General features: G+C 41.1%; 3 protein-coding genes across 3 annotated transcripts; all 3 read right to left on the minus strand.

The window, feature by feature from the left end:
* Window positions 1-560: 560 nt before the first annotated feature.
* On the minus strand, window positions 561-7,689 carry mogs (mannosyl-oligosaccharide glucosidase). The gene is made up of 5 exons (XM_071503564.1): window positions 7,589-7,689; window positions 5,587-5,950; window positions 4,750-4,973; window positions 4,371-4,564; window positions 561-3,144 (listed from the first exon to the last, which is right to left on the minus strand). The coding sequence occupies exons 2-5, from the start codon at window positions 5,933-5,935 to the stop codon at window positions 1,374-1,376; spliced, it is 2,538 nt and encodes an 845-aa protein (XP_071359665.1). The 5' UTR covers window positions 5,936-5,950; window positions 7,589-7,689; the 3' UTR covers window positions 561-1,373.
* A 1,129-nt stretch (window positions 7,690-8,818) lies between these two features.
* On the minus strand, window positions 8,819-25,815 carry pdcd4a (programmed cell death 4a). Its single transcript, XM_071504125.1, has 11 exons — window positions 25,341-25,815; window positions 18,805-19,107; window positions 18,311-18,408; window positions 16,154-16,267; window positions 15,759-15,980; window positions 15,158-15,255; window positions 14,310-14,424; window positions 12,155-12,262; window positions 10,985-11,095; window positions 10,674-10,813; window positions 8,819-9,896 (listed from the first exon to the last, which is right to left on the minus strand). Exons 1-11 carry the CDS (start codon window positions 25,384-25,386, stop codon window positions 9,845-9,847), a joined length of 1,407 nt encoding a protein of 468 aa, XP_071360226.1. The 5' UTR covers window positions 25,387-25,815; the 3' UTR covers window positions 8,819-9,844.
* Window positions 25,816-31,129: 5,314 nt separating this feature from the next.
* Window positions 31,130-41,776, minus strand: LOC139636716 (atrophin-1-like). Its single transcript, XM_071504997.1, has 6 exons — window positions 41,415-41,776; window positions 37,665-37,709; window positions 37,206-37,250; window positions 36,061-36,208; window positions 34,811-34,972; window positions 31,130-33,760 (listed from the first exon to the last, which is right to left on the minus strand). The coding sequence occupies exons 1-6, from the start codon at window positions 41,463-41,465 to the stop codon at window positions 32,634-32,636; spliced, it is 1,578 nt and encodes a 525-aa protein (XP_071361098.1). The 5' UTR covers window positions 41,466-41,776; the 3' UTR covers window positions 31,130-32,633.
* Between the last annotated feature and the right edge of the window lie 21,750 nt (window positions 41,777-63,526).

Consider the following 63,526-nt stretch of genomic DNA (forward strand, 5'->3'; position numbering starts at 1 on the left):
CCAGGCAGACTTATGTCTATTTACCATATACAAATGTACTATAACATAGAGGAACCAAACATATTAATGAATTGTATTTTTATGTTTAACATATATAGTTATTTTGTTCAGTGTATTCTTTCTTGCTGTCATTTATTTATAAATATATGTATATTCATTTATTTCATAAATCATAATTTATTATATTAAATCTAAGATTAAGTGAGATATAGTTCTAGTCATGTTTTTTTTACATCACTTAAAAGACATAGATTAATCAATTGTGATTGGATAGACAGATTACTTAGTGGTCCGTTTTATTTGTGAGAATCAAATGATACTTTCATCCACACTAACTCACGAGCAGCGACAGATTAATCTTATATTCAGACATCACCAGTTACAAGCGCCCAGTGCAAAGGAGTGTCAGGGTCTGAGCCATAAGGACAGATGCGAATGGTTATTTTCTGCCTCTACTATTTCAAACAGAGATTGTAGTTACAATCTTAGATAAAATTTGCAATTTGCTTCCATCAATATCGGTCACATACCAACATTACCAAAAAAAGTCTGACAAAAAATTATTTAAACCATTTATTGTTTTTAACAAAACGAGACCAGTGTCACAGTCCATGTTGTAATCCCTGCCAGTCAAACCACAGGCTGTGTATACAAAATAGGGCTGCTTTTAGAAGCTGTCATTTTAGAAATGTTGAGCAAGACTGTATAGAACTTTTTTTAAACAATTAAATATCAAAATCATCATTCATTAAGACAGAGAACCAAGGACATATGATAGATTAAAGGAGAAAATGGCACATGTAACGATGAAGTCCCTCATTTGTTAAGTGACAGCACATCATGCTCATTTATGCGCGCATCTTCCCAGAAACTTGTGACGAATCTGTTAACACTTGTCCATTTAAAATTGTCCTCACATCTAGTGGGAAAGAATGAATCCTTCCTCAAAGACCACTAATTTCCTGCTTTATAAGTAAAAGTATATCTGTCTTCATTTTCAATATTAAAGATTGCAGTGAATGTGCAGATGTGTCAAGGTGTCAGTATTATGATTTCATTAAGTAAAATGCATCTTAAGTACATAGCTGAAGCACTAGACAGTGCTTAGCTCCACATACAGCAAAGTCAGGGTAGCTGCACTTATACTTGTTTGAAATTGCCCTTCAGAGAACACCTTTGAGAAACCTGTTATTTTAATTAAAGGTTATTTATGGAAATGAGATCATAAATGCCTGTTTGACAGCTGGATCTTCTAAGTGGAGTTTTATCAACCAGTCAAGTCACATTTCTATAACACCTGGTCACGGTGTTTCAATCTCATCCAGATGAATGAGGGCCAGCATCTTAGAAAACATTAAATGAACTCTACAGTATCAGTACTGTTCAGCCATCATTAATACTGTCAGTGCTGACCAGCCAGTGAAGGGGTGGCTTCCTTGGCCCCTGCCAGTGCTGTCATTGTACTGTTCCCAGATATATCCTGTTTCAACATACTGCCTATAAACATTATTGATAATGTTAGTCCTGAGTTCCTCATAGAGAGCAGCTGCCTTTTCTCGGTATGGCCCTTCTGTGTTGCTGTAGTGATGGAGGGCTCTCACTGCCAAGAAGTTGATGTTAATCCAAATTGGGCCTCTCCAGTAGGGGGCATCGTGTTCAGTGTTTCGCTTCATATACAGGGGATCAGCCTTAGAGAGTGAACGCAAGCCATAGGGTGTCCACAGCTTATTGGAGTCTCTCATGTCTCGGAAGATGTGTTCGAGTTTTGGTGAATCAGGTTGGAGGATGTGCAGTAAGAAGGGGAACAAGCTAACATAACCCAAGGCATTAACATACTGCAGCTTGGGAGCCCTGCGGACTGAGCGCACAAGGCGAGCCACAGGGAACTGATGACGAGGTTGCCCGGGAGGTACATACACCTTCTCCTGCTGCAAGGACACGGCCTGAGTGTGGTTGCCAAAGTCACTGAAAGCACGAAGTTGTTCTGACCAGTGAAGTTCATTCAGCAGGTTGTTGTCACTGAGAACTTGGTGGGAAAGTTCATAGGTCTGATAGGACTCGCCTAGAAGCCGGGCTACACTAGCCATAATGCCTGAGGACAAGGCCATCCAGCAGTGCAAATCCACATGCCGCTCATCTGCTGAGGGGTGTGATGCTCGAGGATAGTCATCCAACCCAGAAGTCAAGGTTTTGGGATTGAGGAACAGATTGGTGTCTTTGTCCCGTCCACGCCAGCGGTAGGAGTTGGGTGCAGGTCCTGTCTGTGTGGTGTTGTACCATTCAAACCAGGTTTTCAGTCTGGGGAAGAGCCGTCGGAGGAAAGGCAAAGTTGGCTGAAAAGCTGCCTTGTCTGGATTAGCAGAGAGCTGTTCAATAAGTTCCTGAAGAGCTAAGAAAAGAGTTGGTGGGTTGGCATTCTCGTTCCGCTGAACTACAAACTCAGCTGGAACCTTACTGCGAGCCTCATCTCCCAGGATCTGCTCACGTGGGATCCAACCCTCCATGTTCATTAGGTCTATCCAGTGGGCAATAGCCTCCCTTGTCACCTGGGGATCCCACTTACTAAGCAGCAGCTGGTGAAAGCCCTCATCCCAAAGGAATCCTCTGGGAAAAAATGAACGTGACGGTACAGCAGTGAATAAAGCACCTTCAGGGTACAGGAGCGGGTATTCGTTGTAGACTGACTGCACCACTGACTGGCCATAGAAGTAGCCCATTCCTCCCAACATGTTGCTCAGCGCTGCTTTGGCAAACTTAACATGCGCCTGGTTAAAACCTTTGCTCTCAAGCCCAAAAGTCCTCTCAAATTTGGCATCAAACTCAGCTTTCCTCTTCTCCAGCTCCTGGGTCATGATTGAGCCCACCAGCTGGTTGGGACGATTGTGGAAGCTTCCAGACTCAAACAGAACTTCAATCTGGAACGGTGTCTGGACGGTCACTTGGTAAACCACAAAGTCACTCTCTTTCCTTGTGTCAGCAGGTTTCTGTTGGTTTTGTTGATGGGGAGGCTTGTAGGTGTCTACAGCAATGTAATGCCGCTTCTCACCAGAGGGAGGGCTGTAGACAAACCTGTGGTTCAGACTGTGCTTCACAATGTCAGTCAGCTTCTCCAAGCCAGGAGACACAGTCTGAAGATAGTTGTAACTGAAAAGATAAGAAACCATTGTTAACTGGTCTGCACTTTCAAATCTATGAAACAAAAGCAGTCACAAAAATCTTTACTGTTGTTTTTAGTGAGTTACTGCTGTACAAGTGATCTTAACTGCACTAGCTATGCTTAGGTAGCCTCAGCTAACTGTATCTTAGCCTTTGCTGTCTCATGTTGTACTGATGACTCAGAGGTTAAGTGACTGGTCACAGTAAAAATCAAACTTTAAACTCCCACTTACACTACATCATCCATCTTCCTACGATAACTCATAATTCATACAATTCTTATCATTTCTATCACTGCATACTGTACCTTTCTGTTTTGCTATGCTGGTCTTCTCTGGTCCTTCTAAAAGTTGTGAAATACTGGTGCTTCTTTTGAATGCTATTAGCAGACAGCTAGTGGAGGTTCTTTTTCAAGGTGGAAGAACACCTTCACTGATTAAATCACAGCTGTGGTGTTTCAGTAGAACAGTAGAGCCCTTAGGGTAAAGGTCTGGTTTTCTTTGGCTTTTCATATCACACACACATCACACACACGCACACACACACACACACACATATATATATATATATATATATATATATATACACACACATATACACACACACACACACACAAACAATGAAAATGCTGCTTTTGCTGCCATCTAGTGGTTGCATTTCCCCCCCCCCACTGTTGTATGTAGGACCACACAACAACACATCATGAGGTACTACCAAGTATCATCCAAACATCCAAACTGTAAAAGACCACACATCTGATGCTGGCAATCTAGAGCAGTGAAAACAGGCCACATTCAGGGTCACTCAAACAATGCTTCTCTGCTATAAAAGATTTGGTGTTTCATCACACATCATAATTTACCACATGTACACTGTTATTTAAGGGTGTTGCACTAACAATGTCTTCTCACATTCCTGTCAAGCGTTATCTACACATGTCTGTTCTTAGCTTCACTGATTGATAAGTAAACTATTGGGATCAGCACTGCAAACATATCTGTTGTGATCATTTGCTAAATTAATTAGTTAACCAAAGTTTTTTTGGATCAGTTGTTGCTGACTATCCCTTCCTTTGCTTTGCTGATTATCTTTACTCCTGATAAAACTGAGCACTGGCAGTCATTCTACACAAAGTTCCCCCGGCTTTCTTAATTATGATCACTCTTTGAAAGAACTACTGACTTTAACATTAATTCCTGTGTTTATCCATTTACCTGGCATATTTAGCGCTCGATAATTCCCCAGTAACAGGCTTTCGGAAGGTGATCTTAAAGTTTCCAAGCTCCTCTGAGAAACCAGTGATGGATGCAAGGCGGTTTCTCTCTTCCACGTGAGCCTCCAGTGAGCCCTGTGTGTCTGCTGCTGCGTAAAACATCAGGGAGATGACTGGCGCTTGAGGGGCAGAGCTCTGGTGGGTAAAGACAGAAGAAATCAGCATCCCTAAAATCATCAATATTTCAAACAGAAAACATCAAATACAACCACTGACTGCAATATCCACGGCAAAAAAACTGTAACTGTAACTGTTGGGTCATGTAAGGGAACATTTGCATGCACATCCAGAAAAGCTCAATAAACACAGTCAGAACTCACATGCTGTTTGGCAGTTATCCTCCAGGTCCAGTCTCCTCCATGATTCCCTCCCATCCTCTTCACAAACTCTGTGGTGAGGGTGAAATCGTTGTCTCGGATTTCCTGGACACCGAAGGTGATCCCGTCATGCATCAACCAGCCATAGCCTTGCAAACGATCTCCCTGCTCACAAGTGTGCCTCAAGTTTACGTCCATGTCAGAAAACTGACGCATCCACATCATGCCTGGGGAAATATGATAATGAAATTAAATAAACTTGGTTGTATAGCACAGAGGATGACTAAATAAAGCTGTTAAATTATGCTCCTTAGTCTGTGACAAAAACTACTTGTCAACAGTTTCAGATAAAAGGTAATTCCAGACAACTGTCTAGTCTCCGTGCACCTTTTGTCAGTAATGCATTGTGATTAATTAGTGATTGACACATTAGAATATTACATCCAAATGACTGTATTATTGTATTGTTTTTCAGTGACTGTATGTTTACAGCTTTAAATCAGAAAATGTACCCTACAGATGTATGCAGTATGCAAACATTATAATCATGATATAAGATAAAATATAGTTTGTGATTTTGTCATTGTGTTTTTCTTTTGAATTCATTAGATTAAATAAACAATGATCCAGCAACAAATGAGTAGTATTTCTAAAAAGACATTTTGAGAAATAGCATCTCCAAAATATGGTCACATTATCATCACACCTATATATAAATCCCAGGTTATATTCCCTGTGTGCAATATTACAGGAATACTATGCTAATGGCATATTTTCTTTTAACCATCCCTACATAAATGTTCTCATCAGTTTCAGTTTGACTCTGAAGCGTAGGCCTACCTGTCACAATCGACCTGGGACTCCTGGTTTTCATGCCAAAGTAGACCTGCGGCCTGTATGAGCCCCAGAACCTCTCTGGAGAAACTTTGGCACTGCTGCTATTGGCATCCAGGACAGAAGGTGACGGGTGCAGAGTCACCACCCGTTTGGCTAGGCTGGACCGCATGTAGAGTGCGTAGAAGAACCAGATCAGACTGAATATGCAAAGGCCAATGGAGATGTTGATGAAGACTTTGCCAATATCAACTTTCTTTTTCTTCTCCTTGCGGTGAAATGCAGAGGGCTTCTCATCTTTCCTTGGAAGGGGAGCAGCTTCACTGTTCACCACCCTCTTCCTCTGCCTGCCCATCCTGCCCTTCTGAAGCTGGAGACAAGAGGAGGAAGGAGGAAGATATTAGGATTTAAATATTTTGCTCTGTGTGTAGCTGTGTCAAGGGAACAGATAGGCAAAGCTCTGTTTAAAATAATCATTCTCTCTGCATTCATCTACCAACCCTTCTTTTGAATTTGTATGCTGTTCTGTGCTGTAGGTTTTTGTTCAGATTTCATGACAAATATGGAGCAAATTAAATAAATTATAGTACATATTAAATGACAGGATCCAATAATTTTCTTTAACCTTAGATATCCCATATGAATGCATCATTCTTAGCAGAGCTGGAATCAGGGATGACACACACCTTTTAAACTGAACATACTGAAAACAGCTCTCAAGCAACGTTCTTTCACACCCCTTGGAAATTCTAAAGCTTAATCATCTGATCTTTTTTACGACAATTGTAATTTTATTGAATATAATATTTTTCACTTGATAACTGATTGTCTGTTGTCAGTTGAATCAAATTCATGGTCATTTTGGAGGCTGCAATTTGTGGTGCTGTTAAGCTTTATTATGCTAGACAAAGAGGCATTTCTAATATTTTGTCAATTCCATTTATATCATTATAGCCCGAGTTATTGTTGATTTTTGAGGCCAGTAAACACACAGAACATCTTCAAACAATCTGGATACAGATCCCTCATGTTTGTTTGATTGTTTTGTTAAAGAACTGTGACCAAAATACATATGAACAGGACATTTTACAGGCCAATAAGGCTCCAGGTCCTGTCAGGTGGGGCCTTTATCCCAGAGCCTTAGCATGAAGTGGCCGTTAATACTGCTTGTTATAAAGTCAATCACATGGCCACAAAGAGACACAAAATGAGTATAACTTGACACAAATTAACTACAAAAAGATACAAAATGACCACAAAACACAAATAATGTAAAAATAGATGCAAAATGACCACAAAGAGACACAGAAAGACTTTCAATCAATGGGTCAAATGTTTTATATTTTTGCTCAAAACGAGTTAAATGACAGGAAAGACGCAAACAGCTCAAATGAGTTGTTGATTCATTTTTTTAGTGATCGACTGATTTAATCTCCTCTCGTTGCAGCCCTGCTGAGCAGGCAGGATAAATGGCAGGACTGTTGCTTTATGGTCTCAGTCAAGTGCACCTGACAAACTGTCATGTTAAAAACAAGAGAAACACATCTAATACTAGTATTTACAGCACATCATTTGGTAACATCTATGAGATTAAAAAAAAACATCCTTATTATTTCTGTGGTGGGTCACGGAGCCTCTTGTATTGTCTCAGGCGAAAGACAGCGGGGTTTAGCTAATCTTGCATGGCTTATGTTGACAGAAATAATGTGTTCTTACGTCGCCTACTATTTAAGGGATTAAACACAGTTTATAGACAAAGCGTCTCCGGTTAAAATCACCGACACCTGTTTTACCCAGAGCACATTCAGCCGGTAACCCGCTGTTACGCCCCGGTAAAGCAACGTTGCCTTGAGGTTTGCACGCTAGTAATACAGTAAAGATAATGTCAGATTTAGCGATAACGACCAGCCGTCGCAATGTAATATGGCTTTAGTTAGTCAGCAGCTAATAAAATATGCTTCCAGGACGCAGTGCTATCTTAATGTTCAGTGAGAAAACGATTACCGACCTGTCAAAATACCAGAATCTCAGCTGCTCATTCTCCGTTGCTAGCTAACTAGCCACTTCCTGATCAGTACTCGCTGCCACTGACGTGTACTCTGCTCCCCGTGCTGCGTTTGGGTGATGTCGGCGGAAAGAGAACACATACCCATCAATGAAAATGGGAGAGAAAATATTATGATTTTACAACTCTGAGCTCCATATTCAAAATGAATTGACTCAAACCGATTCTGAAAAGTTATATTTCAGTATATAATTTCAAGTTTCCTGTTGCTATGCAGTTACATTTTCACTAAATTCCCTCTCAAACTGTACAAAATTGTACTCTTTCACAGACTCGCTAGGATCATGGCGTCTGCTTTACAAACACACTTTCTGTCCTCATAAGTAGCCTACTTTAATTTGAATAATAGGGGCATTGGTACTAGAAAATAAGGTTATTTTTGACAACTGGTTCAAAAGTAACTTTTTATTAGTCAGCCATCTTCTAAAAACTGATGCCCTCCCTTTGACAGATTAAAAAATAAATAAAAATACAAAATTCCTACAACTTCAAGACAGTTTGCAGTTCCACCTATTTGTAATATATGTATTGTTTCTTATGTCTTGCTGTTTAACCCTATATCCAAATGTTATCTGTACATTGACGTTGCCAAATAAGAAACATACCTGACTGAGAAGGAAAAAAATGCAAATATGACTTTATAGAGGGAAATATGTCATTTTTATTGAAATATAGAAAATGAACGTCTTCTGTAAGACAGTGTGTTGTGAACAGTTTGATCCAAAATAAATCAATTGTACAAATATGACTGTAGGAATACAAAACATTAACATTATAGCCTCTACTTGACAGTGGATAGCTGCATGCATGAATTAATACGTCTTGTGAATTACACCAGTTTCCAAATATGCACCATTTAACATAGATCTCCCTCGATCATTTATTTACACTGTAGGCATGATAAAGCTGTGCTGTTAAGACACATAACCAGGCAACTTAGACTGTATGTACCATAAATTGTGTCAAGAATCAGAGCTTTAGGAGGCAAAAAAAACAAACATCCAACCTTTGGCCTTAAAAAACTTTTCAATAAAAGGTTTAAGTTAACTTTTTTTTTTTTTTTTTTAAACACCTGCTGTGATCAATAGTCATGGAGAAAAATGGGAAGTCACTTACTCCTGGTTTAGTCCTTCTAATACTGCTGGCATGGGAAAAAACAAACCAAAGCGGAAATTTCATTTTGTTGCCTTTTTTTAATATTTTTTTTTAATCCACATCTTTAACTTTGGTCAACATGTAAAACTTTTACAGACAGTGGCAGAAAGATCTGAATATACCCAACATGTCATGGTTGCCCTCTCACAGACATATTAAACATATTCCAAAATTTCCAAATTAATTGCGTTGTCTAGAGCAAGTTTGGCTTTATATTTAAGGTTACCTGTCCAGAATCCACTGCTGACCATGTGACTGTAAATACATTAAATCCAAGCAAAGTCAGAGTGCTCAAAATACTGGTTTTCAATTGTATTTACACACATTAACCCCAATTTATTCTTCCAATGTATATTTGCCCTAATGCAACAAAACCCTAACAGTGCCCAAACACCTCTTGCTTTGATTGCTGTGCTGTACAAAGTGATTGAAAAAAAAAAAACATTGTTCATGAAGAGATCAATAGAACCAGTGGAACCAGAGGGTAAAAAGAATGGCAGCCTTGAAATGATTTCAAATCATTTGTAGCAGAAAATAAAAAGGTTAAGATCTTTGTTGTATTGTATGCTCTGTCTATTAAGTGCTTTTTTTTCCATTTATAGTGCTTAATGTGAAAAAAAAAAAAAAGTAGCATCAGTTAAAGCAAAGCAAGAGACTAACCACCAAACACATCTCCCACAAAACCCAACCTGTCCACCTGTCTGTCTTCTGCAGCTCTGACATGAATTATTCTTGACAAACAGGTACAAAGACTGAGGCAACGGGGGAACATCGACCCCAGAAATAAAGAATATTCTTACAAAAATGTCAAAAACAGTGATTAACAAGATGAAGGGAACTGAACGCTTAGGCCGCTCTTCAGTCTGCTTTCACCGAACGTCAACGCTGGTTTAATGACAACATTATCAGGAGAGGAACACGGAAACCTTAGACTGCCAGCATGACCGATTTCAGGAGAACATGCTGGAACAGAAACAGGCTGTGAGAACCTGTGGACACCCCTCCTCGTCTTCCTCCTCCTGCTCTTCCTCTTCCTCTTGTTGATTAATTCTTGATCACTCCTCCATCTCCTTCGCTCACAAAGCGCTTCCGCCCTCTGGTGGACAAAATAACAATTGAGAGATGTTGGTATAATTTTGGTGTACATCTTACATGATTAAAATGTTAGGGATGGTTATGTTGTATTTGTCTAATTGTCAACAAATCCTGTTAAAAGACCAAAACTAAAAATGAGTTGATCCTACTAACAAGTGTTGTCTGTGAAACCAAAAGTTTATAGCTTATTCATCTGTGCCAGTGTCTGAAACCTTTTAAAACACACCAGTACGCTGCTGTTTTGCATTAGGTGACATGTTCCCTCACTACTGTGAATATGGGCACTGTAGTTTATTGTGACTCAAGCTCTCCTGTAAATACTCAAAAGAGGATCAAATGCATTTATCTTCTGTCTGAAAATAGTCCCCTTTAAAAAGCCCTATTTACTCCTAGTGTTCACTAAAAAACTACAGTTCCCAGCTGTTTAAGGAAATTGTTTTTGAATTTGTGACCCTTTTATGATAAACATGTTAAGTACCTAAGTAAATATTGGAATGGCTTAACACTTCATGATCACTTTTAACTCAGTATGCAGCGAAATGCATTTGTCCTTTTATTTGTGTGCCTTATATTTGTATATGTGTATTGTGACTTGTAATGTTTTCAGTTTTCTGTTACCTGCCTCGGGAGTACGGATGTAAATTAGCATTTTTGCTATAATCCAGCATGTTTACATCATGTATTTTGTACTGATGTTCATTAACATGCATTGTGCCTGTCAAATAAATAAATAAATAAATAAATAAAGTTTTGAAATGCTAATTATTGCATAACTAACCTGGAGGGACAGGCATCTCTCAGCTGCTTGGTGATGACAGACTCCTGGTAGCAGAGGTCCACAAAGGTCTCCATGATCGAGTGAGCATGTGGCACATCCAGGCTGATTTCAGGGAGTTCATCGTAGACACGCTGGAAACCCTACATGAGGAACAATGTATAAACAAGGATAGTGTTACGACATGCATAAAAGCTCATGAACTTTTAAATTAAGTGTAACATTTGTTGTTCTTTCTCTCACAGAGGAAGATATTTTAAATTCAGTTAGGTAAAAAAAAAAAAAAAAAAAAAGGATTGCATTAAGAGACTGACCCTGTTCATCTGATCCACAGTGATGAGGCCTGTTTTCCAGAAGGACTGCAGCAGCTTTATCATCATAAGACTGGCAGTGTCCCCTTTGGACTCCAGCACCATCACTATAGCCTGAAAAACAACAATACACAACATAAAGTATAAGAGAGGGAGATGTTCTGCACCAGTGTCTGTTCTAAAGTCAAATACCGGCAGAAATAATCTGTCTGTGATGATCAAGGATTTTTTCAGACGTGCGAAAGTCGCACATTCCACCACATGGTGGCAATGTTTGGACCCACACGGGAGGCATTTTCACAACAGGACAAGGTGAGGGTAAGACTGACAACATGACTTCACCGTCCTCTACCTTTCAACATGGCAGCATATGTAGCACACACTGCACAGAGCTGGACAAATGTACACAGTGCTAAAAGCTCATAACATGAGATGAGACACGTATACATACACACATTTATATTAATATATGTGTGCCTCAGAAAATCCAGAATCTGAAGTTTTTGACTTTGAGCAGTTGCTGTTTCGGATGCAACATGTTTGTCCCCATGTTTGTCTAATCTGGAAAAGAAAAACCTGTTGTCCAAGTCTGTGTTAATTGTGTGTACACTGGAGACCTGGTAAACAACCAATACATGTTTATACTTCCACAAGTAGATGCCATACAAATATTTCCTTTTTTTAAAAAAATACATTAGAGAATAAAGGCTTTTGACAAACAGAAAGTCCATCACAAATAAAACATTCAGTAACACATTGTACCCAAAAATGAAAACCTCACTGAGCAATCTGTATGGAGGATAGACAGTTCAGTGTTATGCAATCACCATTTTGGAGTGATTGATTTGTACTGAGCTTTGCTAATAATACATGTAATGCAAATGAGAGGAAGCTGCTGCCAAACACGCACTGTCCTTGGCAGAAAACAGAAATGAAAGTCTGAAGAGATTTTTTTTTCTCTTTCATTTTTGCTCATTAGTTTACTTGACTAGACAAAGAGAGAGAAGAAAGATTAAATTTCCTGATTTGACTGTTAACTTATCCTCATCATTTTAGCAAAAACGTGCAGAAATATGACACAAGACTGTTTGACATCTCTGCTGATTTATGCTAGAACTTGTACTAAAAACAGTAAACATTGAAGAGTGACACAAAACATCAGGCCTGTAGTACCTCATAGACCAGCTCATGGTGGAAGTGGGGGACTTCCAGGTCCCGCAGACAGTGCTCTGCCTCTGACACATCTCCTGATATCAGGTACTCTTTGAGCAGAAGGTTCATCTGAAACAAACACACACATACACAATAGAACCTCTGTTGTTCTCTTTGATCTTAATCACTGGGATTTCTAGGTTGTGGTCATAACAGGTTATTGACAATGTGTGTAAACTACACCAAATACAGCTGGAGACCTGAAACTGTACTGTATCTAGAGAGGGTTGTTGTGTCTCTGAAGACTATCAAAGAAAGGGAAGCAGGACAGTATAGGATAGACAAAAGGGCACAGTCTCATCCTGTCAAGAACCATACAAAGGAAAAATAGAATCCCTTCACTGCTCTGTGAGGCGTTTTCCTTGAAATATCTGCATAAAATGGTGAGTCCATGAGCTGCAACCTAATAGCAAGAATGGACAGCCAAGGTAGAATTTGTCTAAATTAATTTGCGAGTAAGAAAATTATTTGTTAAATGATTGGTGAGTATGGCACTATGGGTGAGAGGGCCTAACCTCTGGAACACTCTCCCCCTGACTCTGTTCCAGTGCTCATCTGTTGCTTCTTTTAAGTCACAACATATTATGTTTATGTATATGTATCTAATTCTTTCATTCATCCATATATTGTTTTACCTTGACAGTGTTTTATCTTGTTTATGTTTCTCAATGTTTTATTCGCTTTGTAAAGTGTCCTTGGGTGTCTTGAAAGGCACTTATACATCAAATGTATCATTATTACTGAAGTCTAGATTCTGCTAAATTTATTTTCATTTTCTTGGCTCCAGCCTTTATATTGTTCGAAGAAAAAAAAACACCTGTCATCTGTATGCATTCACAGGGCTGAATACACAGAGCTCAATAACACCTGGAGGTACCTGTCCCTCAAAAGTGTTTTCATCCACGCTATATGAGGGGCTTTACTCCAGCAATAACCTGGCCTCCTTGGGAAACAGAACCTGGCACACATGTCTGATATACCTGGCAACTTGAAGTCAGTTAGAAAGAAAAAAAAAAAGAAGCATTTCTTCCAGTTCAGAGCTGCACTTGAATCTTTTAGTCTCAGATTCATTTTTCACTAGGCTTGGTTATGTCACGCACTCTACTGAGCTGCACGCTCTGTTTTACTTACACCTATTTATGGAGCAATTAGTCACATCACTTGGGATTTGAGAGGAGCGCGATTGATGCAACAAGTGCAAAAGCCTCTGAGCTAAACCAACAAATCGGAGTCAACTCTGGGCCTAATTCACTGAGCTGAGGGAGTGTGCGGCCATCTGAGCATCAAGAGAAGCCATAACAGGAGGGAAACGGAACGTGGACAGGCAGGACAGCGACAGAGGGGAGCATGAAGAAAGTGAAAGAAGGAGAAGAGGCTGCAAGTAAAAAGGACAACAACGGGGAGAAAAGAGTGAGAGCTGTGAGTCAAAGAGGCCTTGTGCCTCCTCCAGCCCAGTATGCTGCCCCGGAGGCCGCGCACAAGCAGGCAGGAAATCGAAGTTGGACAGGAGAGCCTGAGGGTCTGAGGGCTACTGAGGCTTATACAACGCTGTATGACCGAGGACATGATGACGGACCACTCTCTCATTTCTAAACATACACACGTTCTCTTAAGATGCTGCATAACTTAAAATTTCACAAGCTGTGCTCTTGAGGCTCCCACACTATCCACACCCACATTAGCATGCAGAATTCCAGAAAATCCAGATCATGGAACAATAATTGTAAACAAAGACAAAGCCGAGAACACGTGGGGTGCAAGTGTGCGTTTGTGTGCGCTCAAAGTGCATGTTTCAGTTGAGGGCTTGGGTGTGTATTCATGTCGGCCCCTCCTGCGCGCTCGTTTTTGCAATTCCCACTTCTCCGGGGAGAAAAGTGCCCTGCTGACACAGCAACATAGCAGAGGGCTGGCCTGTCGCTCTCTACCCAGCATGCATCTCTGCCTTCTGTTTACATTACATAATGCCAAAAAAAAAAGACGCGGAGCGTGTCAATACAAAACGCTGCAACCTCAGGTGTTGGGATTAAAGCAATTTGAATACGGAAACAAGCAAGTGACTCCTCCGTTTATTGTTTTTAAAAATGTACAACACTCTCCCAGTTTGGCCAGAGCTTACCTCTTTGACGAGATGTTTGACAGGTCTCAGGCCTCCACCCACACCCCACACATTATCTAAACGCACCATCTCCCTCTTCATGGTCAGCAGCACTGCAGCACGGTCTAAAGCCACTCTGGAAAGAAAAAAAAAAAAACAAAAAAAACACACAAAATGATTTTCGTATGATCGAAAATGGACAGTGTAACTACATCAAAAAAAAAAAAAAACATTGGCAAGACTTCAGTGATTTACCCAAATTAGCATGGAGGTCTAAAATGGCCATGATGGCACAAAAAACAAAGATGTTTCAGTCTGTGTAAACATTATGCGACAGCCACAGAGAACCACAGGAAAGGCAGACATCTGTTCCTCTTTAAAGAAAGTGAAAAGTAGCAGCTGTTTTCAACACAGAGGAGGAATGCCAAAGTGTGTTTCTGCTTCATCTGTTACCTATGTTTGCTCATCTGACCATGAAATTAACTACACTAATTCACCTTAAAGAACCCTAAAGAGCCTGTAAAAAAAAAAAAAAAAAAAAAAGCTTACAGCTCCTATATTTAAGAATGATTTTTTTTAAAAGAGAACAAGCAGAAGCAGAAGCAGAAGCAGAAGCACAAGCACAAGCAGAAGCAGAAGCAGAAGAAGAAGAAGAAGAAGAAGAAGAAGAAGAAGAGGAGCAGAAAAAGAAGCAGAAGAAGGAAGAAGAAGAAGAGGAAAGAAGAAGGAAGAAGGAAGAGGAAGAAATAAAAGAAAATAAGGAAGAGGGAGAAATAAAAGAAAAGAAGGAAGAGGAAGAAATATAAGAAAAGAAGGAAGGAGAAGAAACAGCAGCTCTCTGCATATTAACTCTGCCTGTCTTGACTCACCTGGCATGCTCACAGTCCACTTTGCCCTTGTAACAGTCCAGGAAAGACATGGGGAGGACGTGGTCTGCTATGGCTCTGGCTATGAACTGGCCTAACATCTGAAAGAGAAAACATCTTTGAAAACATGTACAGATATAGTGCAACTTTACTAAAGCCTTGCCTGGAGACACGCAGAATACCTTTTAAATCAGACTAACCATTCTCTGGGTTAATTACAACAGACACACAGCACAGATTGTGATTTAGCAAGCTTGTGCCTTTTGATGGCGATCCCAACTGCTAACACATATTCTTGATCTGTGCGAGTCAAAAGGAAAAAAATACAGTAAGAATGGAAAGAAAATCACACCTCGGCGTTCGATTTGGCACCATCAGTGTGTCATGGTGAGACTGGGAAGTTACTGGAGTGTGTAATACCAGTCAGTGCCTCATGAGATTACATGAAAAAAAACCTACTGAATGCATGTTGTGTCGTATTTAATCTTTTAAGTGCAGTGTGTCCCCACCCACTTAAGAGCTACTTATGCACACAACACAATTATAGATCCACTGAGCAGAAATCTGCAGCTCTGTCTGCTACTCTCTCTGCTCGGTGTTTTACCTGTGGAGCCTCCGGTGTGTCCAGTATGAGGTCCGGCAGCTCCTTCAGCATCTTGTCGAAGGCGCGGGCCATGTCACTCTGTGACAGCAGCTTGCCCGACAGATCAGAGAGCAGGCGGGAGGTCAGCTCTCTGTGGCTGGCTTTACCCTCAAGGGACAGGGACACGGCCAGGGAGGAGAACTCATACTTATGAGGGCCTAGGTTGAGCCCCTTCAGCAACATCTGACAGGGATGAGAACATAAAAATGTTGTGGAGTCAACCTTTCAATTCTGAACCAATAACATACACGTGTAAACTCTGAAATATATAAAGTGTACAGACTTATAAAGTCTCTAACCAGTACTGTTACTAAACTCTATCCATTCTCTAAACCCACTCGTCTGAAATCCTTTACCTGGACCTCTTTTGTGTCTCCATGTTCAAAGTACTCCTGCACAATTGGGTTGACCATTTTTTCCAGTTCCTTCTCATCCACCTCTGGCACAACTGTTGCATAAACGGTGTCCCCCTGTGCAAGAACAGACAAACCATCATCAAATATTCACAACACAGGGGATGCATGTGAATCAAAGTTTTTTTTTTTAATATGCTATTTAGCATTTAGCAACAATGACCATTATATATTTTTTTTAAATCACTGGTAATGCCTGTGTTATCTGTCGCTGTTCTGTATTCCTGTAAAGAAAACTAACAACTTCAACTTCCATCTTCTTTCAACACTTGCAAGCATGAATGGCAAGTATATCTGTCAAAACCAGTCCAACTAACTTGTGAGGTGAGGTGAGGTTTTGCTCGAAAGTAGCACAGCTACTTTCTATTCTACTTTACCTATTTCAATGTCCTGCAAAATGTGGCGCATTAAAATAATCACTCTATTGTCTTCACCTTTTCCGATAAGCCCAAGTTCATGTAACACGGAAAAAAAAAACCAAAAAAACAGAAATCCTGGCATAAATGATGATTATAGCCAAGAGTTCAACAGGCTGATTCATCTTCCTGTTTCCTGCTCATGTTACATGAAGTGACTGTTGACTGTAGAGGATGATGGGAGGGAACCAAAACAATCATTTCTGGCCAAGCAAAGGCAAAAGAGAAAAAAAAAGGTCTTTATTCTTTTGGTCAAACAAGATGAAAGGGGGGCATCCCCTAGCATGTGATAGTTCCCAGTGCAGGGATATTGAAATTGTTTTTACATTTTGTGAATTTCCAAGAGACAGAATGACTTGTTCCTTCATCAGGCGATCCCCTCGGCCTGATTCAAAAGGTCACCGTCTGCACATGTCCCATTTTTTTTGTGCACCACTTTGTCCCAGTTCCCCTCTAACACACTGACATCTTTCCACTATGTGCCTGCAACATTCAAGGCCAAATCACACTGGCTCCACTGAGCCGTTCCCAAACCGTTATCAACTTCTGCCTGACAGAAGCTCCTTTCCCACTCTGCATCCAGTCAGCCTGACCATTAACAGCAGACAAACAGACGTGGCCTACAGCATCACGCAGAGCATTTGCTTGATAACGGGGTTAAAGATTGAAAACACTGTTGATTGTGATGGGATGGAGCCATCTGGATCAAACGCACGTGTGTGTAGGCGTGCTGTAAATGAGCGTCGGCCAAATCATGAGGACTTTCTGATATAAGAACAACTTCGCATTTATCCAATACATGAACAGAGCAGTATAATTTACAGAGGATACAATGCTCTTGGATGGAATGCCATCCAAGGTATTACAATTAATGACAAGAGAGCAATACATTCTGCAATTCTGCAAGAGCACATATGCTTGTTGTCTGAGTGTGAACAATCATAATTTTATTCACAGGGCGAAGCCTCTTTTCTATTCAGTGTGTCGCAGCAGCAGCAGCAGCACCAGCCCTCCAACATCACTGACACAAGAAATAAAGGTGACGTCCAATACACCACACACACACACACACACTGCTTTGATCAGTGGGCCTCTTTGAAACAAAAAGCTGCTCCACACAGCAGGTCAACAACTGTGATGAAAACAGTCTTGGGAGGATGTGCGTACAGACCGCTGGTGCTCGAGTCGTGTCACTGTTTTGGAGCCAAAAAAGACTTTCATGCCACCACAATAAGATTGTTTCTCTTTAAATGTAGAGTTGAAACAGTTTCATCTGAAATTGTTGTGATAATAAATTTATCTTAATAATCCCTTTCAAATGTGAACCGAGTATCTTTGGGTTCTGGGCTGTTGATTGGACAAACCAAGCACTGTGAAGACGTCACCTTAGACTCTGTAAAACTCTAAAACTCTAAAATGCTAATATGCTAATATACGTAACTAACTGAGAAAATTATTGGTATTTTTCAATACTGTGAACAATGGTGGTTGCAGCCCAACTTCAATGATTGTCAAAATGTACAGGCTTTCTTTCATAATGTGGAAAAATACAATTTCAATTTAAGTATTAAGTTTTATCACTATCACAATTTAAAAAAAAAAACAACACAAAACCAAATGTCTCAAGTTTTAATTGGAGTCGAGTTCAAACTTTTGAACCCCACAGTCCATCATACTCACTCACCTGAGCAGATTCATCATAGTTAGGGTCCCGCACATCAGGCTCCTCATCTTCATAAACCATCCCAGCAGCCCCCCAAACTCCTTTACCACCTGCTCCACCTGCAGACAAGCAGACAGCAAACAAACACACCGTAAGGGGAGCTTGTCATTATGACTCATGGAATAAGCATTTCATTCAATGTGTTGCAGTTTGTGCTGCTAATAAAAGGCAGGTCATGAAACACACGAAACAGCTAAACCAACAATCAGCACACACACGCACATATATATATAAACACAAAACCACAGACTGATACAGATTCATAACCAGAGTCTTTACAACTATGACCATTTCTATCAGCGCCTCTCCCTTTTCAACTCCAGCTGTTCAAACTGTAAACTATCTGTTCACTTGTTTCTGTTCCTCAAAAAAGAGGAAGCGCTTCAGTGCTTCAGTGCTCCTCTATGAAGCTGAACTTTCTTCAGGTGTGTAAAACCTGCGCCTGCAAGCTGTACCTTTTTTTGGCAGGCCTCTGCCCTTGCCCGTCCTGGATTTGCGGTCGTTGGTGTTGACTTTGCCTTTTGGACTGTGTGGGTCAGCACCTGCCAAATCTCCCGACTCAGAGAAGGACTCGCTGGCTGAGTTGCGGGACGAGGACTTGCGCAGGCGGCGCTTGGCTTTGGCTTTGAGGCGCGCCTCGTGCAGCGCTTTCTCCTGGGGCGTCCAGTTGCCGTTCACCTCGGCCTCGTTCAGCGCGTCGTCGTCATCGCTGTAGGGACGGTTAGCCTCTGCCAGGTTCTCGTCAAAAGAGAACACCCCTGTGATCAGAGAGTTGAGGAGCAGGTTTAGAATAGGGAGATGACAAACACTGCTAATTCCTTGAGTCACTTGAGACAAGCGGACAGTTTTTAAGTCCACTGAACTAGGGTCAATCAAAATGCTTCAACAAACAGTGACATTTAAACAAGAGTGTTGCTTCAGCAGGGTGCAGAAGGACTTTTCCATTTTCTGTTCCAGTGCACAAAGTGAGGTCCACGAAGAAATGGTTTTCTGACTGTGAAAGCCTCAACTGTCACAGTCTAAAGTTTAAGTGTCCCTCTATTTCGTTTGACCATAGTTTTGGACAAGCAGCGCAAATATGTGTAATTTTACTGTGGTGCCATTATTCCCAAACAAAACTTTAATAACCTAAAAAAGAAACACTAATAATTGAATTTGAATGATTCAAATAAATTTTTATCTTATCTACACTGGTGGACCGATCACATGAGCGTGCCGTTTTACAGCTGCCGAAACAGCGTTAATAAAATGTGCAGTAAACCTCATGGCACAGCTCTGCTACAAAAGAGGAGGTTGGGCTGCAACAGGTTAATATTGTCTGCAAATAACAACAACAGCGAAAACTAAATCTGGTGAAAACACAGAAGGTTGTTAAATGTGGCTTAGCTGCACTTGGGGGGGGGGGGGGGGGGGGGTGCATCCCGTGGAAAAGACAAAATCATGTTAAGCGAGTTATTCCTGAGGGAGTGCTTCACTTGCGGATATTGTTTGTCTTAGATTAACCTCCGCAACAAACACCACCACCAGATTATCTAGTGTGAATTCAGCGAACAGCATGAGCACCTTTACAGTACGGCAGCACCAGCAGCTGAGGGCACTGAAAACAATGTGTTCTGACAGCATGTGCTACAGCCGCCTTCATATGTCATGGCCATGCTTTACACACCAAGCCAAAGGTCACACCAACACCCAAAACATAACAAGTTCTCACACTCACACTCTCACTCTCACTCACACACACACACACACACACACACACACAAACACACACACACACACACACACACACACACTCTTGCGACACTCAACATCTCTGTTAACTGATTTTTTTTTTAAACTCTAATCTCAAGTTCTTGTAGGTGAGGAGAGAGAGATACTACAACAACAACAACAACAACAAGAGATATTGGAGTGCTCCTGCAGGCCTGGGAGGAGGGAGGGAGGGAGCAAAGGCAAACATGTGCTGGAGAAATGCTGACACCAGTATTTTTTTTTTTATTCCTCTGTCTTCTCGCGATCTGTCCGCGGCAGTTCGTGTGGACCTGACTACATATGGCATGGTTGGGACCACGACTGGTCACATGACAGGGCTGTAGGGGAGCAAGAGGAGGAGGAGGAGGTGGAGGAATGTCTGAGGGTGTAATGAATACTTAGATCCCTTATGCATGGGCCCAAAAGGCAGTTAGAGGAGTTATGGCCCTATAGATTACAGGAGATGTAGAAAGCACACCGAGGGAGGCGACGGGAACACATCCAAGCCACAGATAAAACTAACAATCTAACAAGCAGCAGCAGTTTCCGCGCTGCAAAAACACCAAAAGGGTTGCAGCTAGAGTCACTGTCATACTTCTTGTTGCAGGACAAAATAGTTAACTTACAACCTGCCTCAAAATGAGCTCAAACTTTTGCAGCGTTCAATCAGCTCAAGAATGTGGACAACAAACGAAAGGAAGCACCTTCGAGCAAAACACAGGACACCTCCCTGAATTAACCTGTTGTAGAAAGAGCAGCACCACACCCTTGGCCCTCAAAACTCTGTAAACAGCCGACCATGTGTCATCTCCTCCTTCTGCTGCTGCTGCTGCTCCTCCTCCTCCCCTCATGTAGGCCACAGGGCCTGCCAGCACTGTAAATTAGGAACTAACCAATGGCCTCGTGCCAAAACACACGACCGGCCAACTGGAAAAGAGCAGAAGAAAAAAATGAGAGGGCAGAAGAAGTCAGAGCCGTTTGCCAAGACAAGAGTTGCAAAACAAGCGTGTCAAAATGCAGCCGTGCTAACTAACTTTTAAAAAAAGACACGGCAACGACCATGTGCTTCTGCGACGCAGAGCTGGACTGTACTTGCTAAAAGAGCTGTTGTCTCTTCTCAACAAAGGTAGATGTGTGTCACTGTCGCCATCGCATAAAGCTGCACTCTGTTATTTTAAACCCGCCTACCAGAATACACCAAATTAAATATCAAACCACTCAACGCTGTCATGACGGTTTTCAAAACCGCCCCCACAGTTTCAGTTTTTTTTAAAAAGTCAGATGCCGACCAGCAGAGGACCTCTGCCCTACATGCTGTGTGGGAGCCTCACACAGCCAGTGAGCCCGAGCTGCAGTGCTGAGGCATTTAGCTTTTCGGTATCCATACAGCGGCAGTGTTTGTGAATGAGAAGGAGGTCAGTGGAGCAGAGATTGTACACACCTCAGCTCGGGACAGACCTAGTTTTCAAAACTATAAATGTAACTGTGGGCTAAGCATTAATTAGTGTCCTGTGCTCGCCTTGAAAGGCTTGTATGCATGAGCAGGATTTGCGGACACTGTCCTGTACACGCTTAACACAGAGTGTGATGTGGAAACACAAAGTCTCCATAAAATAAAAATATCTGCATGTTCCTAAGTCGTGGGTTTCTTTCGGTGAAGAAGAAGACGGTGTCATTTACAAACCATTATTCAAAGCACAGTGTTTCCATACATCTTAATACATGTCTGGAGGGAGTCTTTGCAGTAAGGACTGCAACCCATCATTATGCTGATGACACAGATTTAAATTTCTACTTTTAAAAAAAGCCTCAACTAACCCCACAAACTGCTTTGATTCAGGGTCAGTCAAGACGCTGAGGAAACCAGCCCAGTCTTATGATTCCCTGTGCATTTTAAGGACTATGTAGCAACAAATCTGAGACTGCTAGCACTGTGCTCACTGAATTAACTTTTGATCAGACTTGTGTATGAACTGGTTATAGATGGAAGGTGGAGGCGGCTGGTCGAACATGAACAGACCCCATTGAGCTTGTCTGTTCGCACACGAGCACAGACAGAAACGGCGCATCTAGAAAACTTTATGTTGCTTTTAATACTTGCTCGCTATGCATTTCCACGCTTCCTTCTTTCCTTCATCCCTCTCCTTTTTGTACCTTATTTTCTGAAAAGTAGCGATGCTGCCGTTTTAGCCCGGACCCTGGCAAAAGAGACTCAAGCTCAGTTAAATACAGGTCAAACGGGTAAATTTCTACTAAGCTTTCTCTGTCGACCCACGCACAGAGACACATGTGTGATGTCCTCTAAGGTCAAATAAACATCTGCACAATGACACAGGGGACAAGTGGGCAGCAAGCCTACTGTACATGGCCCTGTGGTGATTATCTATCAGTGGGAGTAAAGGGTGTGGACGTCCTGGGGGTTTAACTGTTGTTTCACTGAAGGAAAAAACTTTTTTGTTTTGCTCAAAAACATGTTTCAGACGTGTCGCCCAAACTTGTTTGCATGTGGTGATTTGTGTTACAAGATAAAAAAAAAAAGAAAATAGTAACAACAGAAGATGAGAAACTGACCACACACGATACACAAATAAAGGTGTATGAGTTGGCACATGTCAAACAATGTTATGTTTCTTTTCTTTTTTAATACATTGAAAGAAAAAATGAAAAACTTCATTTAGCGGAAGCCTTTGCTGACTGTGCTTCTTGAGTCACCCTCTGTAAAGGCTGCAGAGCAACAACACAGATAAACTGCAAGGGGAGGTGCATACAAAAGATTAGAGACACTCAGATAAACGGTTAAGAGTCTGATCGCATGTGTATGTGTGCGTTTTCTGTTTCCTAATGCTCAACCAATGACCTCCCCTGGTAGAGCACTGTAAAGCACTTTCTTTGCATGGCTGGTTTGTCTATTTCCAAACTGAAAGACTTAATGCAAACGGATGGTGTGTGCAAACATGGCTTTCATGAATGTATGGAGGGGAGGAGGGTTAACAAAAGAAGAGAAGGCAAAGACCTTGGCATGACGTGTACTCGGCAGGCCACGAGGACATCTGGCTTGACGTTTATGGCAGCGGGTTTCTTCCATGGTGCATGTATTTATCCAGGGAGTTATGTAAATGTTCTCACAGGTGGGGCTCTACACAGGCTTTAAATCTGCACCTACAGGGCACTTATCACAGCGCAGATGGGCTGTGTGTCACTTGAAAACACACACAGTCCACACAGATCATCAGTGGTGAAACACTACTTGACAAGTCAGCAGGCCATTAACATAAAGTGATTCATGCTCCCCTGAAAAACAGATCAGACAGTGAGTTCATTTGCTTTTTCAGGATTTTGATACTAATACCTAAAAAATATATTATAGATAGACATTCTTCTGGACCAAGCTGGCACAACTTGCATATACTACTGACTGACAGGAACTGTGCACCTCCCTGGTGGTTGCTGTTTTATGTGTTAAGCTGATTTAACACATTTAAAAGTAAATAGAAAAACAAAGCTGACAACTATCTATTGATGCAGACCATAAAACGCAGCAGAAAAGCTCTGAATATGCTCATAAGAAGACCTTGAGTTGATATTACTTTGTCAAACTATTTTGGCAAATTTTCATCTTACTAATCAGATACTGGGCTTTTTTTGGCCACCAGTCAGACTGGCAATTTAAAGACATTACTTTAAGATCTGGTAATTAATCAGTGATAGGGTAGATTAATTGTAATCAATAGTCTTGATCCCAAAATAGATGACATGGAAAGACTTTTAAAGCCTGGCTGACTGTTGGATAAGACGCGTGTCCTACTACGAAAAGTTTTACACACTTCCCATAGCGTTGTGTGAGTTCAGTGTGCAGTCAACATATGGAGGAACTGTTTTTTTCCTTTTTCTTTTTTTTTCTTCTTACAGCTCAGACAATAGAGTCTTTGACAGTGTTTGTGTGTCCACCTCATCAACAGAGCCTGCTCCATCAAGCGTGGCTGACCCTTCTTGAGAAAATAGGCCAGTCAAGTCCATGCAGGAAAGCCCATCTGTGCTGCTTTTATCCAAACACACACACACACACACACACACACACACACACACTAAACAAAACCATATCAAGCGAGTAACAAACCATGTGGTGTCTCACATGGTCACAGGTTTACCTCTGTGTAACCTCAGGTGAATCAGCTGTAGTGTTTTTTTTTTTTAGACAAACATAAATCAAGGTATTAAATATCTGGGGATAAATGTCAATCACACACATGAAATCTCACTTTGATACATTACAACCTGCTAACTATATATTTCTTATATAACCTTTCCATAAACGAGCAGCGCAAGGATTATGTAAGGCTTTCCCATTGGCTCTTACAGTAGGCTATACGTGTCGACGTCACTGCCAGGCTGAGGAAAACATATCCCAGTGTGCCATGAGCTCGGATATCATTTAAAAAGCCACCGTGCACTGGCTGAAACTAGTAATCACACACATTGTGGAGTGTGTGACACTGACAGGATGAGGTAAACACATCGGTTGAATCTCGCATCCTGTTGTCGATTTGTGTGAAAAGTAAACAGCACCGATTAGTCCTGCAAGCTTGTGGCTTATCAGGGAATTGTTCACTTCTGCAGGAAAGCGGCATCAAATGTGTTGTGCACTGCGTCCCAACTCTACATAAGGGTTAAAAACGGAGAAATGTACTGACAGATGCGAAGAAAGAAAGAAAAAAAAAATCAGGAACCAAAACAGCTCATTCTCTGTCATGCATTCACTCGACAAACAGCAGAGGAAAGTCTCAGCCGCTAGGCCAGTGTGTGCACACAACGACTTGTCAAAGCGGAAGTAAGCACAATGGCCTCGTCCAATCAGAAACGTGAAAGGGTTAAATGTGAAGGCAGTTCAACAACAAACACCGCATCAAAGCTCCTAGAAAAACTAAAAAAAAAAAAAAAAAAAATGCAATTGGAGCTCGGCTGTAGTTGCGGCGTCGAAAGGGCAATGTTGCATCAGTGTGCAGTGATTGTTGCACCAGCTCACACTGTGTGTGTGTGTGTGTGTGTGTGTTGAGTATATGTATGTGTGTATGTGTGTGTGGTTTAACGGAGCACATGGTTGAGCATGGCTGGCGCTGCAGCCCATCCCATGCAGGGACAATGGATCGGGGAGAGCACGCCAGCAGGGCCCAGCGGCGGCTCCCTGGGACTTTGCACCGAGGCGCGGCCACATAACGCCCGACTCAACGCGTTCACTCACCGTCGGCTTGCGGAGCGGTGGACCACGTATCCACTTCGGTCGCCATGGCCCTCTCCAAGTGCTCGGTTAAAAATCCTCACGGACGGTGCTCTCCTCCTGCCTTCAGCTGCAACAAACCCACCCCCCACCCCCCCCCAAAAAAAACTACCAGCTAAACGTGTGCAGAGCAAGCTGTATATTGCAAAACAATTTTTTTGACAAATGGCACTTGATGGAGGGGGTAAAAAAAAAAAAAAAAAAAAACCTCCAAGTCCTTCTGACTACCTTTTTTTTCGTGCTGCACGGTCTCAGCTGAATAGAACAAAAAAAAAAAGATGAAACTGAATTACAACGGAGCAGAAACGCTGAAGACTGAAGCAGAGAGGCCGAGCACTCCTCTCAGCGCCGGGGGGCTGGGAAGAGTAGAGCCGTGGGGTTGAGGGGGGGGAAAAAAGGAAAAAGGCAGGTAGACTAGTCGGAGAGCATTTCAACAAACAGCCAGCAAGATAAACAAAGTCTGTTTTTAACTTTGCGAGAGCGAGCCGAGCGAAGTCACGTGGAGAAAACGCGGACGGGGAGTGGTCAGTCGGGGGGGTGGGTGCTGGTCCTTCCTGACCAATCACAGAGCAGGGGGAGAAAAAGAAAAATTGCCTAATGTTTGGCTTTCTTAGTATACACTTTCATTATTTTATTTTACTTTATTGGCGGCTATGAGGCATTTTGATTGTATTTAAATTTTCTCCATCCTTTAGTTCAATCTGTGATGTCATTATGTGATAATCATATAAGTCCTTATGTCAAATTGCATCGAGTGGGATCGGTTTAGCCCGTTTGTGACGCCAAATAATATATTTTTTTTAATTCCAGTATTTTCGAGCACTATAATGCTTTTTATGAGGTTTGCTGCTGGAGGAGCGGAAAACTGTAGGTGGTGTTGATTCCATCTTTCTGTACTTTTCTTTTCAAGGCAGCCCTTGCTCTGTTTAATACACCTTTGTTAATTTTATTTGTATTAAAAATTAAATCTCTTATGGTGGCATCTGTGGGTTTGGGACGCTGTCCCTGCTGTGTGTTGTGCGCACGGTTGTGTGTGAGTATGTTGTTGCATGTCCTCCTCCCTCTCGCTCCCTCACTGCTTCTCAGATCTCGTCTATCTGATAAAGACAAATTTTAGTTTTTGAAAAGGAGACGTAAAGTTAAACTTTCTGTACATGTCCACGAGTATTTTCGTCATCTAGATCCACACCACCGGGTGGCGCTACAAACCTTGTTTTGTCCCCTCCAGCAGACATACTGGTCCCTCTCTTCATCTGCATCAGAGCATAGTCTCCATGGCATAACAACTGGCCTCTGTGAGGCTTGTAATAATCATGGCTGGATTAAATTGCAGGAGGTCTTGGGGGGGGGGGGATGAGTTTATAGGGCCCTATTAAACCTCTGGTCCCTCCACTTTAAATACAATTTGCAACACCCTATTGATTGTGCATAAAAATCTGACAAGAGGTCAACAAACGGTGTGATTCTTTTGCTCTTTTTGACATCTGGAGTGCCGCCTTTTTCCTGACTTTGTTTCTGGGAAATACAGACGTGGCTAGGCCTGGAGTTCAGAGCCAGAAAGGTGCACCTGTTTCCTCTTATGCAACATGTAATGGCTGAAACAACTAAGGTTTTAAATCAGATTTTGACACAGGAACCCTCTGCAAGATGAGCCTCAAGATTAGGTAAGCAGGACCCACCTTTAGACCCTACATCACGTTGGTAGATTCTGTGCTTTGGTCAACCATATACCCGCGCAAATTTTCGATTACATTCAACCACTTCACACACAGTTCATTCCGCAGTTTTTGTGGCCCCAGCAGGTCAGTAGCCTGCTTTGCCTCGGTGAAAATGAGCAATGCTTCTGGTGGGACAGCAAATTATTACATTTGAGAACAATAAGAACGGACAGGTCTTGTCAAGGCATATGACTTGATACATAACAAGCATGTATGACTACAAAAGCCTGCAATGTTCTCATATTATGTGATTGTCAGCACTGATACCATCGTGCTGTCAGCTACACATAATTTCATACTCAGTTTTCTTCTTGTGGTTTACTCTTCAAAAGATGAGGCTTCCTGAGCGAGTTCAGCCTGATGATTCACCCTGAGTCACAGTGACAGCTACTCGTGAGTGGGTGTTTTTCAGCTCATTCCCTGCCTAAATAAAAGTTAGACGTTTTTGCTGTATTTCAACGCAGAACGTTGCCGGTGCCCAAGGCAACTCCCAGCTACAGGCAAAAAGCACAGACATGTATTTGGTAGCACTTGTTAGCATTTATTTTGACACAAACTCCACAGTTTTTGTTGAATAAAGTAGCGCAGATGTCGGTGTCCAACACGGTAGAATCCCAATGAGCATAAATGGAAAAAAAAAAAAGTCAAATGGAAAAAAACCTTAACACTACCCCACCTTCTGAAAAAGCACCAAAAGATGTGCAACCAAATTGCTATTTAAAAATGTGACAGCATCTCATTGTTTGGATCTTACATCAGAGTATGCATCAGAGATCTCTATGCTATACAACAAGATACAAAATCAACTTGATATTCATGATGACATAAAAATGTCTGGATATTCATATCGACAAATATCATGTTAACAAATACCAACGACACTCAACTTTGGCCTCATAATAAGCGACAATGATGTAACGCCACAACAACACGGCTGACAATAACTCTCTCACACATGCGTACGACACACCGAAGAGCTGCAGGTAGAGTTGCACAAAGATACCCTCAAAGAACACCACATTTTGTCGTAATATTAATCTGAACTATTCCACATACAATCACGTACTGATACTGCTAAAAAAATCCTGCAGTCCCTTAGCCGCAGGAGGAAAAGGAGAACGCTTTCGGGAGACAAACAGTTATCCTGAATCAACAGGGTTTGATGTTTTGTTTTTTCCTGGCAAACTAGTTCAGCCGTACCAATGTGGGCTCTGTGTGTGTGTGTGTGTGTGTGTGTGTGTGTGTGTGTGTGTGCGCGTGTGTGTGTGCGTTTTCAATTCATCAATTCTCGGCATTACAAAATAAAGTCAGTACAAATATAGAGTAAATACTATCTTGATAAGGAGAAGTAAACAGTCCTTTGCAGTCAAAACTCAGCGAGGTAACAGTCTTATATTAGGCCTTGGCCTACAGTGGCAATGAGGGTAGAGTTTGGGCATTTTGTCTGTACATGCTAGCTGCTAAGCTAAACAAGTTCTATATACACTGAACTCAATTTGGCTTCGATGAGAAATCAGGGTCGGGGTACAACTGGCCCCAGTCTGTGAATCTCATGTATTACCATTATGTTTAAGTTGCAGAGCTAAACGTCTGTTCTTTCTGAAAAAGCCAAATCAAACAATCTTGAAAAAAGCGAGGGGGTCATTCAGCAGCACTTTCACAATCATCAACAACTCTTCTGTCCAACTGCATAAAAAATAAAAAATAAAAAAAAATCAATCCACTGCACAATAAGAGATTTTTGTCCTTTTCTCTAAGTCATAATTTTATTTCCTATCCATGATATTTTCTAACGTTTAGTACAAAAAAGAAAAATATATGAATGAATGAAGTTTTGTTATTAATATATAAACAAGAAATATAACTATGCCTTACCCACATGGGCTTAAAAGATTCTGCAATCTCATAAAGGCCAGATCCAGAAGACTTTCAAGTGAAGGACACACATACAAGAAAATTCCAATTTTTGTTTTTTGATATTTTAGAGCTTTGTGAAACCATTTTATGCACTGACATCAAATTAATCCATTTGTGTGTACAGTACAAAAGAAAACTTCCACTTTCTGTCAGAATAGAGAGGCATAATTTTGCTCCTAAATATTACTGCCGTCCTTATACCCACCAAGAGGAAGAATACCAAATATCACATACGCAACTAAAGATTTTTGGCCTCAAGCTTAACATAGACACAATCAGGTTCAAATAAATACATTATTTTCCATGAAAATATGAAAAACATCACCAATATAGAAAATACAACAGAAAATAAAACTTTTACATTTTGGTTGATGGCATACAAATTGACCACGGACATGCCTTATTTCCAACTACCATCATTGCGTGACATTAAAACAAAATAGCTGCAACTTGGGAAATGGGTAAAAAATCCTTTATATAATGCAGTGAAAAGATGTTTTTTCATCAAGATGGACAGAGGAGTCTTTGAGGAATCTGGAAATATCTTTTCAAGATTTCAGGTACTTATGGGTACATACTAACTTGTACAAATGCTTGGGTATATCACTCAAATGTAATGGTAATACACAAGAGGCACAAACTGAGGCTAAGGTACAACCAGATAATCTGAGTTTGCACTTGGGAGAAACCTTAAGCCAAAGGCATTAAAAACGCTGTGTTATGTACAATCAAGGGCCTCTGCCCAGCACAGCTCACAGATCAGTAATGCAGAGGTAAATGTCTTTTTCACAACAGTTAATTTCCTATCAACCAGCATTAACTAGAATAAGGAAAAAAAAAGTGTGAATACTATTGCTAAATACTATTTTTGCAAGTCTCACATGTATTGTGTATATTTTACAAAGAGACTGCCAAGCACTGCTAGAAAATGTTTGCCCATTTGATGCAGGACTATAAACAATATCCAGAACACACACACACACACACACACACACACACACATTCACATAGCAGCATCAAACTATAGAATGCCTAACAGCCTATTTTCATCTAGGCACCGTATACTTTGATGAAAATTTAAAAAAATACACACATCTGCTAAAATTAATGACGATGAAAAAAAGACTGTCTCTGACTTAAGCCAATAAATGTACAGCAGTCTAGAGGCTTTTATGTGGATGTGTTCAGAGGATGAAGAGTCTCTGTCACCTCTGAGACACACCTGTGAGTCACCGCACAAGAGCTTTGAACAGACAAGATCAAGGGCAGCCAAGGCGACCCTTATCACAAAACCACGCTGCAATACAAAACTACTTGCACTCCCTATACACTTTTTAAGGTACACACTGACACATGTGATTTGTCTTTGACAAATAAATGTATTATAAGAGCTTAATCGAGGCAAAGTCTTCTGCCCACAGAACTATAAATGAGTTGAAAGCATTGCCTTCAGGCATTCGACAATTAAGTCAGCTTTGCACTGAGCCCAGGACACAGCAAAGTGGCCTCTAGTCAATGAACTACAGAGACATTTGTCTCATAATAACTACAGCAAGACAAACCTGTACAAAATGTGATTCGAGACATTGTTTCCTTCCTAAAACTTGCTCTATTCTTGAGTACAGTTTGTACTGAGAATGAATTACAAGAGAACACACGTGTGCTATTCCCACTAAGTAGAGACTGACTTCACATAACCCTAACAAGTACGCAGCACTGATCAACAGTATCACCTCTACCTGCTGAGGCAGAGACTATTCTTTAGTGACAGATGCTGTACAACTGGACATCAGCTGACAAATGATTTTACACACAAAAACCAGATCAACTCGGACACATTTAGGGAAAAGCAGTCCAACTCTCAGAAGTGACCCCATGTTTGGCCACAGCAGAAATCAAAAAAGCATTACATGGACTGTAACTTTAAACCTTCACTTCACACATTTACAAGCATTACTCAGCCCCGACAGACATTACAATGGGCTCTTCATTTCAAAGTGTCTCCTCAAAGCCCACACCTGGCAGTTTGTATTGCCTTGCTGCAGTTTTGGACACTTTCCCCAGACATTTTCAATGAAGCATCATGCTATAAAAATCCTCCGTAAACAATTAAATCAATTTTTTTTTTTTTTGTTGTGATACATAACATTTTACATTCACTATCAGTGATGAGATTGGGCTTAAAGTTTCTGCCTTGTAAAAACTCAACATCCGTCCATCCGTTGAGGAATCAGATTTAGATTGCCTTGCAAAAATGGCAATGACCAACTAGGAACGTGTTCAAATACATTACATCCAAAGTCAAACAGTCAGGTAATTATACAGTATATTCATGTAACAGTCTGAAAAAACAATGTATAGTCATAATACCATTGTGAAGCTGCACCACCCACAGATTTTAATCAATATTTGATCCCTTTTTCCTCAAGGGAACATAAGACATAAATGTATAAAACACATACCCCATAATAGTTGCCTTCTGTCATTGCTTCCTCTGATGATCAGAGGGAAGTAGGCTGGTGAACGCAAAAACTCATCCTACAACAAAACATTTTGAATATTTAATTGATCAATATTTTTGAAGATGTTTGAGTTCTTTAAAAGCTAGAAGATGATATAACGCTTGTTGTTGAGCTCTTTTGAAAACACACTGTTCTGTGGTTTTATTCATTTACTCCTAGAATATGATTTTCTTCTTAAATTTAAGAGTAATTTAAGATAAACAGTCTTGTTCATGGTTACAAATGCTGATCAAACTGCCATACTTACATAACTATTCTTCTATATTGCCCCTGCTTTACTATATAAGGCAGTGGTTCCAAACCTTTCTGCCGTATGACCCTATAAATTGAAAGAATATTTTGTTGAGATCCATCGTACATTGCATATGTCAATAGTTTGTGAGCAGTTCCACTAAAGATTGATTTTTGCTTCTCAGTTTGTTTAATTTGAATTATATGCAATGGTGAAACCATCTATAATTTCACATTAAAGAGCACAGATTACAGAAACATCAGAAAATATCATATAATTCTGTGCAGCAGAACTCTGTTTTTCTTCTTTCTTACACTGTTAATCCTCTTATGACCCCTCTCCTTTATCTTTAGACCCCTTTGTGGGGTCCTGATCCCCTAGTTGGGAACCACTGACTATCAGGGTTTTCATTGCAAAGAGCTAAAATGCTATTTTAGCAATGTTGCGTCATGCAGGGAAAAGAGAGATAAAAGGGGAACATTAGAGGGATGTTGGATGTTGACACCGAGCCACATGTAAAAAAGGATTTGGTTAGCATGTGGGAAAACAACGGAGAAACAGAAAGAACAATTCATTATTATTGTCATCACTTTAGAGAACAAGATATGCTTTCTCCTAAACCACAAACCAAATTAACTAACTACAAAATATGACTCTCAGCTGTCGGGTTCTCCTTTGAAAGAGAATACACAGGAAAAAGGTGGATCTATTTCTCATCCTGTTCCTTGGCTTGCAACCTTTAAGATCTGCAAGACTTTTCTTCAGTGATTCAACTTTTCACCTACTAGTCTTGATCTGTAAGGATGCCATTACGCATAAACATCTCACTTTCTTCCACTTGTTCGACGACATCTCACTGGCTGTCGGCCTACGAGGACTCCACGGTGATAATGGCCTCGCCCGTCTTCTGGATGACACTGGAGGATGAGGGGTTGCGGCCTCGCTGCTCAGCGCAGTCGTCCAGGTGAGGTGACTGCTCACTGGCCTTCGCTCGGAGGGAGCAGTCCATGCTGTCATGCAGCACGTCTGCCTTCTCCTCCGCCTTCACAGCCTCTTTACCTCCTTTAGCAAAATGCCCCTTCTGCAGTTCCTCTTCTACTTGTTCCTCTCTCTTCACGTGACAGCGACACACCTCAATGCCCGAGTCACCCGTTAGACGTCGATGCCGGAAATGATCCTCCTCGTCATCCTCTTCTTCTTCCTCTTCTTCTTCTCGTTTCTGCTCCTCTTTGCTGCTGCAATGCGTGAAAACAGCCGCATCGGAGGAGAACAGAGCCTGTTTAGGGGGAGACAGTGTGGGCCTGGGGGTTGGACCGTTTGGTGAGGCCTCTTCTTCCAACTCTTTCTTAACAGCCATGGCTCCAAGCGGGTCTGAGAGGACAAGAGGGTGGACTTGACCAGGAGGGAGGGAAGATAACAGGATGAGGGGAGAAAGTGGGAGGCGAGAAGGGTGTGAGGGACGAGAGTGTAAAGGAAGAGACAGTGGTGGAGCCGGAGGTGAGAGTCCTTCACTGCCATAAGTGGAACGTCTCTGCACAGGTATGACATCTGGAGTGGCCACAGGTATAACATCAGGTGGAAGTTGTGACGGAGGTGGCGGGGAGGGCGTTGGTGTGAACGCGGCTCCAAGCCTTGAACCCATGATGGCACAGTCGCCCCCTGCTTCGCTGGGTGTGGAGATGTGGCTGCTGTTGTACGTCTCGTCTGTCACCTGGACAGAGAAGGAGGTGCTCGAGGGGGAGGTGAGGGAGCACGACTCGCAGGAGCAGCTGGTGTAGCAGTTGTCGGAGCTCTGGGAGGAAGTCAGACCACTGGGGCCAGGGCCCAGATAGGGAGGGCAGGGGTGACGGTGGTGGTGATGATGGGGGAAAGAGGAGGTAGGACCCCCCATGGTACCTGCCTGCAGGGCGAAGACAGAGCTGTAAGGTGGAGGAGGGGTGCTGGGCTGTGCAGCCACCTCCTCATAGGAGGGCAACTTGAAGGAAGCCAGAAAACCTGCGACAAAAGAAACATCAGCTTAGACGTGGCATCTGCTCCAATGCTACAGTGATACTAAGAAAAAACTGCAAAATTTTATATTTCTTTAATTGTAAATCAATCACTTAGACATCTAAAAAAAAAGAATAAGTTGAGTATTATCTGTACTACAGACCTCCTGCATTTAATGTGTATTAATCCTCAACTGAAAATAGTCCCCCCCCCCAAATCTACTAAAAGTAAAAACTAACTAAAACTAAACACTGCCCAACTGTTTTACTAAACTATTTAGTGTTTTTTTTAAAAAGAAACTATAAATTTGTAACCCATTTTAACGATTTACATTTTCAGAAGAAACAAACAGACTTGGGGCTGAACCACAATAGGGACAAGCTGTGGAAATCAGCAAGTACTGAGAGACAGATAAGCATATTGTGGGTTTTGGTCTTTTCATGTAACTTTTCAACTTTTTTTCAACTTAAAAATATAAAATACCACCAGCCTTATTCTTTAACACTGAAGTTACTGTCCAACAAATGATGCTATTTTTCCATCATTACGTGTTCTTCAGAGTTGTGTTTTTACCAAAAAAACAACAACAACAAAAAAAACAAACAGAAAAAAAAACAGTTTCTGAGTGTATCAGGTTTTATCAAGAAAAATAGGACCATTAATATACATCCTCTCTAAGTTTTCTTTGTGGTATGGGTGGTCAAATTAAACAAGAATCTCTATATAATGGACAACAATTATTTAATACTTCTGTTGATGTAATATGGTTGTTCTAATATTATTGTATTACCAAATTTAATTTTATTGTGTTTGGTGTAATATTGATATTGTCTCACTGGGTAAAAATGATTGTGGTAACAATAATATGTACTGATTGTGTTGTAGTAAGCGTTGAACTGTTGTTTTTTATATGAACGTATTGAGAGAGGCTTTTGCCAACTAATGAAACAACAAACGTGTAGTTGTGTTTAAGAAGAAAACACAAGAAAAGCAGAAAATGCACAATGTGGGGCTAACTACACTACAAACTAAACATTTGAGAAGAAAGAAACATACTGAGGTCCAGCATGGAGGAAGGGTAGTTGCAGGCTCCGTTATAGGCGATCAGATTGATCTCTCTCTGTCTCTGCTGCTGTTGGATTCTCAGCTTGGCCCGGCGGTGGCGGTAAGCACAGAAACAGCTGAAGAGGATGAGCACCGTCCACAACAGCCAGAACCCTGAAGAAAACAGGAAATGAACCCGACGTTCATCATTATGGACACAGACATTAAAGTTCTTTTAGATCAGTTACATCTCTGATCTACTCAGATTTCACAGAGGCATAAACTGTTCTAAAAACACATCATCAGTGGTTTTTGATATTTTACCCCATACCAAATAAAATTATTATATGTCACATTACCGCTCTCTATTTTCTAAAGCATACCCTACAGCTTTAGATTTATATCTCAGCTTTGTTTGCATTTATTTGCATGAGTGCACTGATTTTTAGTAGCTCACAGCTGCAGGAGAGCAGAGCAGATGAATCATTTGATATCAATGTCAGCGGGTACTTAAACCTTAGCTTTATCTGTAAACGTGTTTTACATGAGCCTGACACAAAACCAAGTTCCAAATGTTATTTCAAAGTGATTTTAAATCAGAATCCAAATTTAGCTAGATAGCAGTGCAACATGTGGCATAAAACAGTTGTATAATGTCCTTTTTAGTGTTTATTTTTTAAATCTTTATCTATGGTAGCATTTTAGTTTAAGTTTAGCTTGAGTTAAAATTAAACAAATAACATAAAACTAAAAATGAAAATGAACGTGCAGGGACAAGGGAAAAGCCCGCAAAAGTTGCGCCCACGATCTATACCTAAAGATATTCGTAGGCTATGAGTTAAAAAACAGAGTCTTACATCAGCTGTTTAAGTCTTTTTGAAACACAAGACTTCAATGAAGATGTCATTTTAACCAAATGAGAAGAAGGGCTACTATATCTTATTAAAACTGATATCTGCAAGATTTTTTGACCATCTGTTTGACCGAGAGTGACTCTGTCAGATTGTGTTCACATACGAATCCATATTTTGGTTGGATACATCCAGTCAATACAGCAAAAAGCCAATCATATGGCAAGCCCAAGTATTTTTTATAACCTGTTTTTAATATGTGATGACAATGTAAGCAAACATCAGATTGTTGTACGTTTGACTTAATGCTTCCAGGCAGGACTGGATGATAAATGTTACAATATACTGGCATCACCTCAGCACCCTGTCTACAGCGACACAGTGGACTAGAAAGTCAGTAAGTTGACTCACACCAGAGTTCATAATAGTAGGTACAGCAGCCTGTCTCTCCACAGCAGTGTCCTGTTTCACACAGGTAACCTGGATTGTTGTTCACTCCAGGACAGTACTTTGGGCTGACTACAGGCTGGCCACCAGAACCCCCGTGCTGCTTCACCACCTAGTGGACAACACACCGCATCACAATATAACCACAGTGGAAATGATGTCACTGCAGTTACAAGGTTGTCATGGTTGTTATAGGTATGATTTCCCCTTTGACAGACCACAGTATAAGTGTGACTTCATTCTCAAACTTGGCAAAACAAGTGTGACAATATAATCTTAACTCAAGGTCCACTTATATATATATGTATATATTTTTTTTAGAACTTTTAACCAGAAGATAAAGCCAGGACAGAACAAGAGGACATTAACATCTGACACCAATCTTTGAATAGAGAAAGGCAAACAGTCTTCCCCTTTACACAACCACCTGTCAACACCTGACTGAATTTTCATGCTGTGGTCACACAATGACAGCTAAGTCATCAACGTGACAAGACGTGGCAGTTGAAAGCTCCAGAAAAATCTAGTCGGCGGATCTAAGACCTGAGTTTGCCGTTTTTTTGGCCATTTGGGGACAACACAACAAGCAGTAAACGCAACACTGACATTTCATCACTGTACTACAATGGTCGCATTACCAAACACTTGCATATTTACACAAACATAAGAATTCATTTGGAGTTGTATTCGTATCCATCTAATGAATCCAATATATACTCCACCAATTTTGTCTTCACCAACTTCTGAGCTATTCAGTGCTCCACTATGCTCACCAGCAGATCAATAACTGTGTCTGTCTGCTGTTTTGCTGGAGAAAGTAGTCTGCTGCAGCTATTAACAGGGCTGATGTATGTGAGCCTGATAATAAACCAAAACTGCACAGCTGCAGGCTGTAAAACCAAAACAATAGGCTGAAAGATGCTTAGTAGAGGGTGATAATTCTCTATGGCTTTCTTGCTATGAGCGATCCCATTACACATCACTCATTGAATCCATTGTTAATAAAAGAAAAAAAAAAACGGATTAGTGCAGCTTTAAGGTTATTTTATCAGATGACAGTATGCTTAATGGCAGCTACAGGTTAAGACTAAATTAAATAAATCTCACACCTTATTAATTGTGTGCAAATCAGGCTCCCTCTGAGGAACAGCCACCTGAAATGAGAAGTGAAAAGACCTCTGTGAATTTTACACTTGCATCTTAGTTGTCAGCAAGCGACTGTGAAGGACACAAGCAAGTGAAGGACAGACATTAAGCATTAAATATTTGACACATCATAAAAAGCCGGGAAACTTCACTGCTTGGGGGAAAGAGTGTGTAGACGAGCTCAGGCACTCGAACAAAATCATAGCTCACAATAATAATGCAGCAAGAAGAGGTTGCTAAATCTGTTATGTACATAGATACCACACATGAGACTCTGAAGTGCTAACAAGTAATTATGCGTCGCCATAGCAACCGCCGCTTGGAGGCTTTTTTTTTTTTTTTTTTCTTACTCATGTGGACAATGTTTTATATTATCCAGTGGCATGACATGTTTAGTCATTGTTGAAGGTCGAGCTCCTTACCGTGGCAGCTTCAATACCGTCCAGCCCCTGCAGGGACATGGTCATCTGGTAAAAGACAGAGACACAGAGGAATGATATGATGTCAATGGCAAGGATAAACAAAAGATTGGCAAGACATGTTTCAGCTGTCAAGAGGAGATGCTTCACAAGAAGCATACGATACTGTCTTTTCATTCCAGTGATCAAGCATGATTAAAAAAAAAAAAAAGGCAACCAAAGGCCTATTTTCAGTCTGAAGACTCTGGCTGCCACACACTCCTGGCCCTTCAAGGAGACGGGAAGGTCAACGGCTTTTTAACAAAACCTGTTTCTTCTCTGTGTGTTCCTAAAACCTTCTATGCTCTCTCACTTACCTTCCCTCTTTTCTTTCAAACACACATGTGCATGCAAAACATACACCTCTAAATCAGTGGGGACTGTAAACAGTACAATTCATTTCATTAATATCATACTGTATGATATCAGAAAAACTGAGAACAACTCCCGAGCACAAGGTGACATGTCCAAACTGCTTGTTTTGTCTGACCAGCAGTCTGAAAACAATGATTTCAAACAGAAAATTATAACACTTGAGGAGCTGGAATCAGCAAATTTTTGATTTTTTTTTTCTCTTTCTAGCTTAATAAACAAATAAATGAATAAATCAGTTACTCAAATTGATTCATTCATTTTCTGTTGATCAATAATCACCAAAGCGTTCTAGCAATAAAAAGTTATACATGTATGAAGCATCTACATTTTAAAAGAACACTATTTTTTCCCCACAGGATTATTTTGACAACTGTAGCATCTCAGCAGGCAACAAAACCTTCAGCCATAATGATCGACAATGATTTGTGTGCAGTGGTAATGAATACGTCCATACCGTGCGTACGTTTGTGCTACCCAAATGCGATTCAGTCCCTGTGCAGATCTCAAAATTCAGAGTGTCACTCATGCCTCGGTAAATACCAGGCAGGCCACTGCGAGTAAAAAGAAAAAAATGTCTGTGTGTGTGCGCTGCTGGGTTGCTGTCAAAAAACAATGTGGACACAATGGAGGCTCTCTACCTTGTTTAACACTGGGGCTGCAGCCATGTAAATGAGACCTCTTTTGTTAACAACGACTCCTGGTTATGTAGTCAGCATGGGGAACAATGCTGGCCCTAGACTGCAGTGTGTGTGTGTGTGTGTGTGTGTGTGTGTGTGTGTGTGTGTGTGTGTGTGTGTGCCACTGTCCGTTTATAACGCACCAAATGACAATGAGCCAAATTTCATAAAACAACTCCACACACTCTGTACATGTGACTATAGTAGCTGTTGGTCAGGAGACACTCATATTTGCTGTGGCAGATCACATAAAACTGTGCATAGTAAACACTGATGCATCCACAGGTTTATTAATATTGCATAAGACAACATTACATGATGCTTTGGTGGCAGAACATTGTCTAATCAAGGACATACAGGCTACAAAAAAAGCATCTGGTACTGCAGCATGCAGAGCATGGGACAGATAATTCAGGTTTTCTGCCAGATATTGATCTGGTGGCAGGCAGCATTACATGGCCATGAACACATAATCTCCAGCGCTACTATGGCTGGCTCAACATTTTGATACTTGCGTAATACAATACTTCAGTTTTGATATATAATATAGACATGATTTCCTACAAAATATTTTCATTCATATTAAAAGAAGCCAAACTTGTGATTTTAAGTTGATCAAAAATAAGTAGAATAAAAAAATCTGCATTCAATGTCAACGTTCAGTGATCTACAGTTTACAATACTCTGTGCTACAGACACATTCAGAGGGACCAAAAAAGTACTGAGGTTCGATACTGAGCTCTAAGTTCTGCAGGAGTCCTGGTTCATCCAAGACATCCCTATGAACAACTGTTCCCCTCGAAATTTAAGGGGATTTAATGTTTGTTATTTTGTATTTTGCATCTACTTTTCTACAGCTAATGACAGATAAAGAAGACCCTGCAAACTAGGTGTTTCTGATGTTTGCACACCACTAGCTATTGTGTAACAACAAAGCTCAAGAGATAAATCTAACTGTCAAACAAAACCTCAGGTAGTTCATACAACTAGGTTTCTATACTGTTATGAAAGTCAGAGTCAAGAGGGGAAATGTTCTGGCATCAGTGATGTCGAGCTGAGTTCCTGTGGTAAGCCCACCACACAGCACTGCGTATGTGCACAAGTGTGAGGAGCTCATTCGGGCTTCCCCAGAGACCACGGACTAACCACAAATGATTTCCACCTCTAGAAGGTCTACACAGCAGAGCAACAAATAAAAAGTAAAAATGACTGAGGCTGACTGTGAAGAGCTGTAAGATGTACGGTGATGTGCAAACTTCTGTAAACTGCCACAAAAGCGCTATTTAGTGGAATGTCAAGATGTGCACTTTACTGATGGCAGCTGCAAGCTGGCGACAGGAAAGTGAAGATCTCCACCGAAAATGGGATTTATTGTGATGCAGTCAAGATTATGACAAAGGATGTTAAACCCTGAAAGTGTCATAAATGTTTATGAAGGCGAGGTTATGGTCTCACTCTTTAATACTGTAGCAAACCGCTGTCACCGTGTGGGCTGAGGTGTGACTCGCTGTCAGGCAACACTTTCTGCCACTCTGCTGCCTGTATGGCAACATAAGAACCATAAAAAAGAGAATATTTACTTGAGGCAAAAACCTGACGTTGCCATGGAAGCAACAAAATATTGTATGTGTGAGCATGTCAGAGCCAATAACAGTCGTCAGTACAGGAAACTGTACTAAGCTCCTTCAAAATCTGCCAAGTGGTTCATCGTTAATGTTATTGGAGTTGTTCGACTATATCTGACTTTATCATGTCCGTATTTGTTTGCAGTGATTTGTTTTCCTCTGATATACCATTGTGTTCTGTGCAGTGATATGTCCACTATTTATTAACTTTTGTTTCAGGAAACATCATCCTCAGTGAACCAGCAGTGTCCTGACTCAGCAGTATGCTGTTCCTCTGCTGGACAAGCAACTGTACATTAGATTTATGAGGCTATAAGGGTCTGGCAGGAAAAGCTCTTGTAATCACGCCTGCATAAATCAGGGTTAAATCCTTGGTGCATTACCATAAGTTTTCAAGGCTACAATGCTGGAAACAAGGAATCAACTTAGAATCTGATAGCAGTTTCCACAACACAAGTCCGAAAGTCACAACCACCACTGAAATCAATAATATATAATCTATGATCTGGTACTTCCAGAGAAAGCTGACTCCTAGTCTATGCCCTGTCAATCTGGAATTTGATGTAAGTCACCTTAGAAATTTCTTTAAATATTTGTAAAACTATTTTCATAAAATGATGGATATTTTGTGGTGCGTTAGTAGGCACACACCTCTAAAACTTGTCATTAGGTGTTGTGCCACGACCCCAGCATCACGCACAGCCTTTCCATTGACTACAAACAAACAGGAACCATAACTAACTGACTTGCTGAACACAAACCGTTTGCTGCAGTGGTGCAAAAAAAAAAAAAAAAAAAAAAAAAATGCAGCTATTGTCTTGAGAAAGGTGTCATAAAATCAAGATGTGAAAATACAGATGGATACAGAGCAAGTTGAGGCGATTGTTTGCCAGCAGCAGCAGAAGAAGCAGCAGCAACAACAACAACAACAACAACAACAACACAGGCGGAGGGAAGCATGTTGCTCTGCAGAATCACTAAAGCCCAGCTGTTGACAGCAGTACGCGTTATCAAAGGAAAGCTGTGCAGTGCATTACCTCCTCAGCCTTCAGCCCGAGGCAGAATGTCAACTTTTTCTCAGGATCCATGGCCAGAGCTGAACAGCAAGCTAAAAGGAGGAAATAAAAATGCAGAGGTGGGATGCTACTCTTTTAAACCCCCATCACCGCTGCCCCACTCCACAGACACGGCGGCCTCCCCATCCGCCATTCCCCCCCGTACTGACGGACGGATGCCCCTCCCAGACTCCGCTCCGCACACCGCGGGTACCAGGGCTCAGACTCCGGGCGTATATCACGGATGGGACCGCGGAATATCACAGAGCAGACGGCTCTTTCGTCGACTGCGGTTTGCTGTAGTGAGATAAAGATGTTTCAGTCTTTGTTTTCGCTGAGAGGGCCGGAGCTGTGCATGATGTCATGCTTCTCCAGCCCCCAAACTACTTGTATGGGAGCGCTGCAGCTTTGATTGGCCGGAGCTCCCAGCAACAGCCGCACAGAGGCTGCTTCTGCCGGGCTTCATTCACACGCTGACGCTCTGTGAACGACCGCTAAGCATCAAGCACAACACGCGTGTTTGTGATCGCAGTGAAACATAAACATGTCCTTTGCCGACGCAGTTGTGTACGAAGGTTAACTAAACGTCGAGTTTCGCTCGGTAATGGTTTGTATAAGCCAGAGTCTGCCTACATCAGAAATGACTTAACAACAATGAATAGGCCTGTAACACCATAGTTCTTAGATATAAATGTAGTGGATGTCTGCCAAATAAAAAACAAAATCACATCTTTATATGTCATTATGTTTTCTCAATATATAGTATTTTGACCCGGTGTTAATCAGCCATGAACCCTAAAATGCACATTTTTTCAATGGGCTTTGGTGTTCAAATAAAAAAAAAAAAATACTATATTTGTTATTGAAGTGGATTACACAGGTACCTCAGCTAATTGTTGGCTAAGAGCACCAGCTAACCACCTCTGTTTTGTTACATGAGCATGAAAGAAAATTCTTTTATGTTCCCAAAATACATTATATTATTATTATAAATACATATAGCTATTGATACAATTTACCAATAATGGTAAGGGAGAAAATAATGAACTTTTATATTAGCTGGCTACCTGTTAGCCATGAATTCAGTAGCCATTGCCATGAAAAAACTTAAACTCAGCTCCTGGCTAAAGACCTACATCCACAGCGGCAGGACCTGCTTGCTATAGTTTTCTGTGCGCAGACAGTCTAGCCTGTGGTACTGAGCTAATGAGTGCTAATGAACCATGAGTATGTGCTTATTGTGGAAAGCTTTAGGGTTGTTGTATCATTCTTGATCCTAACCTTAAAAGCCAGTATCTTCTCATCCTGGTCCACTGCTCTGTTAGGAGTCTCTTCCTCAGATTTTATTTTAACCTAAACTCCTCATCAGTTTACATTAGGGTACATAAGGGTTGCTGCTAGGAAAGTTTATCAAGGTTAAGTCGATGTGGAGTTAGATCAGTCCTTGGGACTCTTCTTGGTGGGGCTCCTTGGGGTCCTTGTTAGAGGCCTAATGATGTTGACAACCTTACCATAAAATGTACTCTTTCTCTCCTATTCGCCTCTTTGAATTTTGGACTACAATATTTAGAACAACATACAGTAGGGATCACAAATTATGTTCAACCATCAACCACAAGCAAGTTTTTTTTCAGCTTTATTCTGTAGCGTGGCAACTTACAGGTGTGGTGGAGACGTCTATGTTCCTTTAAAAAATAAAACAGATCTATAAAACAGTCAGGCTTAGGGCAGATGTCATTTTTCCCATTATCTACTGACTGTGAACAAAGCTACAGCAGCTTATTGAGCTTACTACTGTACCTGCTGTATTATTATTGTATTACTATATAATTCTATTAATGTTGTGCTGAATTATTACGATTGACATTGTTTTCTACAGTAAATCTATGAAAAAAATGTAAAAGCTTTGATGCAAACTATCAAAGGGAAAATATTTTTGTTGGGGGGGCTGGATTTGGTCGATGTACAGTATCTTTCCATCAGTGTGCATAGCTATTTTACATAAAACGCTGTAGGCTATACCCTGTATTCCTGTTGACTGCTTTTTAATGTTTCTGTACCCTTTTTGCAAGGTGCTACAATCTTTACTGAATTGGATCTAAGAAATGCTTACCTCCTAGTGAGAATTAGGGAGGGGGATGAGTGGAAAGCTGCCTTCAACATCCCTAGTGGGCATAATGAGTACTTAGTCATGCCCTTTGGACTTACAAAAGCACCAGCTGTCTTCCAGGCTTTGGGGAACAATGTCTTAAGGGACATGCGCAACCAGTTTGTCTTAATTTATCTGGATGACATCCTCATCTTCTCCCCTGACGAGGACACCCACGTCCAGCATGGCAGTCAAGCGTCTGCTACAGAACCAACTATATGTCAAAGCTGCAAAATGTGAGTTTTATGTTTCCACAGTTTCTTACCTGGGATTTGCAATTGCTGTAGGGGAGCTCCAAATGGACCCAGCTAGGATTAAGGCAGTGTCTGAGTGACCCATTCCCAGCAATCACAAGCAGGTACTGGGTTTTCTTGGCTTCACAAACTTCTATCAAAAATGCATAAGGAACTTCAGTACCATTGCTGCTCCTCTCCATACGCTAACCTCACCCCAATCCAAGTTCTCCTGGTCTCCTCAAGCAGACGCAGCCTTCCAGAAACTCAAGGGAAGTTTCACCTCAGCCCCAATACTCATTTAACCTGACCCAACACGTCAGTTTGTGGTTGAGGTTGACGCCTCCAACATAGAGGTATTGGGCAGTCTTGTCCTAACGAAGTGCCAAGGACAACCGCCTGCATCCCTGCTCCCTGCTGTCTCGTAAGCTGTCACCCGCCGAGATGAACGACAGTGTGGGGGACCAGGAGTCACTGGCCATAAAGGTTGCTCTGGAGGAATGGCACCATTGGTTGGAGGGGGCAAAACAACCTTTCCTGGTTTGGATGGACCACAAAAACCTCTAGTATCTTCGTACAGCTAAGAGACTAGACCCTCGCCAAGCAAGGTGGGGCCTATTCTTTGACAGATTTCTAGTATTTCCTTTACCACTTGTGAACTGTTTTTTGGATTGTTTGAAGGACTTTGTCTTAGCCTGCTGATTTTTTACTTTTACTGGTTGACATTAAACACCTTAACTCCACTGAGTCACCTGTGCCGAGTCATGCTTTAGAGTCCTATTCTGTTATCGTTGTGCCACTTTTATTTTGGTTAAAAATGATCTTAAAAGAAGAAGTCCCCCTCCAGTCAAAAATGTGCATTTCCTCTTTTTTTGACTTAAATATTTGAGATTCACTTTTCAGAATGAAAGTGTATGTGCAGAGTTTGATACTAGTAGCCTTTTGCATTGAGAATAACATGTATACACACAATCATCATTTTGTGATATCACAACTGGTTTTGAAACCAATCCTGGTCTGATATGTAACTTATAAAAGTCATTGGGAAACGTCATGCCTGCCATGCAAATGCACTGATAAGTTGACTTTTCAGTAGAATAAGAGACTTCTTGTGTCCAGCAGTTTGAAACCTACATTTACATATTCATATATTCTGGATTTTCCAAAGAGTTAAAAGCAATAGATGAAATTTAAGAAAGAGTTAATTAAGTTATTAATTACCATTTAAAGTATTTCCTAGAGTATTTCCTATATGTCTGGAGAGGTCCTTTAAGTATTTTGTGTGGTATTTTTTGGCGGACTTTGTCTATTGTAAGCCTTCAAGTGTTTGTGAATTTGATGTTGCTGTCTTGACCATCGTATTCAGAAGTATAGGATGTAAATGATCTTTTAAGTAGCATGCAAATCCATATCATGGCCAAAACTCAACGGAGTAGATAAAATCCAACAGAGAGCATCACTAACAGTTTGGGTCTGTTGGTCACAAGAGGGCAGCAAACTACAGGCTGTCTCATTCTGAGTAATTTTCTACACTTGGGCCCTGAAGTATAGAATCAATGACATGTAGCAGAAAAATAAGACCTAAGCTCAGAAGACTTGGGCAGAAAATTGCAGTTGTATTGTTACAGCTGAAGCAATGTTAAAGCAACCTCTCTCTCTCTCTCTCTCTCTCTCTCTCTCTCTCTGTGTGTGTGTGTGTGTGTGTGTTTGTGTAAGCCCCTTGACACTAAAGGGGAACAAGAAAACTCTACAGTGTCCACTGCCCCGCCTACATTGTTTTCCCCCCCATTTCCTACCTGTGGTGGACAACCTTCACAGTGAAATAGGTTTTGAGCTCTGGCTCACTAGCTTTGGTTGTGCATTTGAGTGTAAACGCACTAAACCGTTTGGATCAGATGCAGCACAAATAATCAGGGCGTGTTAGCTTTTAAGAGGTGTTGTGTTCAACCAGTCAAGGGTGTTAGTTAGCAGGCTAACCACACCGTGTTTCATACCATGTCAATGAGCCACACGCAGACAGGAATTTACAAGAAGCAGCTGTCATATATGTGAAATGCTGTTCATCATTATACCCAGCTGTTGGTAGCTCTGTCCTAAAAATGTGAAATCAATTGATCAACAAGCCAAAACAAGATTAATTAGGAAGCCATGGTTGGCACTGGAGCAATTTTTTTAAAACAACTAATTGGGTTTACATTATAAAAGTGAATTGGGTTTAAGTTAGTATTTATAGGCTTAAATTGAATTTTGTTTTAGTTTTGAGTATTTACATTGAACTAAAATATATAGAGTAGAAATAAGAGATTAATTAGATGTGAGAATCTGCCTCTCTTTGTAAATCTTAGATCCTCCATTTGTCAACTTAAAAATTTCCTCTCATTTCAATAGAATCCAATTGATGAGTGGATACCACTGTACCCAGAATTACTGTAATTTTCTCAAGCATTAAAGAGAAGATGTTTGGACAACTGCTTTTTTTAACCCAAATAATGACACAATATGAAAAAGCACACTTCCCCTGACCCATTAGCACATACACATACATGTGCACACCCACACATGAAAGCAACAAACCCATAATAAATGTTAAAGGGAAGTTATGTTCTTAGTTTTGGTGAACATTAATTTCAATAAAATGAACAACAATATATCAGACTTTTAGGTCACACAAGGCAAGTCAACTGCTACTGTGTGGAAAAGTGAGACTGTGGAAACAGGAACACTTGGCACTATACTAAAAGAGGACATACAGTCTGCAACATCATTTAGAGGAAATTCAAAATGAAACTCTGCATGTTTTGTGTTTCTTTCCATGGTGAGGTTAGACATGTGATTTACAGTAAGCAATAATTACGTCTGTTAATTACTTTATGCCTTCTCCATAACCTAAGGAATTTGTAGGTTACACAAACTGCGAACTGGCATGCACTAGGTGAGATGTGGCCTCGCAGCACGTCTCTTTCTCTCTCTTGCTCTCTCTCTCTACCTCTTATCTCATATCAAAGTCATCAACCCCTCTCTATCCACAGAGGGGGAGCAGCTCCCGTACAAAGCAGGAACTACACATACATAAATACACAAAGGATCGTAACTTTTTTTTTTTTCCCAGAAAAAGTATATTTTTATTTAGGGGACAGTTTTTTTTCTAATAGACAGCTTTACTCCCACAAATTCATAATATTTATTCAAACAGGCCCAGTTTAAAGTGACAGTCTAAAGGAAACTTTGATCAAAGTTCATTTGGCACTGAATCCTCCCGAACCAACAGGCACATGTGATGTTCAAAAGACATGGTTACCACCACTATACCATTTCTTGGTACAGGGGAATTAATTTTCTCCTTTCCAGAAAACAGATAGTGTCAAGAGCCCCAGCTGAGCAAAAGAAAAGAACCCTTCAACCTATGACTGACTTTTTCAGGTCTTACAATTCTGCATCCTCTGAACTATTGATGTGACTGTGATGTTTTAAATTTGTCAGGAAATGATGATATGGTCATATCACCATGAGTAATTTTATCATTTTTTTATTCATCTGTAGTTGTAAAATGTATTCAATTATACACTGTAGTAAGTATTAGTCTGTTCCCTTTTTATTCCACCTGCTGATAAAATCTCATTTGCACAACCAACATATTGTGAGAAATTTCCATGGTACAGTCACGTATCTAACAGCACAACAGCACACACAGTGGATGCTGTCTGACAGAATGGGGGGGTGACAAAACACAGGTTGTTATGTAAGAGATTAGATGCATCCCAGGGCCGAACGCAAGAGTTCATGCTGCGGACTTTGACACAGTTGTCAAAAATAAAGCCCTTATATGACAGTAAGGAATGTTTCCTGAGGCTGCATGATTGCTGTGTTTTGATAAAACCTGCCCATCAAATGACAGTCAGACGATCTGACAATGATGTCACTCTGGAAAGCAGATAAGGAAAAAACACAAGTCATGCAACATTGAACTTCCTTTTTCTCCCTAAATGCCCAACAGAAAGTCTGCAAAGCAACCACCAAAGATTCATAATTTGCCCGTGCTGGGAAAATGCAAAGTGGTCTGGTGCTGCAAAACAACATGCATCGCATCTGCCTGCACTTACCACATTGTCAAGTCACATCCTGTGCCTCGTGGACATGTGACATTTAAAAATGCCACTGTAAATGACAGCACTGTGCACAATGGGTCCCTGAAGGTGAGAAAAAAATTCCATATACTTTGCATTATTACCAGCCATTTTCCAAAGCAACAAAGGAGCACTGAGTTTTTTCCTGACCTGCATGCTGTAATGTTTGCCTTTTTCTCTGAATGTGTCTCTGAAAATACTTTGTGCATGTCTCCCTGGGCCCTCTTTTAAGGGCCCGCTTTGCTCTGCATTTGAATCGGTGTTCTGAAACATGCAAAGGTTGTTTATTTGCTGAGAAGCCTGAGCAGAGATCTCCAGATAAAAATCAATGCTTAAGCTCAACACACAGAGACAACTTTCTTATTCAAAATCTCCTGCTTTTATGTGTAATACTGAACACATTGCGCATTAAAGGCCCCAAAAACCAATTCTCTTAATCAGTGCCTTATTGTAAGCAATAGGGTCCTCCAGTACATGAACACAATGTTCACTGCCAAAGTTAGAATGATTTCACAATTTCTAATTTTCATATTTCTGTATTTGTGTTTGTCTGTGCTGCTCGTACTGGTTTGATTACACACATTTCCATGCACTAGTCAGAATTTAACACTAGAATAAGTCCATGCTTAAAATCACTCCCTTGTTTACTACACCTGATATCAGTGGTTCCCGACCTTAAGGAAAAAGTAGTGTACATGCCATGAGCACAAATTCAATTCACTGAGGGAATTTTTGGGGCAACATATAAAGCATATACTTCACTCAGAGAGTTTGTACACTCAAATAAATAGTGAAGTGATTTAAGCGCACTATGTAGTAAACAGGGAGTAATATTTTGTTTAGGTTTGTCGCCAGTGTTGCCATGGAGATGCCTGTTGGATTTCACCACATCCCAACAGGCCTGATGACGCAGATCAGAAGATTTTTTTGAGTGCTTAAAAATTATCTACATTTTATGTTTATTTTTTAATATTATTATATTTTTCAACCTAACTTTATCTGTGATTATTGCTTTAAACATTTGAATCCCGGTCTCCAGGTGCTTTTAGACTTGCCTTTGTCTTTGCGATCATCACTTACCTGTCAGTGATACCTGACGTCCAGCGTGAGCCTTCATATGTGCCCTCTAGAAGATCCTCCACCAGCTGTCACTGGTTAAGACAGACCAAGTCACTGGATCAGTGTCTTTGGCCTCTTTGTTTGAAGTATGACTGCAGAGTGTTATCATCAGCATTGTAAATCAGCTGTCCCTGTGCTAATAGACCACAGCTGTCAAACAGGAGGAGACAACAGACAAAACTATTCCTCTGATGTTTGTCGAAAGATGCGGGCGCAAACATTTGTCATTATGTGTCGTGGTACAGCCCTGCACCTACCACATGCAAACCAAACAGAAAAACTCTATACATTGTTATATATGTCAATACACAGGCACAACAGGCCCTCTTGCTTATACACTGCCCTGCCTGAACACTTCATTATGCATCCTCATCTTGTCTCATGAAAGTCAACATCATGTGATATTCAGTGGGAAACTGAATGTTGTTTTATTTTTTTGCTGACGTGAGCCAAATCATTTGTGGTATTTGGTTCCACGCAACGGTTGTATTATTGTGAGTCACTATCTCTTGGAAAGAGCACATCCTGATTCTGCTAAATAATGAACTGACGGCAAAGATCTGCTTTTTAGGCTCAAACTTCAATTCACAACTCTCACAGACACACGCAGCTGCCTGTTATAACTTTTCTTCTTCCTCCCCTGCATGTTTTTGTTAATGAAAGTATTGTTTCCACATGATGGTAGTTTTGGGGAAACATCATGTATAACCCTGTAACTCTGCACTCGTTCGCAAGGGGACAAACTCTGGTTACATGCAGAGAGAGAGCACACGTGACTGACGGGCTGTTTTGCTCTCCTGGTCCTCTCTTTTGACAGCGGATTAAACTGACAGCCCCCCAACCCCCTCCTCAGCACACACACACACACACACACACACACACACACATATGCACACACATAGACACTTAGACACACACACTCACAGTCTGGAACCACAGGCCAAACAGAGGTGCATGACAAGTCCTGGCAAGTCAACCGCAGTTAACTTAATGAGGGTAGTGGAGACCATGACACACACACACACACACACGCACACACACACATGCATACACACAAGCACATGCTATCAAACATGATTATCATGCTGTTGAGTGAAACAACCAAAACATCATATGAGACGGCCTGCATCAGGTTACCTCACTCTGCAGTCTTAAATCCATAGCTACACATCAGAGTATCACAGAACACAAACAACATGTTGTATATCATAATCCAAAGACTTACATTTTGTTTATTCTTGTTTACTTGCAGGTTAAAAAGGATTAACTACTGAGTCTTGTACATGCTTAAGTGAGTCCAAGTCATTTTTCTCATGCGTCACAGAAGTCAGCCTGGTGCTTTGGAACGATTCAAAAATGGAAAAAAAAAAAAACACTGACAGTAATGAGTAACGACTGTCCGCGTTAGTTTGCAACATGTGCACATGCATGTGTAACAAGCAGTAATGCTCCCTTCTGTAATAAATAGGAGCTAAAATGGTCCTGTTTGATTTAATCTTCTGTTGGTAGCCATCCTTTCACTTCAGTTTATTTATGATGCTCTTGCTTAAATGTGCACACAGCAGTGACTGAGAGTGGTTTACCCCAGATGAGCAAAGTCAAAATAAAATATATCAAAGAGAAAGGAGATGAAGCCCACCATAGGGGCACACATCCAAATGAACACATCCAGGGGAGGGATCAGGCTTGGGCCCATGGTTAACTGAGAACTGGTTAATACATTAGACAACACTGATTTAAAGAGAGGGGTAAACAGTCGGGGGACGAAACTGTAAGAACTGCATATGAAAAGAAGAGAAGGAAAAAAACATGAACACTGTATGTTTGATAAAAGGCCTCTATATGACTGCAGTTTACCCCCCTGTTGATTCCACTCCCTCCACAGGACCTTGATGGCTTTCTTCAGTGTTTGGCGCTACTGCTGCTGACATTAGGCCTTTGTCTCAACCTGGCACAATAACAAGAGGAACCCTGAGGACCATCAGGGCCCAGAGAGGAACAGAGAAGCACGAGCACACTCACAATGAGTTCACCGAGCTGAGTTGCACCACTGACTGCTGCAAGCCAGTCAGCAGAGGAAACTCCAGCACAGGCAGAAAAGTTGGTTCCCAGTGCATGTCTGCAAATGTGTCTGTTTCCCCGGCTGCATGTCTTATTCGAGTTCAACGACACTGTTTAACAGAGGACTGACGGATTCAAGTGTTACTGCTGCAGGCACATTTGGATGCCACAAACATACCATGGCAGCACACAAACATGCACAAAGAGAATAACGTGCAATTTTTTTGTTCTTCAGCCTGTTGCCATGATGTCTGGTAACATGCAAAAAATAAAAAATAAAAAACTAAAAATATGGTGAGAAACTGTTGATATGGTATCTATAGAAAGGGTCTGACTGAAATTGAAACATGCCTCTTTGTGCTATATTGCAAACAGCTTTTGAGGCTTGCCCTGGTCTGTGTCACACCTGCTTTTGGTGACACAAGATGAAAGTGTGCCCATGAGAAGTAGCGCTTTTGCAAACACCTCTAATTTGTTATTTTCTCTCTTTCTGACTCAGTAAAACACAGTAAAAACAAAAAAAAAACAGTGTCTCAGTTTGCTCTCCTTCTCTTTTTTGTAGATTTTTTTGCTGCATATTTCAATCCAGCGAATTCTTGGCTGGCCTGAGTCCAGTCACTGACTCTCCCTCAGTTTTCCCTTCTCCCCCACACTGGTGCTCTCTATTTTCTTTCTTTTTTTCTGTAGTCCTGAGACACAGTGACCCACTTCCAGTTCCTTCCTCTCTCCGAAGCGGAGTGTGTGTAAATGTTAAAGTTAACGGTTTTTGTTTTCGCAGCATTTTTTTGCTCCAAATGCCCCCACCCCTCCTTTTGCTCGTTCTCTTTCTCCCATACACACACCCGCCCCCACTCTCTCGCTTTCTCTCTCTCTCTCTCTCTCTCTCTCTCTCTGTCTCTTTCTGCATGACCCAGGGAAGCGTCCTGTTTGGGAGTGGGACTGGATAGGGATCTTTGCCATGAGTCATTACCAGGGGACCCCTGGCACTCAACTATACCCCTCCTCTGCATGCAAGGAATGCTAGCTAGATGCACTCCAGGCTTAATGAAAGGGGACACTCATTCACATGCAGAGAGCAGAACTTTATTAAAGTTTGATAGACAGCAGGGTGTTGACAAAGAAAAAACAATTTTGAAAAATGAGGATTTTCCAAGCGTAACAAGTCCATCCAGAGGACCAGAAAATTGACGGTCACAAGGTTTTTATGAGTTCTTTTCTTTTGCCTTTTTTTAGGTGTGCACAGCTGTGCTTCAGAGCTGTGGAAACATTTGCACACACACACACACACACACACACACACACACACACACACATACACACAAACACACATGTACAGCTCTGGCTGCTTGATGTACTCTGTCATTAAACATGCATGCACTGCATGCAACCTGTGTTGGACCTATACCTGCATAATCCGTTGTAAAAAAAAAAAAGTTTAAAAGTTTTTTTTAAAAAGTTTTTTTCTTTCTTTCTTGCCTTTCTTTCTTGTCTTTCTTTCTTTCTATCCTTCCTCCTTTCTACCATCTTTTTTTCCCTGTTGTTTCTTTTACCCCTCTTGACTCCAGCCTCTCCTCCCTCTTGTTTTTCTCCCTCATTCCCTCTACCTTCCCCCATGGCTGAGTCTGGCAGGGCCACGGGTTCAAAGACGTGCAAGCACCAGAATGTAGGTCAGCCATCGGTGCTGAGTTACCGATTAGAAACAGCTGTGCATTTGTAGGCCATTCTCTCTGTCTGCTGAGGCCAGCAGCCATTGCAGAGCTGTACTGAGCTATAACTTCACTGTTCAAATGCCCTCTGTTCTGAAACTCCTGTTCTTCCTTCCACTTTACTCCCCTAAAGATGATGAATAAGGAGATTGCATGAGCACTTCAGTTTTGGTGAGCTGTTAAGAACAGTGGCCCTTGATTTCAATGCAAAAACACAAAAGGGAATCATAGTCACTGCTGCCCTACTGATGTCTGTGCATGTAGGAAAATAAAAACGCGTTAGCATGATTTTATCTTTCCCAACATGCATGTTTCCTCTCCTGTTGCTCTTTTGGTTCCCTCATAAAAACAACCCTGGAGGTTCATTGCCCTCCTTTTCTCCTAGCCCTTAAAAACAGCCAGGCATATCTGTGGCTCTGCCTATTGTTTTCAGAAGAAAACATTGCTCAACTGCAGTATGTGCTTCCCTCCTGCTGCTCTAGACAAAAAGCGACATATAGCAAGCGCCTGAGCTGAATCAAAACAGCGGTCCTGAAGGTGACACCAATACTAACATGTCTGGATTAGCCCTAAATGCCCCTTCAGATCTGCCCTCCTTGCTAGCGCAGGTTCATATATATATATACACACACACATACACACACACAGCACCTGGGGGTAATTACCTGTCAAGGCGCATCCCAGGGGGACACCACCTGTCAGGGGCCTCAGCGTGTGTGTGCGGAGAAAAGAAAGATGGCTTATTTTTGCAGGAAAGTGCCCCTTGCATATAAATTTTCACATTCAGTATTACACAACTACATACAGTATACAGACCATGCTCAAAAGCCAGAGATAACAACCACACAAACAAGAAAACAGACTACTGAAGTTGTACATGCAGAAAGTGAAGCAGTGGAAGAGTACAGCAGGAAGGGAGCTGCGATGACTCCTCACACGCCAGACCCTTTTTAACACCCCTCCCTCCGCTGCCAGCTCAGCACCGGATATGAGCCAACCCCTGTACCTTGCAGCTGTGGGCCTAAAATGCCAAATGGGCAAAATAATGCAACTAGAGAAAGGCAGACACCCAAACACGCACATCCAGATATAGCATGCTCACAATAGAAGTATATGCGTGCAAGCACAGAGTGTAAACAGAGGTTCACATGCAATCAGTCACAAAAACACATGTCATATTGTATGTATGTCCCTGGTAGATGGTAGTAATTACAGTGGCGTGTCGTCTCTGACATTTGTCCCTGCCACGCCCTTTGGCCACTTGTGAGCTAGCTGATGAAAAGCTTGAGCTAGACATTTCAGCAATGCAGGTATTCACACACAAACGCAGCTAATTATTGGTGGGCCATGTGTGCATGTTGCTTAGTTAACTGAGTGCTACTCCAACCACAGTTTCTCCAAAATATGTGTGTGTCATTGGTGTTGTGTGTCTTAATTTGTTTCTTCGTGTGTGATGACTACTTTGCATGACTGAGTGGTCCTGTTGTGATGTTTTGTAAATGCACTTTGTTCTTTGTTCCATCTTGCAACATATTGAAACAGCTATATTTGTTTGAGATTTTCAAAGTGGATTATGCTGCAGACATGGTTCAAGAAGTTCCTGTGGCCTTTTTAAAGGAGTCATTTGTGAATTTTACGATTGCTACAGAGCCAACGTTAGCATTAGCAGTTGTTTAATTACCCGTCTCGTTATAATATGCCCTCGGAGGAGCGCTACTTCTTCAGGGCAGACTGGACACTCCGGTGACTTGGTGTTGAGGGCTAGCTGGTTAGCATGCTAACGTCAGTTAAAGAAAAAGAAGTGATGGAAATAGAAGCAAAATAAAAGTCAGTATTGGTGTTGTTTTCTGCCGCTGGAGACGGCAGCTCTTGGAGAGTAAAGGAATGAAGTTTAATAGTTTCTTCTAGACCGGTAGGTAAACATCTGTTAATGTTGGCAGCAATAGATGAGATATACACTTTGTAAATCTGGGAGCATTAGAAGTGTTAGAAGGCATGTTTTTTTTAATCTTTTTTTTTGTTTTTTATCTTGGACGGACCCTGCCAGCTTTCCCCCCTGCTTCTAGTGTTTATGTTAAGCTAGGCTAATCTCCTGGCTCCAGCTCCATACCTTATGGACAGACATGTGATATAACATGAGTAAAACATGAGAAGAAAAATAAGACCTTTTTTTGTGTTTTTTTGTTTCACTATAAAATTAAGTAAGCACTGAAAGACAAACTACAAACCTTTAAAGCCACCTTTCAAGTTGAAGGGGGGCGATACTCAAAAGACAGATTTTGGGTGGAGTATCACTTCAATTGAATGCACGGAAATGCACAGTAAACAGGCCACAAAGGTTACAAGCAATGGCACACCAGGGATTTGTAAATCCAGACATCCTGACAAGGATTCTCAGTGGGATCACAAACTCAAATCTCAAACAACGAGGCATGGGCTTCAGTTTCACTTTTTTCAACACGCAACTGCTTTGATTTTCAAATATTCATCCATTACCAAAGGAGAATCACATCCATTGGTGGGTGGTCTGTCACTGTCCTTCACTGCTGCCCACCCACAAGAGAAGATAGGCCTGGTTTGCATATTTATAGGGAGGATGTTTGTTGTTAGAGACCCGCTGTTTGAGTGTATGAATTAGCTTAAGTTCGCCAGTTGCCATGGTCACGGATATGGCTGTTTTACTTGAGCCCATTCAACCTCACATACACACATCCCTGCCCCCCTTAGGCATCCTTGAGTTTCTGTGGCTGTATGGCTTTTCTACATAGTGTTGGTGTCTGTGTTTCAGCTTCTCGTGATCTTCCCTCACTACTTAACTGGCTTGAACATAAAAATTAAAAACGAGTATACAAATTACAGTATGCTTTCATGAGTGTCACAATTTTTCTTTGACAAATCTCATCCTACACAACATATCTCAGTGCAGCAGCCCTGTGCACTCATGCTTCAACACTGCTTGAGATCCTGGAGGTCCTGCAGAGGACATATGCCTCAGCAACATGGTGCTATCATGTGGCACTGAGCACAAGAAGAGGAAGGAGCAAGTGACAGTCGTTCTACCGCATCACTCATGCCAGGAAGGCAGAGGAACCTGGAGAAAGCCCAGATGAGCAGCGCCAGACACAGCAAACAGCCCAGGTGCTACCTCTGTAGTGCCACAGAAAAGAGGTTGGACCACAAGACTGAAATGGCAAATGATAGCTGAATAGTTTGCCACCTTTCAGCCTCTCGCTGTGTGAAGGGCTGTCAGCTCTGTGGGCAGAGCCACACAGATGGAGACAGCAGGACAAATGATGGGACACAGATGGGAGAATGCAGGGATAGAAGAGGAGAAAAGAGTCTTTTAGATGGTCTTTATTTACACATACACCCAGAAAACATTGCTGCCAGAACAACAAGTATATTACAAACAGTGGACCCCCAAACCTCCAAAGATGCCAAATCAGCTATATGCAAATTTCAGGAGAAAAAGTTAGACAGAAAAAATGCCAAGTGGAACAGACTTCAAAATCATGATAGCAAAAAGAGAAAGATTTGGTAATGCTTTGCAAATATATGAATAAATACATACATTTGTACAAATACTGTTGAAAGGCATGCAACCCAATAATTGGCACTGGTGATTTAACTGCCGCAAAATGACTTAAAACGGTTAAAATAGTTAGTAATTTCCAAGTCTATTTTTTTTATTTTTTAACAATACCCTGTCTGTATTTGCCCCCCCCCCCCCCCCGGAAACAACTGAAGTGTGACCTAAGAACAACTGCAACATATGCTCATCACACATGCTGAGATAAGCATGGTCATACATGACAGCCAGTACGTTGAAGCTGAACTGTGGAAGCTGACAGGGTGAATACAGTCTTGTGGAGAAAAAAAAAGCTGATAGCCTTCTGAAGACACCAGACAGGGTCCTCCCCAAACACTTTAAAATGTTGCCACAAAACATAAACATGAAGATCGAGCACGATGATTGTGGAAGGAAAATTTCTGGACTGGTTGCACGAATGTATGTGACTATGTGTGGGTGTGTGGGTGTGGGAGGACTGCCCCTTACATCTGAGATATTCTGGCTGAAAGAAAGAAATGAGCCCACGGACTGAGGTTTGAAGCCTTAGAGCCTCAAAGGCGTCGTGTCAGGGTAGAGATCATTCTGTTTTTTGCTATACCATGAGAACACCCTGCCTTAAGATCATGAGGAAATGATGAAACCGAGTTCTGGAAATGTACAGTACCTCTTTGCGCTTGTAGGTGCAGAAACATTTGTTCGCAGAAAATGATAAAGACAAATCAATGTGATGAATCTTTTACATTTTGCTTTATACAATGTCATGTTTTTAACTGCACACTGTGAGGTAAACATTGCATCATGCCATCAGATGTTTGGATTACATTAGTGTATGCCTGTATATGAGGAGTATAGACTCAACCCCACACACCCCACCCCACCCTTTAGGAATATTACCAGACAGCTTTGTATTCCTTTGGTTCATCAACAGCCTATGACACACCGGATACTCCTGTAAATGCACAAGGGTAGGGATGGAACATGTAATTTCAGTGACTAAGGCTATTTGTGTTGGTGTCTACTACGCAAACCATGTGGTGTGTTGCGTCAAGCTCAATCAAGCTCAAGCCCAATGGAAAATCGTGAATTGCAGGTGTGAAGTCAGGCAAGCAGGAGCACCTTTTTTCTCATGGGATACAACAAGTCCAGTGAACGTGAGACATGTCTGAAGACCAATCAGAGCATGCTTATGCTAATACGATGTGACCTCTGATCAGTACGGGCATGAACACTGGATTTCTCGTAATAGGCTTTAACTCTATAAGCTCAGGGTTTTAGCATCTATATCAGTGCTGACACAGCCTAGATGGCCTGATTTGTCTTTAAAAAAAACGAAACCCTTTTACTTCTATAATAATAATAATCTGGATCATTATCAGAAAATGCAAAATGTGTCCATGACCCTTTCTCCAGTTACACTATAGTGGAGTGGCATTAACGGGCCTAAGTCTGATTACAATGTGGAACCAAAATGCTGGAGAGCAGACTACAGTAACTGACCTTTGGCCTAAAGAATGAAGTGGAGGGTGGGAGGTGGAGGATGCTTGCAAAAGGGAGGAAGGTAGTCAGTAAACAATCAGTGTCAACAAGATAAACAACTCCCCAGCCCTGCTCTCTCATTAGCTTGCTTGAATAACAAATACTCTGGAGCCACATTAGCACACTGTAGCAGAGCTGTGATTTCCTACAAGCATGGACCCTAACAATATCAGGGCTTGATAAGATGGTAAACACTGCAGGAAAAGGGTGTTTAATATTGACATTTAGCCAGTAGGTCTTTTTTGGATTTAAACTTTCATCAAGGTAATCTTACAATCTACACATTAAAAGCACAGAATGTCTTTATTAAGATGGTGATGATTAGATTTCGATCTTAAAGGGTCCACCCTGGTTAAAGAAAGGTGAATAGCTGAAAAATAATTGACACAAACTGATTTGCTCTCAGACCTGGCATGTCCGTCCTCACTCTCTGTCCCAGCTCCATGCCTCTGGAGAATTTATTGTCAAAAGAGGTTTTATGAGCCACAAGCATGACTGTTAATGCAACGAGACTGACAGAGTAGTTTCGTGTAAAAAGGAACCACCCTCCAGTCACACATTGAAAACATTTGGGTTATTTCCTGAGAACATCACTTTGATTGGGGGATTATCACTCTGAGACCGCCTGCTGCAGTGGAGGAAGCAGAAAACATATGTTGCTGATGGCTTGTTCCTCAGTTATGCCTAAAAATGGAAATCGGCTGTAGCAGGAGAATTCAATCTTACAATTTCAATTCAAAAAATGATTCCTTTTACAATCGGTGACTATTGCCTTTGGTTGAATTGCACAGTAAAGAATATACTTCTGTCAATGTCATCCTTAAAAATAAATAATTATAGTAATAATTTTGTTTGCAGTGATTACATGTGGAGGTCTTCTGCAGAGATGCAGCATAGGCCTTGGTGTTAAATGTGTTTCCAAGCAGTTCACCCAATAAGAAGCAAGTAAACAAGGGAAAACGGCAATGAGAAGACGTGAAGTGGGCGGTGAAGACCACAATGAAGAAGCCTGTAGTTACAGTTGACACGGAATTAATCATATCTGAAGTGAAGTCAATGAAGCAAATTTTCTAAAAATAACAGATGCTTTTTGCTCACAGTGAAGCAAATATTAATAGGTAATAGTCTAATGTGGTGCAAGTGCAGGAGGGTTGACATTATGACCTAAATTACCCTCAAAAAAGTGAATCCTAATGGTCTTATTCACTGTGCAGATTCAGTCACTGATGACCCATTGAGGTCAGCTGGTTACTGGTGGGTCGAAGATCAAGATGTTTTTAGCAAGATGGAAGACAGCAAAGAAAAAGTGGAGAGAGTAATGTTTGGCTGACAGGCCTGAGGCAATGAGCTATGCAAGGCCTGAGCCACTATGATCAGAGAGCAGATGATAAGCCTATAAATAGAAGCATGCAGAGGGAGGGACAAAGGCTATTTCCTTTCTTATGATGCAAAAGGATGGTTGATTTTCTGCACTGTAGTGAGCACTTTGGAACATGACCAATTATCATTGCATTTTCTCCCATTAAATCAAATATCACAAGATTAGGCTGCAAAACGCATTTGGCACATTTCACCAGGAGGGTTTCTGGGATGACAATAATTTGCTCCAATATTTTTGTCAAGCACACCATGAAAGAGGATAACAGACAATTGATATTAAATTAAAGCATTTTTTCTGGGGTTGCGGCCAAAACTTTGCAGATGTCCATGTGACTGTTAGACGGTTTATGTTGTCATTTTAAAAGATATTTTAATATTTTACAGGCAGATATCCAAAAGGTTCAAGTAGATTAGCAGGCATTTTACAAAAAACAGATGTTATTTTGCAAGCCTCTTAAATTTTGGTGGAACAGAAGAGTTTTTTCTTTGTGTCTGCTTGATCAGCATTTATGAACCATTACTAACTCCTTTTTAAATAGGATTCTTGGCCTAACTTGCAGCTGTAACTGAGATGATTGTTAAGCCAGGTCACCAAATAATTGCAGCAAATAAAGCAGCAAAATGCCACAACGTGCACTCAAATATAATATAGGAAACAGAGCTGTGCAGAGTGACTACATGAAAACATGCACAAGTTGATGAATGCTTGCTTACATAAAAGATCCTTGCAGGGTCAAGGTCATGTTTCTTGCAGACATTTTGCTTGATTGCATTGACCTGCAGCGAGGTCAAACAAATGTTCACACAATAAAACCTAGAGAGACAAACACCCAGTGTGACTCCATAAACCTGTGTCCTCCTGCAATCAGAAATGAACTGCAGATGTCCAGAGTTCAGTGGCACAGTGCATTGACATCACTGCATATGTGGGCCTATGATAAGAAGTTGAAGTAACTTAAATAATTACCCCAGGAATAGTCATGAGGTGCGCTCCAGCACAGCATCAGCCTTCACAACTGAAAATGCAATAATGCTGTGGCACAGTTGCACTCTATGTGTGATGGGTTTATATTTTCACTATGACTGTACGCTGGCTGCACAGTTACGAACAAGGATGTAGTGAGGCTAATTTGGTCTCTGGTTTACTGTGTCTTCACATCACCATGAAGAACGCACATGCGGGCAGGACAGCAAACGCTATCCTCCTGTGAAAAGCTATCAAACCACCTCATAAATAAATCATTGTATTCTATTAAAGCTTAAAGAGTGACACAAAAAAAGGAAAATATCACCCCTGTTCTGATCTGTATGTAGTGAATTAAAATTGCCTGGGAGGAGAGATCATTCATCATCTCACTGGCAAGCAGCCTTGCTTCATAAGTAGGTAGTAAAAGGACAAACAAAGGATAGCTGACATAACATAGAAGCCATCCATATTTTTGGGGCCTTTACACCTGTCTGCATCATGGCAGCTATACATTTGTAATGAAATATTTATTGTCAATGTTACAGTAAACAGGAGTTAGACACTGAAATTAAGTCATGCACAACGGCAAACAGGCAAAACAGGAAATAAAAACTCTCGACATACATAAATTCATACAGTTTCATTTGCAGCTGAATGTGGTTTCTGCATGGCTTCAGCTTGGTCAACCAAATAGAATCATAATTTTTATAAATGTCAATTGTTTTTTTGTTTTTACTTGACACAAAAAATAGCTGCCAGTTTATTAGGTACTAGCTAGCAAAAACCAATGCAGTCTAATACAACAGGCCTAGAAAAAATCCTACCTTCATAAACGTTCTAATGTTCAGTTTTTGTCGACACCTTTGAGGAGATTCAACTTTACGGGCCTTTTGGGAGGCTGCAGTTTGTGATACAGATGAATTGTACCTTGTTGATAGAGGTGTTTCTTGCATTTTGTCTACCCAAGTTTGGGTGAGAGTAGACTAAATACTAAAAACAGCTCTCAGTTTAGCACATTAACCTTAGGTATAAATAAACAATGTCTTTTTTTTTCACAATATGTTATAAAAATGCCTACAGCACATTTTAGTTCCACTGGTATACCTATATCTGTGTTCGGCTGCTAGCGTCATACACAGCTTTACACACTTTTCCAAACTGACAGTAACCTGCAATTTGTAATGTTTGAAACTTGCAAATTTATGATAAATTGTCTGAGGTACAAGCCCATGAGGATCATGTGTTACACTTATTACCAATTACTAGAATAAAAACATTGTTTGTGGCTCTGGTCCTCAAGGGCCTTTTCCTCATCATTCACTTTAAAGGTGTCATATGGAAGAATGTGAAGCAATATACATTTCTGAATCACTTTATTATTGCCTAAGTGTGAACGGATTGTAACATAACTGAGAAAATGAGACCAACCCCGACTGTCTCGGTTGCCTATGACAGCCTGTTGACTGATTTCTATGTAAAAGACTTAGGATGAATTTTCTGGGAAATTTCCATAGGATGTGACGCTCCAGAGCGCCTTGCCTTAATGCTTCTCTTCCTCTCCCTTATAGTGCCAACAGTGTGCAACACTAACTAACGTTAGCTCAGGCATGTCTTCCACTAACCTCAACAAACGACTGGCTCCAAGCACAACACAGACTCCCACACAAACTCCACATGAGCAAAAAAAAAAATTAACATAAGCTGAAAACGATATTACACTTTAAAAATCATTAAAAAAAAACAAAAAAAAAACATATCGTTAGTCAAATTATAGTCTCACATAGCCAGACCTGAAGAGTCAAGTATGGTCTAACATGTAGTTTATAGTCAAACAATGATAATAGTGTAATTTTAGTTATCTCATCTATCTAAATGACGCTGGTCAATCAAGTTTCAGTCTCTTTTTGTTGGAGTAGCCACCAAAACTGCTGGGACAAATCCTGGTGGGCCGTGGAATCAGTCGGTTGATGGACCATCAAAAAAATCCATAAAATTTTTACCTTTACCGTCCCTGTCTGTCTGTGTGCCTGTCATTTGGGGTGTGCTGAGAGCGTGCCGTGTGCATGTTCCAGCAGATGATTCCAGGGCGTCACGTCACTGCCGCTACACGTTCCATCCACCATTACATCGCTGCTGGTCTCTTGTCTACAGTCCCAATTTATCCCATTCAAAACTCTGCTCGTCTGGTGGCGATGGAGGGGTAGACTGCTCCTTCATCTTATCCCGGTAATCCTTAAATTGGCACTATATCCAAGCCCTGTGGAGCTGAATGTTTTTTCCCGTTCTGACCATAACATCAGTGTTTTGGCCAATGCCCCGGATGCTCGCTTGTGCCTACCTATGGAGTGGAAACTTGCATGTGTCGACTGCAGCTCACTTAACGGCATTAACCAAGGTTTTCTGAATCTTACATGCAGAACCGTGAATAGTCACTTGCTTCATTGTAAATTCATTGCAGTTACTTGACAATGTATTCCAAGAATCTGATGCAAAAACATCTGACTGCTGGCATATTAACTACCTGCCATGCAGAGCAACTCTATACTCTGTAGGTACTCCTGCTGATATATTCATAACTCTTCCATTGTTCGAGCAATTGTGACACCTTGCTCACTCCCACAGCTCTGCCACAAGCATATTATACAGCTGAGAGTGTTTGCAGTGGAAATTAAACAAAAATAATGTCTGGTTCTGCTATGAGTGTTTCTCTGAAATGAGACACAAGTACTAATCTAGACCCAGAAGTAGTTTTGAGTTTAGTCTTGAATTGACAAAATCAAAAAAGACTTGCAAATCACTTCAACAGCTAAAGGGAAGGTCTGCAAACAAATCCTTGAACATTGACTTTTTCAAATTGTTTTATCCCACAAACAGTATATAGCCTACTCACATGTGAGAAGCTGGAAACAACTAAAATTGTTGTATAAACATCATGAACTTCAGCTCTGTGTCACAGTAATAACATACAAAGGCCCACCTGAAATTTTGCTTTCAAAAGTGCTGTTTATTTGTAAGTAATAAACAAGAATGTTACAAAAGCATGATATTTCTGCAGATTTACTTTTCTTTTTGTATTTATATTCTATTTGTGAATTTAAAATGGTATTACACCTGCTCATGGGAACATAATAACTTTTTTAGGACACCACACACAAAGTTTAGGACCTAACTTGCACTTAATGACCATGACCTATTTATAACACTCAAGTGATGTTCATGGTAACTAAAATGTGTCAAACATTTCAAGA

Source organism: Trachinotus anak, unplaced genomic scaffold, assembly GCF_046630095.1.
Source record: "Trachinotus anak isolate AG129_WGS33_773 ecotype Australia unplaced genomic scaffold, CSIRO_AGI_Tana_v1 ptg000019l, whole genome shotgun sequence".
NCBI classification, from domain to species: Eukaryota; Metazoa; Chordata; class Actinopteri; order Carangiformes; family Carangidae; genus Trachinotus; species Trachinotus anak.

Bases quoted from the DNA above. Each gene is read 5' to 3' on its own strand.
- pdcd4a (XM_071504125.1), bottom strand. From the start codon at position 25,386: ATGGCGACCGAAGTGGATACGTGGTCCACCGCTCCGCAAGCCGACG. The intron at 19,108-25,340 runs GTGAGTGAACGC...CTCTGATCACAG, and splicing joins CACCGCTCCGCAAGCCGACG to GGGTGTTCTCTTTTGACGAG. The intron at 16,268-18,310 runs GTGAGTGAGTAT...GTTCTTGCACAG, and splicing joins ACTATGATGAATCTGCTCAG to GGGGACACCGTTTATGCAAC.
- LOC139636716 (XM_071504997.1), bottom strand. From the start codon at position 41,465: ATGGATCCTGAGAAAAAGTTGACATTCTGCCTCGGGCTGAAGGCTGAG. The intron at 36,209-37,205 runs GTGTGAGATTTA...GTTGTCCACTAG, and splicing joins ATTTGCACACAATTAATAAG to GTGGTGAAGCAGCACGGGGG. The intron at 34,973-36,060 runs GTGAGTCAACTT...TGTTTTCTTCAG, and splicing joins CTACTATTATGAACTCTGGT to GGTTCTGGCTGTTGTGGACG.
- mogs (XM_071503564.1), bottom strand. From the start codon at position 5,935: ATGGGCAGGCAGAGGAAGAGGGTGGTGAACAGTGAAGCTGCTCCCCTT. The intron at 4,974-5,586 runs GTAGGCCTACGC...ATATTTCCCCAG, and splicing joins TCCCAGGTCGATTGTGACAG to GCATGATGTGGATGCGTCAG. The intron at 4,565-4,749 runs GTGAGTTCTGAC...TTTACCCACCAG, and splicing joins GGATAACTGCCAAACAGCAT to AGCTCTGCCCCTCAAGCGCC.